This window comes from Heptranchias perlo, chromosome 31, assembly GCF_035084215.1.
Source record: "Heptranchias perlo isolate sHepPer1 chromosome 31, sHepPer1.hap1, whole genome shotgun sequence".
In the NCBI taxonomy this organism is placed as follows: domain Eukaryota; kingdom Metazoa; phylum Chordata; class Chondrichthyes; order Hexanchiformes; family Hexanchidae; genus Heptranchias; species Heptranchias perlo.
The window spans coordinates 4,864,290-4,936,378 of record NC_090355.1 but is presented as its reverse complement, the minus strand read 5'-3'; the positions used below and the strand labels follow the sequence as shown (position 1 = coordinate 4,936,378).

The 72,089-nt window shown below is 45.6% G+C and overlaps 1 long non-coding RNA gene across 1 annotated transcript; it reads left to right on the top strand.

Moving 5' to 3' along the window:
- Positions 1 to 15,683: 15,683 nt before the first annotated feature.
- On the top strand, positions 15,684 to 64,574 carry LOC137300384 (uncharacterized). Its single transcript, XR_010958062.1, has 3 exons — positions 15,684 to 15,764; positions 44,853 to 44,932; positions 64,253 to 64,574. It is a non-coding gene; the product is annotated as an uncharacterized lncRNA (long non-coding RNA).
- Positions 64,575 to 72,089: the final 7,515 nt, after the last annotated feature.

Here is a 72,089-nt window from a genome sequence, read left to right as displayed (position 1 = left end):
TGTTGTTCACCCTGAGTCCAAAGGGTCGTTGTCAGGGCCTGAATGGACTCATTTGTGAGCCATACTTGAAGCTCCATGGAGGCCAGCCTTCTCTCCATCGCAGACATTCCCGCGCTTACCCGCGGCACTATCTCAGAGATGCCCTCACGTTCCTGCGACTGTGTCTCAGAGATTCCCTCCCTTACCTGTGCCACCATTCCACTCATGCAGGAGTTGGACTCCTCCATCCTCTGCGCGATTGTGGAGAGTGCACATGGCACCTGTTCCAGCACCTCGCAAATGTGCTACTGCCCCTCGATCATTCTCCTTTTAAAGGATGGCCCCCAGGGTTCAGCATCTATGTCCAGCTGAGTACAACCTGGAGAACAGTGCTCCCACCGAAGCGGACTCCCCACAGCTGCCCCTGCCACCAGTGTCTGCTCGTGCTCACATGTGTGTGGTAACTCACCATGTGCGACCCCAACTAACTGCGGACTGGGACCCACCGAGATGTGTGTATCTGCGCTGGTGGATGGCTCACTCAGATGTGAGAGTGCACCCTCAGAGGCCGGCAGGTCCTCTGAGGAATCGCCCTCCGCTGTCACAGCAGTCGCTGAAGGCCCTGTAAGAGAACAGAAGGCAATATTAAGCATGATCACAGATGTTGAGGTGCTGAAGATGCCAAGGCATGTTAACATCAATTCATATTGTGTGTGCTGAATGTTAAAGTTCTGTCACTAGACGTTTGTTGGGCGCCCCCGACGCACAGACATTCGAGGGTGCGGTCAGCTCGAGCGCCTCCTGCTCCGCGTCTGTGAGCACGACTATCTGTTGCAGCCCCCCTCCGTTCCTCACCCTCAAACGTGCATTCCGAGCTCTCTTCTTCTATAAGGGGAGAAAGTAGAAACACGTGAGTGAGTGATGGTGACGTGGCCAACCGATGAATGCATTGGTTTGGGTGAGGCTGACCATGAAAGAGATACATCAGAGGGTGAGTATGAGACAGAGTCATGACATTGTATGAGGATTGGGTTGAGTGGTAGTGGTGGGGTGAGTACTGGGGAGGTGAGGAAGTGGTGAGGAAGTGCAGGTAAGATGAGGATGAGCTTTGAGTGGGTGTGAGGAGTGATGTGATAGAGTAGTGTTGGCAGTGCAGAATGAGCTGGGGGGGTGGGGACGGTGATGTAGAAGACGGAAAGTAGGAGAATGAGTAAGTGTACTCACTTTGGCTGACCTAGTTAGGTCATTAAAGCGCTTCCTGCACTGGATCCAAGGATTTCCTTCCATTGATTTTTAAACCATGGATTTTCATCCATTGATTTAAAATAGGGCTCTGGGACTGAGGGCGGGGGCTGGGGCAAGGGGGCTGGGGGCTGGGGACTGAGGGCGGGGGCTGGGGCAAGGGGGCTGGGGGCTGGGGACTGAGGGCGGGGGCTGGGGCAAGGGGGTTGGGGGCTGGGGGCTGGGGGCTGGGGCAATGCTTGGGATGCGACAACAGCATCAGATCCACGAGGGGCAGTGAGTTTTCCTGATCCTGACTGCTACGCATATGTTTGCACCGCCCGGTTGCAATCTGCCTGATGTCAGCCCTACTGTACAGGGTGAACCTGGACAGTCTGTAGGAGCGTTTGTGTGCTGTTATTTGAATGAGGTAATCTGAAGAGTGAATGAGTGAAGGGAATAGGACCAAGTGCTCAATTTTGCACTGGGGTTGATTAGCTGCAGTGATGTGTAAAATCTGTGGCGCCGGGAGAGCCAGTGTGTGCAGGTCGTGTGAGGGGAGCCAATGTTCCAGGTGAGCAACATTAAAAGCCAGTTGGGGGATAAAGAATGTAGACGATTCCCAGTCTGATCCATGTTGTAACACTCTCTCAGCCTCCCCAACATAGAGTTCAAAGTCTTTGAGGCTGTTGGCGTCTAAATTGTTCACTCGCTTAAAAATGATAACTTGCAAAAGATCCAGGAATCTGCACAAGGATTATTTTCCCAATTTTTATGGTTGTTGTCAGGCCATCCTGTGTAGCACTCGCCCCCATCCCATCCTTTATCAGAGGGGCCCCCCCTTCCTCTATCACTACATCCCACTGCTTCACACACAAAGGGTGGAGGGGTGATCCGTTCTTCTGCTTGAGCTGCACAGTCACCAGTCCGGAGAGAGAAGGGATTGAGCAATGTGGTGGAGAAGTAGGTAGGTGGGCAGGCTCAGTTGGGCCTAATGGTTTTTTCCTGTTCCTAAAGAGAAAGAAGCTGAACGTGCATTTATATAGCGCCTTTCATGACATCTGGACATCCCAAAGCGTTTTGCAGCCAATTAAATACTTCTGAAGTGTAGTCACTGTTGGAATGTAGGAAACATGGCAGCCAATCTGTGCACAGCAAGGTCCCACAAACAATAATGTGAAAATGACTAGATAATCTGTTTTACTTATGTTTGTTGAGGGATAAATATTGACCAGGACACCTTTCCCGTTCTTCTTCAAATCGTGCCGTGGGATCTTTTACATCGACCTGAGAGGGCAGACAGGACTTTAGTTTAATATCTTATCTGAAAGACAGCACCTCTAGACACTGCAGCACTCCCTCAGTACTGCATTGGAGTGTCAGCCTAGATTTGATGCTCAAGTTTCTGGAGTGGGACTTGAACCCACAACCATTCTTGGGTTAGAGGCAAGAGTGCTACACACTACATTGATGATCTTGAGGCCAGGAGATCAGTCAGAGTCAGGAGCGCATCTTTGTTGCAGGTGGAAGCCCCTCCATGCTAGTCACGGACCCCAAATCCACAAAAGTAGAAAATCAATGCTCAACCCTTTAAAATCATAAGGGAGCAGGGAGTTGTCATGATCTGAAATGCGCTGCCTGAAAGGGTGGCGGAAGCAAATTCAATAGTAACTTTCAAAAGGAAATTAGATAAATACTTGAAAAGGAAACATTTGCAGGGCCACGGGGAAAGAGCAGGGGAGTGGGACTAATTGGATAATTCTTTCAAAGAGCCGGCACAAGCACGATGAGCTGTACGATTCTATGATTCTATAATTCTATTAAGAAACTTTCAGAAGCTCAGGGCACTGACAATGTTCATCGTTTGAAACTAAAGAGAAACAACTTGCTTTTATATAGCTTCATTTGTGACCTCAGGACATCCCAAAGCGCTTTACAGCCAATGAAGTACTTTTGAAGTGTGGTTACTGTGGGGAAACGCTACAGTGAAGAATAGTATAAAGCACCATCTTGAATTGTGGAAGTTAATGAGAGATAGGTTTCAGGAGTGGAAAATCGTGCTTAAACAGTTTATTGAATGAACCTAGCGGCTGGGGTGAGACATTGGATGTTGCACACCTACATTTCAAGAGGGCGTTTGATATTGTCCCACCTCATTGGCTACTGTATAAGGTTTGGGCCCATGGGTTAGAGGGTAATATATTAGACTGGATTAGAAATTGGCTGCTCAACAGACAGTAGTGAATGAGGAGGCCTCCAATTGGCAGCTAGTTATTAATGGTGTGAAAGAGGGGTCAGTGTTGGATTCCCTGTTGTTTATAATTTTTACGAGTGACTTGGCGAATAGAATCATGCTCCAATTTGACACCAAATTGGGAGCAGTGGCAAATGATGACTATCAATATGCACAAACTCGATAGGATCGAGAGCAGCCAGGTCTCTGGGCAGAGAAGTGGTAGATGCAGTTTAATACAGAGAACTTTATACATTATCAGATTCAGCAGAGGGAAGGAGAGTGTAGATTATGTGCTGAATGGAAATGTGCTTACAGTGTCAAAATAGGAAGAGGATCTTGGGCTTTTGGTGAAGGGATCACTAAAGTGGTTGACATAGACAGTTAAAAAAACTAAAAAAAGACAGGAAACACAATGTTGGGATTAACTGATTAGTTGAGAGGAGTAATTCTAAAATTATATCTGGAGCATTGCATTCAGTTTGGGTCTCCCTATTTTAGGAAGGATATTAAGTTGTTCGATAGAATGCAATGGTGGGCTGCTAGATTAATTCCAGAACTATGGTGACAGAGCTTCAAGAAAATTTGGCAACCCTGGGACTTTTCTCTCTTGAAAACAGAAGATGGAAGGGTGATTTGATAGAAGTGTTTAAGATGATGATGGGTTTGGAGAATTTGGATAGATACATTTTTATGTCATGTGCAAAACTCGAAAAACAACAGGTCATAATTTCAAATTAGGGACTACAACAAAAGGGGAAATTCAGGCAAAATCATTTCAGTGAAAGGGAGATAAACTTATGGAGTGGACTATCAGTCCAGGGTGAGGAACAAGAAACTAAAACAAGGTTCAAAAGGGTATCAGATAGGTTCCTGTCAGCAAATAGAAATCAGGGTTACTCAGGGTTAGAAATACATCAAGGTTACATAAATAGACCAATGATCTGCTCTTGTTTGAAAATTATTACTGTAGAACTGAGAGCTTTATAATGAGAGTGAGATGCAACAAAGGGAGTGTTATAACTGAGAGCTTTATAATTAAGGTGGGGTTTAACAGAATACCTGAGTACTGTATAATGAAGGTAGAATAAGTAGGGCTTGGTGTAAGTGTTTTAATGAATAAATATACTTGGATTTTACAACTGGAGAGAATATCCACATGGCGTAGAGACTAAGTCTGGGATCTGTTCAGGGGTTAGACAGAACAGTAGGAGCGGCTGATTGAATTCCCTTGGCAGGTCTGTAAATCTATTGGGCTGCGATTCCAAGGGCTAACGTGCGTAACAGTGAGACTCACACACTCGTTCTGTTTTTAAGGCAGATTTTTTTTTAAAAACACACACACAGCTCAGACTGAAGTTTCTCAGCTGGACTGTCCTGTAGACTTGTGCTCAGCACACGGTGCAGTGATATCACTGCTGTTTGTAAGCTGACGGGAGGCACCAGCTCTGCCCAGCCCCTGTTCCAGGGGAGTCCCTGTTGGCCTGACAACCACAAACAGCAAACAGGATGTTTGGTACATGCTGCCGTTGAGATTCCTGGCCTGGGCCCAGTCCCTGAGACAATTCAACGTGAATTCTTTGAGGGGATTAGGGTTGCCTAACCCTCTAGGATTGCCCTGGAGTCTCCAGGAATTGCAGATTAATCTCCTGGACACTGCTGCGAGCAATCGAGGAGAAAAACCATAGGCGCATTAACAAAAATTATGTATTTTTTTCAAATCTCTTTGAACACTTTTGTTTATTAGTTATGGAAATATTGGAAATGGGAAAACAGGCTATTTGACAGGACAGGACCATTGGAGGCAGGAGGTCCTGTGATGAAACCTCAGGAATACGGCCAAGGGATGGGAATTAAACGAGCCTCCAACCCAAGCTTAGATTCACATCTCAGGCAATGGATGTGACTTCTATGGTACTATAGGTGTTTCTTATCAGCAAAAGAACAAAAACAAATGAGAGGTTACTGACACAAAAGGAGCTTTAGTGCAAGGAAATACTTAATTATAATTTTTATAAGGGTAGCAAGTGATTTCCTGTAGGTAAACAAGTCAGTTATAACACTGCCTTAGATCAATGGGACTGGTGGTTAGATAGTTAAAATACTTCCTTATACCACTGGGACTGGTGGTTAGACAGTTAAAATACTGCCTTATACCACTGGGACTGGTGGTTAGACAGTTAAAATACTGCCTTATACCACTGGGACTGGTGGTTAGACAGTTAAAATACTTCCTTATACCACTGGGACAGGTGGTTAGACAGTTAAAATACTGCCTTATACCACTGGGACAGGTGGTTAGACAGTTAAAATACTGCCTTATACCACTGGGACAGGTGGTTAGACAGTTAAAATACTTCCTTATACCAATGGGATTGGTGAACAGAGACTTACATCACTGGCTTATATCACTGAGACTGGTTGGTTAATTGGTAGTTAATATTCATCAAGCTTTATTCATAATCTTTTAACAGAGCCCACCACAATACAGATGCAAATCTACTGCAATTCAACAGCAATCCCAGCACAAACCCCACAGGACACCACCAAACCCACCACAATACATCAACAAACCCATCACAATACAATAAACCCACCACAATACACCAGCAAACCCACCACAATACACCAAAAAAACCAGCAAAATACACCAGCAAACTCACCACAATACACCAACAAACCCACCACAATACATCAACAAACCTATCACAATATACCAATAAACTCACAATACACCAGCAAACCCACCACAATACACCAACAAACCCATCAAAATACACCACCGAACCCACCACAATACATCAACAAACCCACCACAATACACCAACAAACCCACCACAATACATCAGCAGACCCACCACAATACATCAACAAACCCATCACAATACAATAAACCCACCACAATACACCAGCAAACCCACCACAATACACCAAAAAAACCATCAAAATACACCAGCAAACTCACCACAATACACCAACAAACCCACCACAATACATCAACAAACCCATCAAAATACACCAGCAAACCCATCACAATACACCAGCAAACTCACCACAATACATCAACAAACCCATCAAAATACACCAGCAAACCCATCACAATACACCAGCAAACCCACCACAATACATCAACAAACCCATCACAATACACCAGCAAACCCACCACAATACATCAACAAACCCATCAAAATACACCACCAAACCCATCATAATACACCAACAAACCCATCAAAATACATCAACAAACCCTCCACAACAACAAACCCACTATTTTTGTTACATTCAAAACTATTTTTAAGTCATCCCAGGGTGCTAAGAGGGGCAATTGATGGGATTTGTAATTGACAAACTATCATTATGAGGCAGTCGATAAATGCAAGGAAGTCCTGCTGGACTGGAATCCAGCTAATGTGGTGCCTATTTTCAAAAAAAGGTGACCAAAAAGACCCAAGCAACTCCAGCCCCTTCAGTCTTACATCAATACCAAGTAAAATATTGGAATCAATTATTAGGAGATAACTTGAGTATTGCAAGTATGATAATAACCTCATAAACCTGTGGTAAGCCTGTTAACTTATGAAAAAAAACTTTGACACACGTACCCTATTGTTGAAATAACTACCAGTGAGGTTTAAGGGGATGCAGGGCTTTTAGTCCACACTGGGTTCAATAGGTCCAATCACCACAGAGTAACAATCAACAAAGCAGATAGAATGCTGAACTATATAGCCAAAATAATATAGCGCAGATGAGAGGCTGACATGCTTAAACTGTGAACAGAGCGCACCTTGATTGCTGTGTCCACTTCTTGCCATAAGGCACAAGGGAGACATTGAAGCCCCGGAGGCCATGCAGAGAGACTGATCCCCAGCAGGAGACTGAGCCACGAGGAATGACTGAATTTGGGCTTACCAGCCTTGAAAGGAAGTAACTGCAAAGTGACTTTATAGAGATACACGATAGAAAACGGTATAAAATCGGAAATCCAGAACACTACCTCAAACTAATCCATTACAGTAAGATCAGGTTCAAACTAGTGAAAGGCAAACTTAGCACTGATGTCACACGAAGAGTGATCAATACCTGGAATGGACATCCAGATAGGACAGTGGAGTAGGTTGGACTAGGTTGATTCCGGGTCTGGAAGGGTTGTCTAATGAGGAAAGATTGAACAGGTTGGGTATATATTCATTGGAGTTTAGAAGAATGAGAGGAGATCTTATTGAAACATACAAGATTCTGAGGGGACTTGATAGGGTAGATGCTGAGTGGATGTTACCCCTCATGGGGGAATCTAAAACTAGGGGGCGTAGTCTCAGAATAAGGGGTCGCCCGTTTAAGACGAAAATGAGGAGGAATTTCTTCTCCCAGAGGGTCGTGAATCTTTGGAATTCTTTACCCCAAAAAGCTGTGGAGGCTGAGTATTGAATACATTCAAGGCTGAGTTAGACAAATTTTTGATCAGCAAGGGAGTCAAAGGATATGGGGAAAAGGTGGGAAAGTGGAGTTGAGGTAAAAATCAGATCAGTCATGATCTCATTAAATGGCGGAGCAGACTCGAGGGGCCGAATGGCCTACGCCTGCTCCTATCTCTTATTATGGTCTTATTATTATGGAGGCAAAAACCCTGGAAATACTGGTGGATGCAGTGATGACAGGACTTCATGGCCTTTGGTGAATCAGATGCCTAATGCATCCACATCTATCTTGTGATCTTACAAACCATGACATTGATCAATCATTGTTACAGATTGGTAGAAGTCATAAATTGGTTACGAATCCTAAACTGTTCAGTGATCTGTGGCCCTAAGCTCTGGAATTCCCTCCCTAAACCTCTCTGCTCTCTAAACCTCTCTCCTTCTCTAAGACACTCTTTAAAACCTACCTCTTTGACCAAGTTTTTGGTCACCTGTCCTGATATCTCCATATGTAGCTCGGTATCAAATTTTGTTTGATAATCGCTCCTGTGAAGCACCTTCGGGTGTTTTACTATGTTAAAGGCCCTATATAAATATAAGTTGTTGTTGTTGTGATTGTATCATAGTGAACATTAATGGTACTGATGTTAATCAAACACCCTGTGCTAATAACTGTAGCTGGAACTGCCCAATTTCACAACACATGTTCCTGTTGTGCACTCTCAGTGCCAACATAGAAAGTGTCCCCTTTAATGGCATCTTCCAGATGGTTCCTTCTTCTCAGAGATTGTCTCCTGCCTTTCAAAACGAGCATAAACACCCCCCCAAAAAAACACCATTGGCCCCTTGCTCCATACTAACTACCACCCCATCTCCCCAACTTTAACCTCTCTTTCCTTTCTGAAGTGATTGTGTTGTCGCCTTCCAACTCCATGCTCATCTGTCCCGCAACTCCATTAGAATCCCTCCACTTCAGCTCCCGCAACTCCATTAGAATCCCTTCACTCCGGCTACCACAACTCCATTAGAATCCCTCCACTTCAGCTCCCGCAACTCCATTAGAATCCCTCCACTCCGGCTACCACAACTCCATTAGAATCCCTCCACTTCAGCTCCCGCAACTCCATTAGAATCCCTCCACTCCGGCTCCCACAACTCCATTAGAATCCCTCCACTTCAGCTCCCGCAACTCCATTAGAATCCCTCCACTCCGGCTCCCGCAACTCCATTAGAATCCCTCCACTTCAGCTCCCGCAACTCCATTAGAATCCCTCCACTTCAGCTCCCGCAACTCCATTAGAATCCCTCCACTTCAGCTCCCGCAACTCCATTAGAATCCCTCCACTTCAGCTCCCGCAACTCCATTAGAATCCCTCCACTCCAGCTCCCGCAACTCCATTAGAATCCCTCCACTTCAGCTCCCGCAACTCCATTAGAATCCCTTCACTCCGGCTCCCGCAACTCCATTAGAATCCCTCCACTCCGGCTCCCACAACTCCATTAGAATCCCTCCACTCCGGCTACCACAACTCCATTAGAATCCCTCCACTTCAGCTCCCACAACTCCATTAGAATCCCTCCACTCCGGCTACCACAACTCCATTAGAATCCCTCCACTCCGGCTCCCACAACTCCATTAGAATCCCTCCACTTCAGCTCCCGCAACTCCATTAGAATCCCTCCACTCCGGCTCCCACAACTCCATTAGAATCCCTCCACTCCAGCTCCCACAACTCCATTAGAATCCCTCCACTTCAGCTCCCACAACTCCATTAGAATCTTTCTACTCCGGCTTCCACCTTTCTATGGCTCTAACCAAAGTCGCCAGTGATGTTGTTTGAAACTGTGACTGTGCATTATCCTTTGTCCTCCTCGACAGCCTTCAACATGGCTGACCACACCATCCTCTTCCAACGCTTTTCCTCTACTATCCAACTCCATTGGACAGCCCTTGGTTGGTTCCACTCTTATCCATCTGATTGTAGCCAAAGCATCTCTAGAAATGGCTTCTCTTTCCACCTCCAGAGTCCCCAATGATCTATCCTTGACCCCTGCTCTTCCTCATGTACATATTTCTGCTTTATGACATTTCCAGACATGGGAGCAGTTTCCACATATATGCTGAAGACAGCCAACTATACCCCTACACCACCTCTCTTGACCCCTCTGTTGCCTCTGTGCTGTCATATTGGTTGTTCAGCATCCAGTCCTGGCTAGGTCTTAACTTCTTCCAGCTAAACATTGGAAAGAACAAAGCCATTGTCTTCAGTCCCCAACACAAACTCAAGTTTCTCACCACTGACTGCATGCCCTCCCCAAACATTGTCTCAGGCTGAACCATATTGTTTGCAACCTTAGTACCCTGTCCGACACCAAACTGAGTTTCCAACCCCATATCCTCTTCATCACAAGGACCGCCTACTTCCACCTCTGTGACATTGCCCACCTCTGCCTATACCTCAACCCTTCTACCACTGAGACCCTCAAACATTGTGTCCTCATCTCCAGACTCAATAATTCCGATGCTCTCCTTGCCAGTTCTCATCCTCCACATTCTCCAGCTCTTCCAAAACTCTGCTGCTTGAATCCTATCCCACCAAGTGCTGCTCATTCACTAACCAACATTGCTACCCTGAAGTTTAAAATTCTTGTCCTTGACTTTAAATCCCTCCATGTCCTCGCCCCTCCCTATCTCCATGGTCACCTAAAACCCTCATTCCTCTGACTCCAGCCTTGTGTATCCGTCTTTCCTTCATCCCACCACTGACGGCTATACCTACATCCTACTCTTTGGAATTCTTTCCCTTAGCCCCTTTGCTTCTCCACTTCCCTCTCTTCCTTTGAGACCCCCCTTAAAACTCACCTCTTCAACCATGCTTTTGCTCACCTCTCCTAATCTCTCCTTCTTTGGCTGGGCATCCTTTGCCCTCACTCTATGCAGCAGCTTGAAAAATGTATAAATGCAAGTTGTTGCAGTTCACACTTCTATCATTTTAAAGCAAAAAGGATGAAGAATGTGTGGCTCAACGTATCTGTAGTATAGAAGAGGGGAAGGTTCATTGATCTTGCAAAGTAAAGAATAGCAAGAAAGGTTACGATGTAGAAAGGTTGCAGGCCAGAAGTGAGAGACAGAGAGGGGTCATCTCTCATCTGGAATCTTGGCCAGAACGCAACAGCATCCCCAGATAGAGAGCCAAGTTCCAGGCTACATCTGGATGTGACAGCAGTATACTGCATGGCAGCTGCAGGTGTCCTTGCAGCAGATGGCATGGCTCTGCCTCTGTCTTTCTTCTGACCCGGAACCTATGAAGGTAGTTTGCCACGATCATTGCCAGGTGAGCATGCCAGAGCCTGCAGATGTGCTTGGTGGCATGTTGGTGGGTGAGGCCAATCAGGGTACAGCTGATCACGCAGTGCCACTGAAAGTATGACATACTGTGAATTGGGACACACCTTAGCGATGCCATCAAATCTGCTGCCCCGGTTTCTTTTGGGAACAGGAGCCTTGCCTGCACTAATCATCAGCCAATGTGTGGTATGTTCTCCTCTGTCTGCCAACAGGAATGGCACAGGGTGCCTCTCGACAGCCTAAACTGGTTAGCGCCCCATTTTTGGCCTTCTTCCTCCAAGGACCACAGAGATGGGAGAAATTCCCACTGGGCCACCCATCGCTGCCAGTAATGGTGCAGGAGGCAACAAAAATAAACAATTTACAACTGGCACAAAGGCTCAAGAGAAACCTATATGCCAGAAGAAAAAAGACAAAAGATAGAAAGAAAGGGTAACAAATGGCTGAAATACACTTCTCTTTACATTATTGTGTCCTTTCCATGACCTCTTTCTGTGCTGTAATTACTAAGATTCTATGAAACTGTCCAAATATGGATTAATTCCAAATTATTTCTCCGATCCAGTCAACTTTCATTTAAAGCCCAACCATGAAGAGAAGGAATGGCCGTGTGAATCGCTTTGTCATTCTCCTGCATTATTCTGGTTTCATTGCGGGCAGTGGATTTCAAATTTCTCCACACATAAAACCAGACTTCCTGTCCAATGCACACAGTGCATCAGGAAGTGAATCCTGTGTTAACATGTGGATATGTGAGGAACGTGCACCATTCGTATGGCTGATGTAACCATCTGAGATACCAGGTGACTACATTCAAGCTTCTCTGTCACCAACATGACTTGCCTGGTTCTTGAGTTTCAGCAGCCCTCCTTATACAGTATAAATTGGCCAGATCGTAGAATCCCCATGCTCTATAGCCTGGAACCTCACACTGAGATATAGACTGACTGTACTGTCCACAGACATTCCTAAAATATGCTGGACAGACTTGAAATCTGGCCAACATGTATTAGAATTCCCTTGAATGATAGATGAAATGCCAGTGGTTTATAACTCTGTATTTTTCTCATCTTTTGCAAGCAATTGTTTTGCAATGTTAACATTTGAGCATAGATTTCTTATGGCTTCCTGGTGATTGGGGTTCTGTGTTCGGTAAATGATGCCTTTCAAAAGACTTGCAGTTCGCCAAGGGCAGTCCAGACATGCTATTTTAGAACTATCGCCTGCAGAGAATTAGTAACACTTGAAGGGATTTCCAGATAGTCATGGAGGTGAAGATCCGGGAATCATTTAAGAAACAATTGTTAAGTGTGAACATGGAGTGGGGCTTGAACCTGTGACCACAAAGTACTGGGAATCATTAATGACAACCATCTGGCCATCCAAACACCAGGTTCCTGCTCCTTCTCCTCCTCCTTAACTGCGCACTATGATTTGCCTGGTGTTACCAACCTAAGACCGTTAACTGCACCCTCCAGGGTGTGTGTAGCTGTGTTACTGCATTCAAATGTTGGTGAGCGAGATGCAGGATGTTGTGTGGTGTTGCCTTTATCTGGACCACTAACAGAAAAGGAACACAAATGCTGACTCCAACAGACACCTTCAAATAAAAGTTGCATTGCAAGATAGCAGGCGGTTTGTGGATGCCTTTTCAGGAGTGATTGAGAAGGGGACAAGACATTAGAGCAGGATGGTACTCGTTCTGAGTATGGGGGAGGCCTAAGGCTTCAACTTCCCCAACTTCCTCCATGCTCTTCAAGGATGTCCAGGGTCGCACCTTCCAAGGGAGTCAAGGACACGCAATTTCTGAGCCCTCTCCAGTTCAGGTCTGTACTCTTGTAATAGGTGCTATTTTGTCATGCAAACAGAGAAGTGACAAGTTGAAGGAGTCATGTGCCCAACCTGCAGTCTGTTTTTTTGTGTCAATTAAGTGACTATGCATCATGCAGCTAGGTGATTTTATGTGTCAAGGTCCTTTACAGATGCTGGTGTTCCATGGCTTTCAATAGTAGGTGGGTCAGTAGTAACACTCTTGCCTCTGAGTTCGAAAGTTGTGGGTTCAAGTCCCACTCCGGAGACTTGAGCACAAAATCTAGGCTGACGCTTCAGTGCAGTACATGAAGGAGTGCTGCACTGTCGGAGATGCCATCTTTTGGATGAAACGTTAAACTGAGTCCCCATCTGCCCTCTCAGCTGGACATAAAAGATCCCATGGTACTATTTTGAAGAAGAGCTGGAGAGTTCTCCCCGGTGTGTGGCCAATATTTATCCCTCAACCAACATCACTAAAACAGATCATCTGGTCATTATCACATTGTTGTTGGTGGGAGCTTGCTGTGCTTAAATTGGCTGCCATGTTTCCTACATTACAACAGTAACTACACTTCAAAAGTACCTCATTGGTTGTAAAGTACTTTAGGACATTCTGAGGTTGTGAAAGGCGCTAGAGAAATGCAAGTCATAGTCACGTTCAACCACTTATCCTTAAGTGGCAACATCCCTTTAAAATTACCTGCAGCCCTTTAAGTGCTGATGACACATTGGATTTCCCTTCTTTCTCCTTGGAAATCTCCCAGCACCAGGCCACAGCCAGACCGGAAGCTCAATCTGAATGAGGGCAAATCCCAGGAGCTCAGTTGGGTCAGCCATTCCTGATCTGTGTGAGCAACAAATGTGCAGCGCTCCATATTAAAATTCTCATCCTTGTTTTCAAATCCCTCCATGATCTCGCCTCTCCCTATCTCTGTAACCTCCTCCAGCCCTACAACCCTCTGAGATCTCTGCGCTCCTCCAATTCTGGCTTCTTGTGCATCCCCGATTTTAATCGCTCCACCATTGGCGGCCGTACCTTCAGCTGCCTAGGTCCTAAGCTCTGGAATTCCCTCCCTAAACCTCTCCTCCTCTCTACCTCTCTCTCCTCCTTTAAGACGCTCCTTAAAACCTACCTCTTTGACCAAGCTTTTGGTCACCTGTCCTAATATCTCCTTTTGTGGCTTGGTGTCAAATTTTGTTTGATAATCGCTCATGTGAAGCGCCTTGGGACATTTTACTACGTTAAAGCCACTATATAAATGCGTTGTTGTTGTTGTTGACCACTCAGCCTCAGCCATTTAGAAGTAAAACAGACGTACATTAAATCTATCACCTGCAGCATCACATGACACGTAAAAAAAATCTGGAAATAAAAAGCTGGTATCAGTAAAAACCCAACCGGTTCACTAATGTCCTTACCCGGTCTGGCCTATATGTGACTCCAGTCCCAAACCAGCATAGTTCACTCTTAACTGCCCTCTGAAGTGGCCAGCAAGCCACTCAATTGTATCCAGGGCAACTAGGGATGGGCAATAAACAGCCACATCCCAAAAATGAATATTAAAACAAACTCACTGAGGAGGGGAGTGTGTGCCGAGTGTGGACAATGCTTGGGGCTGCATCTTTTCATCTTTTTTGAATTTTTTTCTCAACAAGTTCCACCATTAAAATCAACCTTAATTTTAAATTCTGAATTCACTTGTTTTAACCCTTCCAAGTTGATTTTGCACTTCAAGGAGGAGAGTCTAACTGTGGTGATTTTTACAATTGTATGTTTTTAAGCTTCATTTGGTTGTCTGCAGCGCCACTGTCAATAATCACCTCTTGAGCCAACCCCGCTGTTGGTCGTAGTTTCATTTTATCTGAAACAAGTTTCAGTTCAAGGTCATTGGAATATTCCCGAATTCCTTCTATCTCTGCCTATATTATCTGGTGAATTTTAGACAAAACAGTCAGTATTATTCACTTTCCCACAATGGATAATGTGGCGACAGCTTTGAATTCATTGATAAAATACAATAAATCATTAAAACACAGGGCTGGGGTTAAGCCAGGCTGCTTATACATAGCTGAGGTTAATCTAGGTCAAGCCAAGGTTAAACCAGTGGCGTTTGACATGGGGTTGAGTTAAACCAGCTCTATCTACGTAGAATCCAGGACAAAGCAGCACTATTTACATGGAGTCAATATTAAACCAAACATGTTCACCCCACAGCCTGACTTCAGCTCAAACCCAAACTCAAATCTGACTCGAAACCTGAACATGAACTTGAATCTGAATCCGAACCTGAGTCCAAATCTGGATCTGCTTCTGAAACTGAGCCCAAATTTGAACCCAAACCACAAAGTCTGAACCACAAACACGGATTCAGATTCAAGTTCATGTTCAGGTTTCGAGTCAGATTTGAGTTTGGGTTTGAGCTGAAGTCAGGCTGTGGGGTGAACATGTTTGGTTTAATATTGACTCCATGTAAATAGTGCTGCTTTTTCCTGGATTCTACGTAGATAGAGCTGGTTTAATTCAACTCCATGTCAAACACCACTGGTTTAACCTTGGCTTGACCTAGATTAACCTCAGCTATGTATAAGCAGCCTGGCTTAACCCCAGCCCTGTGTTTTAATGATTTATTGTATTTTATCAATGAATTCACAGTGTTTGTCCAAAAAGCAAACCGGACAAGGTCCTCAGCCCGTGATGGCAGCAGACTCAGATCAACCAGAGGCGCTCAGACAAAGACTGTAAAAAAATCAGGTAGATCCTCGTACTCCATTTGAAGGCCGCATGATTGAAACTCTTTTAAGGACAGCGGTCAAAAGGGCTCCAGCAGTCTCGAATCTCGTCACTGTCTCGCGTGTTGGTTTACAATCAGGGTCAATGCTGTGTTGGTTTACAATCGGTGTCAAGAAACTCCAGCAAACTCCAGATGTCAGTCTTGGCTTAATGGTGGCACACTTGTCTCCCAGTTAGAAGGTCATGGGTTCAAGTCCTACTACAGAGACTTGAGCACAAAATCTAAGCTGACACTCCAATGCAGTACTGAGGGGGTGCTGCACTGTCAGAGGTGCTGTCTTTCAGATGAGATGTTAAACTGAAGCCCCATCTGCCCTCAGGTGGATGTAAAAGATCCCATGATACTATCTGAAGAAGAGTTGGGGAGTTCTCCCTGGTGTCCTGGGCAATATTTTCTCCTCAACCAACATCAGTAGAACAGGTCATTATCACATCACTGTTTGTGGGATCTTGCTTTGTGCAAATTGGCTGCTGTGTTTCCTACATTATTACGCTTCAAAAAGTACTTCATTGGGCTGTAATGCACTTTGGGGTGTCCTGAGTTTGTGAAAGGTGCTATAGAAATGCAAGTTGTGTGTAGGAGTCTGTATGTCCATGTTTGAGTGATTGTATGTGCATGTCATGCTTGTTCAAGTGTATGTTTGCATGCATATGTATGTGTGTGTGCCCGTGTTCCTGTAACTGACAGTAGTCTGGGCCTGCACTGAGAGTGGGGGGAGGGGAAGAGTTACCGTTTCGATTGACTTGGCTATTCGAGACGTCTTTGGCTGGATGGCTGGTGCCTGAAGCAGAGAGGGGCAGCCAGCAGGGGGTTCTTTCTTTCAATGGTAATTCTTGGCAGCTGCTGCATTTTATTGGATGCGTACAGACTCAAGACACAGTCAGCTCAACGCAACCCACAGCAACGTGGCAGCCTTTTACTTTATCACATATTTATTTACATATTTCGCAGTGGCTGGCAGAGTGCCCCACCAGTGTAGGTCCTGTGACCCTGCTGTGGCCTGAAGCTGTGGGCAAGACACATACAGAGGATGCACTGTCTGCACATTCGTGCACCAGCGTCCTCCATCCTGACCAAGCCGTGAGTAATATGGCTCGAGGCTGGAATTGGTTTCTGTAAGTCTTTGACGTCAGAGCTGCTGAAAGTTCAATTCCAAGTCAAAGGGGGAGTAACTATCTTTTAAAACGGTGCCTAGCAACTTTAGGACTACTTTCAAATTGAGATTTCCATTATCCGAATCATTTTAATGAGCACTTCTCAACATCAGGGTCTGTTTTGAACAGAAATCTCACCGTAAGAAGGTATCTCACCATCAGGCCCCTAATACTGAGATGAACATGAGCTGCACAGCATCAGATGGCAGCAAATTGTTCCCCGTTATCCAGTCTGTACTGCACATGGGTGAGAGCAGACATTAAAGTCTCGATTTTAACCTAACCCACCGAGCAGGAACGAGGCAGGTTCAGGTTCGGGTCGGACTTTAGCCTCTTGACTTCAATGGAGAGTAAAATCGGGAGGGGTGTAAAACGGGCCTGCGAACCGAACTGAACTGAACCTGCCCTGTTCCCACCGGGCTGGTTAGGTTAAAATCGAGGTGAAAGATGCACAAGACAGGGATGGATTGCCCCCTTTATCGGGTGTGTATTATACAAGGCCTATTCTGTAAGGCTGTGCTGGTGGTGTATGCAAGAAGGGAAACCGGGATTCTGATCTTACGTATTGGACCTTCACACAATTTTCCACCAGGCAATTTTGCAGCGTGTAAGCAAGCCTCCCTGCAGGCCTTCGAGCCCACCCCCTCCACGACCATTAGCATATTTCAATTATTTTAATATGGTTCCATGCAGAAGTTCCTACAGTTGGGTGAGATTCCTCCCTATCATGCTCCTCCCCATTGTGCTCCTTCCCATATAAACGGGGACATCTGAAGAACAAGCCTGACCCTCTTTATAGCTTTCCATTTAACTAAGGTTATTGTAGGATTGTGAATAACTATTTCAGTGCCGTTTTTGGTTACTGAGTATCTCTGTTTGACTGCACTGTATGTATTTCTTGGTGCCTCCATTTTTATTCCTTTTTTTGCTGCAGCCTATACTTCTGAAATAGACCATTGTCTGCAGTCTTGGCCATTACTGCCTCTGTACAAGATGGGAATTGCTTTGGGCTGCCTCCGCCCCACCACTGGCAGCCGTGCCTAGACGGGCTTTCAGCTGTCTAAGCTCTAAGCTCTGGAATTCCCTCCCTAAACCTCTCCGCCTCTCTACCTCTCTCTCTCCTATTTTAAGACGCTCATTAAAGCCTACCTCTTTGACCAAGCTTTTGGTCGCCTGTCCAAATATCACCTTATGTGGCTCGATGTCAAATTTGTCCGATAACACTCCTGTGAAGCGCCTTGGGACGTTTTACTACGTTAAAGGTGCCATATAATTGTGAGTTGTTATTGAGCGTTCCAATTGCTCTGCATATCCTGGATGAGAATGCGCTCCGAAGGTAGATCTTCGGCCTTGCTGTCAGGCGGTTTCAGGTGGTAGTGGGGCCAACTGGGTAAAGGGAATGTGGTGGGAAGCCATTTCATTGGCTCCCTGTGGCCGGCCATTCATACCACAAGTGATGGCAGGCAATGTACTTGCCCAAATATGGATGGGCGTATCCAAATTATATATTAATGACAGAAACACTGGGGCTGGGGCTCTTTTCTCTGGAAAAGAAGGGAAGATCTGATCGAGGTCTTTAAGATTATGAAGGGTTTGATAGGGTAGATGTAGAGAAGATGTTTCCGCTTGTGGGGGAGACCAGAACTGGGGGCCATAAATATAAAATAGTCACTAATAATTCCAATAGGGAATTCAGGAGAAACTTCTTTACCAGAGAGTGGTTAGAATGTGGAACTCGCTACCACATGGGGTGGTTGAGGTGAATAGCATAGATGCATTTAAGGGAAAGCTAGATAAACACATGAGGGAGAAAGGAATAGAAGGATATGTTGATGGGGTTAGATGAAGAAGGGTGGGAGGAGGCTGGTCTGGAGCATAACACTGGCATAGACCTGTTGAGCCAAATGGCCTGTTTCTGCGCCATACATTTTATGTAATTCTATGTAAACACTTCATACGACATATTTCCTGTCATTAACACCATAACAGTGCTGAATGTTAGGAGTGACATTGCTATGGTGAGGGTGTGGGGGGGGGTGCGAAGGGGGTTGGAAATTCGTCATTGGCCAAATTTGTCCCCTCTTTCTTCAGCTGCCCTCCATGGAAGACTCCAGACACTCCCAGGCTGCCCAAGGCCTGCCCACTGGCATTTTCTTCGTTCTGCCAAGGCGGACTCTGCCTGCAGCTAGGAAGAGCACTGGGAAGCCAGCCAAAGTTATGCAAATGGCCCTGACCCTGCTGGCATCGGTGTTTCAGGAAACAGGTGGGTGCAAGGCCCACGCACCACGGATCCAGCTGGGTCTTTGCCAGGTTGGGAAAAATCGAGCTCTTCAGCTCCCCTTTACTAGCTGCCGCTTGACCCAATTTCCCGATTGGCAGGCATCCCATTTGCAGGCCTGACTCCCTGTACACATCTTTCATGTGAAGGGAGCCCATTCAAATTAAGGCAAGGGAGCCTAAATCAGACAATTGGGCCAGGACAGCCTCCCATGCCTCTGGCAACGATAGAACACAGTCCCGATTTTCCTGGAATCAAAAACATATGTCTTTACACATACATCAGTCGACACTGAGGCAGGAGGAGTCACACAGCACTAGGTGGGAGTGAATTGTTCCCTGTTACTCAATCTGTACTCTACATGTACAGAAGCTGTGACTGAGACATGGATGAGCCACATAGAACTAGATAGGAGTAAATTGTTCCGTTACTTACTCTGTACTGTCCATAGGAAAGGGACGATGTTGATATGCAGAAGATCTGCAGAGAATCAGATGGGAGTGAATAGCCCCCTTTTTTACCCGGTGTGTACTGTACATGTACAGGAACTGACAACAGGGCACACATGAACCATGCGGTATCAGACGGGAATGAATCATTCCTTTCACCATGTATGTAGTGTACATGTACAGGAACTGACACCACAACACATATTAACCCTCCAGAACCGGGCTTGGTGTTAGAGCCGAAACACTATAACATTGGAGCCTACATTTTGAACGTCACCTGCCTCTAGCACACATCAGAAAGCCACCGGCAAGGTTTAATCATTGGAAGAAGCTGGAGTTCAGAGTTCAGTGCAATGAGAGGACTGATTCCTCTGCTGCGTCAGGTGACGCCTTGGTTTAATAAACACATCAAGATTAATGAGCCAATTAATAAAGGACAGATGGCAGTGCAGGAAGTGTGCCAATGGGTTTAAATTACTAAACTGCGCAGTGATGGATCCAGGAACGCTACAGTAGGGAACGTCTGGACCTGTTGGGCAAAATCTCCCACAAATAAAAAGTATTTGCCTGTATAAGTTCAATTGCAGAGTGTTAGGATTTTTTTTAAGACTCTTTGTGACCGTTCAGTGCTTGCCTCTAGTGCACCTGATATTCGTGTGATGATTGTGATTGTTTTCTAAGCTTGCTTTCTTCATCATGATATGAGACTGTCGTCCAATAGAATTAACAAGCAATATTGCTAATCAGAATGGGGAGAGCAAGGTGGCTGCTGGAAATGAAGAAACGGTTTCCCCAGAACCAGATTAAGTACAGAATATGAGGGCATAGACGTTGACTCTCAATGGGGATGCAAAACAGACGGTAATGGACTGCGTGTTATTGAGAGTGTTGTTGTACCTGTGGGGACACCAAATCAGAGGTGCAGAAGCTCTTAAAGGGCTGCTGCACTCTTAAAGGAGGCATATATTTCTGTTGGAGATTGTTAATGGATAACATGGCTGGAGAAGGTCTCTGAACTTCATTGAAGAGGGCTAGAGGTTTTGTTGGAGGAGGTGGCCCTGAGGAAACTGGCAATTTTTGGGGCAGAGGGCAATCTCCAATTAGAGCCGGTGTACAGCGAGCATTATAAATTTCACGGGTCTGCAGTAGATATTCTCTTGGCCTGAGCATCACTGGTCACTCCCATTAACAGATCTTGTGTCCCCTATGATCAGGAGCACACATTTTGTGCCCAATATCTAAGTAAACAAAAACATGGCCCAGGGATGTAATATAGACCCCCTGCTGCATGTAATGATTACTATGATCTCACGCCTGTCGCTACATGTGTTATTCTGCCTTTATGGACGGCCAAATGAAAGGCACTTTAGTGAGTTGAAGCATGATTATAAACCAAGAAACTTGTTTATTTTACAAGATACAGATTTCACAACAAGACTCATCGGTTCTCTCGGAACTCCTGGTACCATAAAAATAAATAAAATTTGCAAGCTCTACTATTGCTCAAGGCAAAATTCACTTTCAAGTTAGGTGTCCTTAAACTAATTGCCACTATATTTGGGTTACAATCAATATAGGTTCACTGTGCCATTCTGGAGCCTCTGTGTGTCTCTCTGACTGACTCGCATTGACTCTCCAGAGAGGAGGAACACCCCATTGAGCAGAATCTATCGCAACTTCAAAAGAACGGAGAGTTCTGGGGAGGTGGATTGTAGGGCTAAATGCCAGCAGAAAGACAACAAATAAATGAAGAAAAATTGAGCAGAAATGGCCTAAAAACTATTGAATGAATCTTCTTACTTTAAACTAGCTTGATTCCTGGGATAAGAGGGTTGTCTTATGAGGAAAGATTTGAGTAGAATGGGCCTATACTCTCTGGAGTTTAGAAGAATGAGAGGCGATCTCATTGAAACATGTAAGATTCTAAGAGGGCTTGACAGGGTAGATGCTGAGAGGATGTTTCCCCTGACTGGTGAGTCTAGAACTAGGAGACATAGTCTCAGGATAAGGCGTTGGACATTTAGGACTGAGATGAGGAGGAATTTCTTCACTCAGAGGGTCGTGACTATTTGAAATTCTCTACCCCAGAGGGCTGTGGATGCTCAGTCGTTGAGTATATTCAAGACTGAGATCAATAGATTTTTGGACTCAAAGGGAATCAAGGGATATAGGGATCATGCGGGAAAGTGGAGTTGAGGTAGAAGATTAGCCATGATCTGACTGAATGGTGGAGCAGGCTCGAGGGGCCGTATGGCCTACTCCGGCTCCTATTTCTTATGTTCTTATGCTCTTACTTCCATATACAACTCAGTGATTAGCCACCCTAAACACCCATTTATATGGGTGCTATCTGGAAGTGACGTGTTCCCAATGCAAAGGCCACAAAAAGCATGGAAGGTCCTAGTTTTTTTTTATTCGTTCATGGGATGTGGGCGTCGCTGGCAAGGCCAGCATGTATTGCCCATCCCTAACTTCCCTTGAGAAGGTGGTGGTGAGCCGCCTTCTTGAACCACTGCAGTCCGTGTGGTGAAGGTTCTCCCACAGTGCTGTTAGGTAGGGAGTTCCAGGATTTTGACCCAGCAACGATGAAGGAACGGCGATATATTTCCAAGTTGGGATGGTGTGTGACTTGGAGGGGAACGTGCAGGCGGTGTTGTTCTCATGTGCCTGCTGCTCTTGTCCTTCTAGGTGGTAGAGGTCGTGGGTTTGGGAGGGGGTGTCGAAGAAGCCTTGGTGAGTTGCTGCAGTGCATCCTGTGGATGGTACACACTGCAGCCAAGGTGCTCTGGTGGTGAAGGGAGTGAATGTTTCGGGTGGTGGATGGGGTGCCAATCAAGTGGGCTGCTTTGTCCTGGATGGTGTCGAGCTTCTTGAGTGTTGTTGGAGCTGCACTCATCCAGGCAAATGGAGAGTATTCCATCACACTCCTGACTTGTGCCTTGTAGATGTTGGAAAGGCTTTGGGGAGTCAGGAGGTGAGTCACTCGCCACAGAATACCCAGCCTCTGACCTGCTCTTGTAGCCACAGTATGTATGTGGCTGGTCCAGTTAACTTTCTGGTCAATGGTGACCCCCAGGATGTTGATGGTGGGGGATTCGGTGATGGTACTGCTGTTGAATGTCAAGGGGAGGTGGTCAGACTCTCTCTTGTTGGAGATGGTCATTGTCTGGCACTTGGCGCAAATGTTACTTGTCACTTACCTTCACCACACGGACTGCAGCGGTTCAAGAAGGCGGCTCACCACCACCTTCTCAAGGGCAATTAGGGATGGGCAATAAATGCTGGCCTCGCCAGCGACACCCACATCCCATGAACGAATAAAAAAAAAAGCCCAAGCCTGGAGTTTATCCAGGTCTTGCTGCATGAGGGCACGAACTGCTTCATTATCTGAGGGGTTGTGAATGGGACTGAACATTGTACAATCTTCATCGAACATCCCCATTTCTGATCTTATGATGGAGAGAAAGTCATTGATGAAGCAGCTGAAGATGGTTGGGCCTAGGACATTGCCACAAGGAACTCCTGCAGCAATGTCCTGGGGCTGAGATGATTGGCCTCCAACAACCACTACCATCTTCCTTTGTGCTAGGTATGACTCCAGCCACTGGAGAGCTTTCCCCCTGATTCCCATTGACTTCAATATTACTAGGGCTCCTTGGTGCCACACTTGGTCAAATGCTGCCTTGATGTCAAGGACAGTCACTCTCACCTCACCTCTGGAATTCAGCTCTTTTTTCTATGTTTGGATCAAGGCTGTAATGAGGTCTGGAGTTGAGTGGTCCTGGCGGAACCCAAACTGGGAATCGATGAGCAGGTTATTTTTGAGTAAGTGCTGCTTGATAGCACTGTCGACGACAACTTCCATCACTTTGCTGATGATTGAGAGTAGACTGATGGGGCTGTAATTGGCCGGATTGGACTTGTCCTGCTTTTTGTGGACAAATTCAATCCTGTGTTGTTTTGAATACTATGATGAAGTTGTCGTCTGTTTCTGGCAGCAATTTCCTCCACCAGCTTCCTGGCTACCAGAAGTGGACTTCAGGACCTGGAGTCTCCTCTGAATTACTGCCCATTTTGGGGAGGATTAGGGGCGGTAACAGAGGAAAACGTGCTCTTAAAGGTTAACATGGGAACATAGGAACTATAGGAACAGGAGAAGGTGACTCAGCCCCATGAGCCTTTCTGCCATTCAATTAGATCATGGCTGATCTGTATCTTAATTCCATCTACCTGCCTTGGTTCTGTAACCCTTAATACCCTTACCTAATAAAATTCTATCAATCTCAGTTTTGACATTTCCAATTGACCCCCAGCCTCAACAGCTTTTTGAGGGAGAGAGTTCCAGGTTTCCACTTCCCTTTGTGTGAAGAAGTGCTCCCTGACATCACCCTTGAACGGCCCACCTCTAATTTTAAGTTTATGGACTCCCCCGCCAGAGCAAATATTTTCTCCCCACCTACCATATTAAATCTTTTAATCATCTTAAACACCTTAATTTGATCACCCCTTAATCCTCTATACTCAACGGAATACAAGCCTAGTCTATGCAACTTGTCCTCATAATTTAACCCTTTTAGCCCTGGTTTCATTCTGGTGAATCTGCGCTGCACCCCCTCCAATGCCAATATATCCTTCCTGAGGTGCGGTGCCCAGAACTGAGCGCAGTAATCCAGATGGGGTCTAACCAGAGCTTTATATAACTGTAACATAATTTCTACCCCTTTGTATTCCAGCCCCCTTGAGATAAAGGTCAACATTCCATTAGCTTTTTAAATGATTTTTTGTATCTGACCATTAGCTTTTAGTGATTTCTGTACTTGGACCCCTAAATCTCTCTGCTCATCCACAGTTCTTAGCTTTTCACCATTTAGAAAATACTCTGATCCATCTTTCTTAGGTCCTAAGTGGATGATCTCACACTTTCCCACATTGAACTCCATCTGCCACAGTTTTGCCCACTCACTTAATCTATCAATGTCACTTTGCAACTTTCTGCTCCCATCTACATTATTTACTGTGCCACCTAACTTAATGTCATCAGCAAACTTGGTTATATGGCTCTCTATTCCTTCATCCAAGACATTCATAAATACAGTGAAAATCTGTGGCCCCAGTACAGATCCCTGGGGGACACCACTAATCACATCCTGCCCATTTGAGAACATACCCATTATCCCTACTCTCTGTCTCCTACCTCCTCACCAATTCCCTATCCAAGCCAATAGGTTGCCTCCATTTCCATGTGCTCTCATTTCAGTTGTATACAACTGAAGCATCACTTCCTCCTTTTTCTTTTCTAAACTCCTTGAGGTAAAGACCAACATTCCACTGGCCTTTTTGATTACTTTTTGTCTATTGGCTTTCAATGATTTGTGAACTTGGACTCCCAAATCTCTCTGTTCCTCTACAGTTCCTAGTTTCTCACCATTTAGAAAATATTCCGATTTATCTTCCTCGGCTCCAGAGTGGATGACCTCACACTTCCCCAGATTAATCTCCATCTCCACAGTTTTGCCCAATCACTTAATCTATCAATATCCTTTTGTAACTTCCTGCTACTAATCTACACAACTTACTGTGCCTCCCTACATAGTGTCATCTGCAAACTTGGATATATAACTGCCTAGTCCTTCATCCAAGTTATTGATATACATGGTTGAAAACTGAAGCCTCAGTGCAGATACTTCAAATTCACCACAAAATTGAATTTTGAGGCCAAGAGCTGGTTTAGCTGCATGCACAGTGACATTTGCCCTTAAAGAAATAATGGGTTAGTATATGGGCCTTGCAATACTTTAAGAAAGTACAAGAAGCTGAAACTACACATGATGAGCCTGGGCCAGCTTTTACCAACCTTCTCTTGCCAGCTCGCCCTCTCCTGCAGGTTCTCCTGTCCGTCTGCCTATTATATCTAACACCTCCTCTTCTCATGGTAAGCCTTGCCCTGGTTGCCTTTCTGCGGCGCTGGTTGAATGTTTTTTTTTCCCTTTGGAGGGAGAGAAGACAATGGCCCAGAAATTCCTGGGATGCTGCTTTCGCTCCGTCACCGTGATTTCAACAGGAGTGCGGCTGAAACCGCAGTTACCCATCTGTGACGTTATGGCGGCGCAGAAAGAGGAGCTCTGAGGAATTTCTGGGTCAATGTTACAGGCCCGAGTGTATCATGGAAACCTGAGGCCATGTTGACGAGGTGAAGGTGCCTTGTTCCTTTAAAAGAAGTGCCCTTGAAGATTAGCAGAAGTCCTTGCGGCAGGTACAGCGAGCTGAGAGAGTGGTTTTGAGTAAAGAGTGTTTGGAGAGTTTGCTCTTAGCATAAGGGAGTTTCCCTGACACCCACACGCCGAGAGGGAAAGATTATGACGATGTGTATTAACACCAGAGCTTGACTTCAGAACATAGGAACAGGAGGAGGCCATTCAGATCCTCGAGCCTGTTCCGCCATTCAATTAGATCATGGCTGATCTGGACCTCAACTCCATTTACTAACCTTAACTCCATATCCCTTGATACCCTTACGTAACAAAAATTTATTGATCTCCATCTTGAAAGCTCCAATTATCCTCCAGCCCTACAACCCTCTGAGATCTCTGCACTCCTCCAATTCTGTCCTCTTGTCCATCCCCAATTTCCTTCGCCCCACCATTGCCGGCTGTGCTTTCAGCCGCCTAGGCCCTAAGCTCTGGAATTCACTCCCTAAACCTCTCTGCCTCTCTACCTGTCTCTCCTCCTTTAAGACGCTCGTTAAGCCTACCTCTTTGACCTAGCTTTTGGTCACCTGTCCTAATTTCTCCTTATGTGGCTCGGGGTCAGATTGTGCCTGATAACGCTCCTGTGAAGCGCCTTGGGGCATTTTACTACATTAACGGTGCTATATAAGTGCAAGTTGTTGTTGTTGTCATCACATGACTGATCACTACTACTCTACTGCATTTTTTTAAATGTTAAAGTAAAAATTCAAAAACGGTCTTATTCCAGGCTCCAAGATGGCTGATTTTCAACCGAGTTTTCAAAAAGGCTCCTGCTGAGACTCTTACAAAAAGACTGCATGTGTTTGGGAACAAGAAGAGTTCAGCTCACCCCAGGCAACGGCTCTGTCCCTTTAAATGTAGCTGCGCAGGTTCCAAAGGGAGATATATTGAGCTCACTGCTGTTCCGCCTCACTGCCAGCATCCACTCAGCATGAATACTGCCGAAATATTTCACATCAGTTTTCCTTTAATGAAGGTTCCAAGCGTTTTACACTCGGTCGGGGACAAGGGTTCGTGATTAAGCCATGGCGCCCGGTGCCTTACTTGAGCATCAAGGGCTCATTATGACCATTGGCAGCGAGGCTGTAAAGGGAGCTGAGGTCATCCAGGCATGTAGGCTTTTACCAAGAATTACATCACGGTGAGATTAGTACCAATGTCATTGTAAGTGCCTCAGTAACACTTAGAAAGTGCGATGTTGCAATCCTGAATGTTTTGGATTAAGTTTCCAAACAGGATCTGATATCCGTAATGAATGAGAAAGTGTGTGTGTACCAGTCTTCACACTGAAACAAGTAATGGCACAGTAAAACCTTCCAAAACTCACATGCCCTCATGATCGTTATTTGCATAATTGGTGCCCTCTTCCTTGGCCAACAAAATACCCAATGCTTCAACAAACTCCAGCTTACTGGAGTCGGTTCATAAAACAAGGAAATTAAATTAACTCTTAAAGCAGGTCTCAGGCACATCTCGTCTCACTGCAGCAACTTTAGATGAGGTAACTTTAGCTAACTTTAGGCAACTGAGAGCAGAGGATGCCCATCAGTCAAGAAAAAGAAAGAATTGGCATTTATATAGCGCCTTTCACGACCTCAGGACGTCCAAAAGCACTTTGCAGCCAATGAAGTACTTTTGAAGTGTAGTCACTGATGTAATGTAGGAAACGTGGCAGCCAATTTGCGCACAGCAAGATCCCACAAACAGCAATGTGATAATCACCAGATAATCTGTTTTAGTGATGTTGGTTGAGGGATAAATATTGGCCAGGACACCGGAGAGAACTCCCCTGCCCTTCTTCAAATAGTGCCATGGGATCTTTTACGCCCACCTGAGAGGGCAGATGGGGCCTCGGATTAACGTCTCAGCCGAAAGACGGCACCTCCGACATTGCAGCACTTCCTCAGTGCTGCACAGGAGCGTCAGCCTAGACTTTTGTGCTCAAGCCCTTGGAGTGGGCCTTGAACCCACAACCTTCTGACTCAGAGGCGAGTTACGGTGGGTCTTAGTCACAGGGCACATCCCATCTCACTGTGCCAACTTTAGATGAGGTAGGTAACTGAGAGCAAAGGCTACCCGTCAGTCTATAGCACCATGACACAGAGCGCTGGTGCTCCAGTGTACTGCGTAACCGTGTCGCCCCAGAGTCATTGAAATTTGGGCCACTGGTTGACATTTTCATCTTTCTGATGATTTCTGTTTTTTTATAATACTTTTCTCTCACAACTTTTTGCCGCAGCCTTATTGTGCGCTCACCTCTTTATGTTATATATTATTTAATATTATATTATATTCTTATATTATATTAATATGGACTCAGTTAACCAGACTGCCATCTAACACAGTGAATGAGACTCAGTTACACAGACTGCCACCCAGTACAGTGAATGAGGTCTGGATTTAATTATCTGGCACCTGACACAGTGAACGAGTGCTCAACTGAACAAGCTACCAGTCAGCATAGTGAATTAGGAAGCGTTTATAGCAGGCTGCCATCTAGCTGTGAATGAGAACCCAGCTCTATAGGCTGCCACCTAATGCACTGAATGAATAGGCTGCCATCTAACGCTGTGAAGTCAGCCGAATCATTCAAATAAATAAACGGACAGATTCCTGATTCAACGTAGACCAGAGGGGGCAGAAGCTTGGTGCCAATGCAGGAGGGGGATGAGATGATTTAAGTGAGTCTTGTAAATGGACCTATGCAATAGGATGGGTTGGATGACTTCTTCTCATTGTAATAAAAACAGAAAATGCTGGAAATACTCAGCAAGTCAGGCAGCATCTGTGGAGAAAGAAACAGAGTTAACGTTTCAGGTCGATGACCTTTGGTCAGAAGTTCTAACGAAGGGACATCGACCTGAAACGTTAACTCTGTTTCTTTCCCTACGGATGCTGCCTGACCTGCTGAGCTTCTCCAGCATTTTCTGTTTTTCATTTCAGAATTCCAGCATCCGCAGTGATTTGCTTTTGAGTTCTTCTCATTCTTGGGTTCTAATGAAAACAAAAATGTAGTGCAGTGTTAGCACTGAAATGCTACTGTAACCATCGCAGGGTTGATCCCTTTCTCTCTGCCACTTGGTCAGTCCAGTAACAGAAGCCCAAGTCTGAATGCTGAATTTGCTGGTGGTCCTGGTAATTACTTTGCAGATGTAGCACACTGTACTGGAGATGGTAGTCCCCGGGCATGCGGCCTGTACACTGGCTTCCCTGTGAGACACCAATTCAGCCTCAAACCTATGGAGTGACCCATGTCTTGCAAGAGCTCCTTAAAATGTTCTTTTATACTTGCCAGGGTTTGCGGTCGTTTCACGTTGAAAGGAGGTGACTCAATCCTTTTGGGAGAAGGGATTAGAAAAACTAACAGGAACACAAATCAGAAGGGTTCAGACGCTCTCTGAAAGACGGCCAAGTGCTAAACTTTCATCTGTTGTCATGTGAGTCAATGGAGTCTGGAGCAGAGCCTACTCCATTATGTAATGTTCCAGTGATGTGTAGAACAAATCAGACACACAGGGGACCCATATACAGAAAGCCAAAAGGCTATAAAGAAGTTTTGTTTAACACGGTGTGTCATAGAATGTATTTAAGGTAAAGCAGAAATTGTTTTTTGTGGTTCTGATATCATCGTAGTGGTTTTAATAAATACCCATCATTCCAGTGTTGCCGTAATCACCTAAGTGTGGCAACTAGACTAATCCATTCTTGACTACACCAATCATTATTTCACGTAACATTAATGCAACAACAAACGTGTCTTTCAATTTATAATTATTTTACATTTAAAAAATAGATCTCAGATGCTCCTGAATGACTGAGTAGATAAATGCATCAACAGCGTGGTATGAGATACACAAAGCGGGAAGGTCCTGTGTTGGACAGAACTTGCATTTATACAGCACCTGATGATATACTCGGGGATCTCACTTACTTACACAAAACAAATTACTTACTTTTGAAGTGCAGACACTGTAATTATGTAGGGATATATGACAGCCGATTTGCGCACAGCAAGGTTCCACAAACAGATAATGAAATGAATGACCAGGTTTTTTTTGAAAGAGGGGTGTTAATTGGGATTTCTGCTCTTTTTTTAAATCGTGGCAATGGGATCATTTACATCCATCTGAACACACAGACGGACCTCCATTTAACATCTCGTCCGCAAGACAGGACCTCCAATGATGCAGCACTCCCTCAGTGTCTGGAGTGTCAGCCTAGATTATGTGCTCCAGTCTCTGGAGTGGGACTTGAATCCACAACCATCTGACTCAGAGGCGAGAATGCTACCACTAAGCCAAAGTTGACACTTTTTTAAAAAATTCATTCTCAGGATGTGGGCGTCGCTGGCAAGGCCGGCATTTATTGCCCATCCCTAGTTGCCCTTGGGAAGGTAGTGGTGGGCCTTCTTCTTGAACCGCTGAAGTCCGTGTAATGAAGGTGCTCTTACGTACTTCAAATGATCTCAGCTGAGGCAGTGGTAGGGGTTGTACGATTGGCCTCAATATCCATGGGTTATGGAAGGAAACAAAATCAGCCAGGGTTTTTCCTTCTGATCACTCTCCAATAACAGTGATAAGTTATATAGCACCTTTAATGTAATAAACATCTCAGGCCCTTCACAGAAACAGATGAATAGAACAGGTAAAGGGTGATAAGTTTTAAGTAAGCTTTAGAAGCTGGGGTAAGAGGTGGCAAGGCTGAGGAATTTGATGGGGACAGCACCAGCTAGAGAGGCAGAGATGGGATGCACAGGAGGCCAGAGATGGAAACCCAAAGGGCACGCGGTGGGACACGGGTCTGGAGGAAATTCCTGAAATAGGCATGGGCAGGGTTGTGAAGAGATTTGCAAATGAGGGTGAGGATTTCGAATTCAATGCGTTGGGATACAGAAAGACAGTGGAGGTCGGCAAGGACAGGAGCAAGACTTAAAGTGGGACAGTAATCAGGTACTAAAGGTCCCAAAGCACTTCGAAGAGCAGAAACAGATGCCAAGCGGTAATACGAGAGTTGGGCGGGGGGAGGGGGGGAAGACTGAAACAAGGAACGAAGAGATGTTGGCAGTGGAATGAGCTCAGCTGGGAAACCTGTGTGCACACAGACATTGGATAGGGGCTGGATTGGATTGGAATGTGACGGTCCCAGATTTTGCTGCCACTCACCATTTAGATTTTGGAGCAGGGCCTAAGTCTGACAATGCCCAAAGACGCAGAAAACGTCTTAAGTTGTAAGGACGACGTCATTAGCGTAGTCAGGGCCGGCCACAAGGGGGCATCAGCGCACTTGTTCGAACTGAGGCCCAGAATGTCGGAGCTGAGACATCTACGGTTGCACATCAAAAAAATGGCCACTTGCATAAGGTTCATAGGGCAGCTGGCAGCTGTGCAGCCTTCAGGAGAAGAAGAGGAAGAAAAGGGAAGAGAGCTGGGGAAAATCAGGTCAATAGAGTCTCCCCCAATTGCTTAGCAGGTAGAGCTGGTGAGTAGATGGCTCACACGGGCCAGGAAGGTCCCAGTGGTTCGTGGTGAGTTAGCTGATCTCAGCCAGGGAAGTGGAGGGGTATTACAACTGGCTTCAGCATTTGTGGTCTACAGAGTGGAAAAATCAGCCAAGCTTCTACTACTGATCCTTGAAGGAACATCCATGGTTCAAGTTGCCCTGGCGTTGAGGATGTCAAGTTCCCAAACTAATGTCTACAAATGGCTTCTCTACTCCACATTAAACAGAAGTATGCAAAAATTTCCATGACTCTCCCAAATGAAAGACAAATAAGCTGGTGCGATAAAGAACAAGCAACAAGCTCAGCTAAGTTGGATACAAAGGTCGATCTTAACCCTACCGGCCCAGTGGAGGCCTCGTAATTTATGCAATTCGGGGTCTTATTACGTCAATGGGAACCTGATTTCATTTTAACCAGGGCCTGAGAGGGGAAACCGTTGCAGGCTATCCTGCCAGGTGAAAGCAGTTCGGCAGCTGTCGGGAAGGACGAAGAGGCCCAAAAGGTAAGTCAGGAACTTTCCGTTGTGGGGCCAGGAGGAGGAGGAGGAGGGCTTATCCGAGCCCCACAAGGAACGCCGCGGCCTCCCTCTTCACCGGACTATCCCACCCCCAACATCCCTTCCATAAGACCCTCAAGAAATCCCCTCCCCGCAAGTAACCTGGAAGTTGGCAGGTGGCCCATGGTTCCAGGGGCTGCTGCACCGATTGGCCTGACCTCTGCTCCAGCTTATTTTGGCACACCAGACTGGCACACCAGAATGGTACACTGGAACAGCACACCAGACTGGCACACCAGAATGGTACACCGGAATAGAACACCAGACTGGCACACTAGAATGGCACACCAGACTGGCACACCAGAAAGGCACAACAGACTGGCACGCCAGAATGGCACTGCACCAACAGCGCAAAGTAGCGCAGTTTCTGGAGAAGCTGAGAATGCCCCAAGATGTAATCTAATGAGGCTCAAACCATTAAACAGGGCAAGCTTCTTGCCCCACTAGTGTAGGTCCAGCACAAAACCCAGTGCTGGCACAGAAGTGGTGCAGGGATTAAATTCCACATTTTCCACTCCATTCTGTGCCACACCTGTTCCAGAACATGACAGAACGCAATTTCGGGCCCTCTGTTGTTCCTTATTTGCATAAGTAACCTGGAATCTGAAACCAACTGCAAGATTGCCAAATTTGCGGATGATATTAAAATAGCCAGCTTGTTAAAACCTGAGAAAGCAGCTAAAGGTTCATGGAACAATCTGGATCATGTAAGTAAATAAGCCAGGTGAAATTTTCAATACTGATAAATGCAAAATGTTGCAAAATGGACAAAATAATTTGTGATATAATTGCAAAATGAATGAAATAGAATTAGAACAAGGTGACTCAGAAAGGGACCAGTGGGAAAAATGTCATGTAATGTCTAGACAATGTGATGAAGCAATTAAAAGGGCTAACAAAATGCCGGGATACATAAACATAGAATACCAGTCTAATGAAAGTTATGCTGAGGTTGTACCAACACACTGGTCAGATCACACTATATATAAATGAATGAAAAATACATTTTGATCAGATACCAGAAGGAAATTCTTCATCTAACGGATGATAAGTAGATGAAGAAGTTAGAATTTTTTTTATTCATTCATGGGATGTGGGCGTCGCTGGCAAGGCCAGCATTTATTGCCCATCCCTAATTGCCCTTGAGAAGGTGGTGGTGAGCTGCCATCTTGAAACGCTGCAGTCCGTGTGGTGACGGTTCTCCCACAGTGCTGTTAGGTAGGGAGTTCCAGGATTTTGACCCAGCAACAAAGAAGGAATGACAATATATTTCCAAGTCAGGATGGTGTGCGACTTGGAGGGTAACGTGCAGGTGGTGTTGTTCCCATGTGCCTGCTGCCCTTGTCCTTCTAGGTGGTAGAGGTCGCGGTCTGGGAGGTGCTGTCGAAGAAGCCTTGGCGAGTTGCTGCAGTGCATCCTGTGGATGGTACACACTGCAGCCACGGTGCGCCGGTGGTGAAGGGAGTGAATGTTTAGGGTGGTGGATGGGGTGCCAATCAAGCGGGCTGCTTTGTCCTGGATGGTGTTGAGATTCTTGCGTGTTGTTGGAGCTGCACTCATCCAGGCAAGTGGAGAGTATTCCATCACACTCGTGACTTGTGCCTTGTAGATGGTGGAAAGGCTAGAGGGATGATCTTCATTGGGAAGAGAGAGAATTAGAGGGATGAGTTTAGACACTCTCTTATTCTTAGTATATTTATAAAAGCTTTTACTATTAGCCATTATATTACTTGCAAGTTTTTTTCATATTCCCTTTTTCCAGTTCTTAATATTTTCTTTGTGTCCCTTTGTTGCTTTCTCTATTTCTCCCAGTCCGATGGATTACCACTGTTCCTGGCATTTGTGTGAGCCACTTCCTTTAGCTTTATACTTTGTCTTACCTCATATGTTGACCATGGTTGCTTGACTGTACAAGTGGAACCTTTGCTCTTTAGGGGTATATATTAGTCTTGTATTGCACTAAACATTTCTTTGAATACCTCCTACTGTTTCTCTGTAGGTTTGCCTGTTAACAGCTCAGCCCAGTTTAACGTGTTCAGCTTACGTCTTATCCCTTCAAAGTCAGCCTTACTTAAATTTAAAACCTTGGTTTGTGGATCTTTCTCCTTCTCGAACTTAATGTCAAACTCCTTCATGTTATGGTCACTGTTTGCAAGATGCTCCCTTACTGTCAGATTATTCATTAATTCTGGCTCTTTACTCATTACTAAGTCTTGTATGGCCTGTTCCCTTGTCGGATCTAAAACATATTGTTTCAAAAAACTGTACAGGATACACTCTAGAAATTCATTGTCTTTGCGACTTGAGCTGTTTCGCATCTCCCAAGCTATATGAATATTAAAATTAAAATCTCCCAGTATAGATACAGATGCAGACATGGGTGTAGATAGAGTTAAAGGCAGATACAGTGACATATTTACATATAATATACACATGAATGCTCAGGTTAGATATAGAGACAAGTAAGATGCAACCAGAAGCACTGATGCAGATGTAGTCAAAGGTAAGATGTAAGTATAGATCCAGGTACGTGTACATGTACAGATACAAATATGAAAAAAAGACTTGCATTTATATAGCACCTTTCACGACCTCAGTATGTCCCAAAGCGCTTTACAGTCAAAGAAGTACTTTTGAAGTGTAGTCACTGTTGTAATGTAGGCAATGCAGCAGCCAATTTGAGCACAGCAAGGTCGCACAAACAGCAATGTGATAATGACCAGATAATCTGTTTTTTTAGTGATGTTGGTTGTGGGATAAATATTGGTCAGGGCAATAGGGAGAACTCCCCTGCTCTTCTTCAAATAGTACCACGGGATCTTTTACATCCACCTGAGAGGCCAGACAGGGCCTTGGTTTAACCTTTCATCCAAAAGACAGTACCTCCAACAGTGCAGCACTCCCTCAGTACTTTACTGAAGTGTCAAACTAGACTTTGTGCTGAATCTCTGGAGTGGGACTTGAACCCACAACCTTCTAACTCAGAGGCAAGTGTGCTACCACGAAGCCACGGCTGACAAATATGGCTGAAGGTGTACATAGTGCAGCAATCACAAATAACCAGCGGCCCCTTCACAACACCCAATATAATTCAAATCTCTGCGAACGTCCAGTAGCTGCCATCGGGGGGAGTGACTGATCCTGCCGAATGAGTCACGTAGAGTCTGTCTCCATGGACGTTTCATCAGTCAGAGTCGAGCCCCTACTTCTGTCACCACACTTATCATCACGCTTGGCTGACGAGCTCCAACAGAGAATAGTAGGAATGCACTCTGAGCAAAATAATCACAGGGTAACCAGATTAGGAAATGGAGGCTACTGGAGCCCGACACTACGCACAGGACTCAAAGCCAAACGGACATAGTTCTCAGCCCCAAAGCTGTCAGTCACTAAGGATAAGATACTGGTATCTGCCGCTCCTTCTGCTGGGATTACCTCTGCTTCCACTGGTGTTTGTCTCTCTGCTCATATTTAGTTCTCAGTTTGCAAAAATCACCTCTCATTCTGCTGGTATTCGTCTTTCTGTTTGCAATGGTTGTCTCTTTCTTGCTGGTTTTTCACTCTTTTTCCATTAGTATTTGGCTCTGATTCTGTTGGGATTTGCCTCTGATTGTACTGAATTTGTGTCTCTTCCCATTGGTATTTTCTCTCTTTTTGAGAGTACTCACCTTTCCTGCTGGTATTTATCTCTCTGTCAGTAATTATCTCTCTTACTGCTGGTGTTTGTTTCTCTTACTGCTGGTGTCTGACTTTCATTCTGCTGGTATCTCTCGCTGCTAGTATTTGTCTCTCATTCTGCTGATAGTCACCTCTCCTTGTGCTACAGAATGAGTCACGTAGAGTCAGTCTACTGATATTTTTATCTGTCTTTCACCTGGTGTTCCTCTGGTAGTTCACTTTCTGATTCTGCTAGTACTTCACCCTCTCATTCGTTGGTTTTTGGCTGTCTTTTATCTGTCTCTTATTCTACTGGTATTCACCTCTCCGCTGCATCTGGTGTTAGCTTTTCATTCTGCTCTCCTTTTGCTGGCCTTTACTTCTCTCATTCTACTGGTGCTTGGATATCCTGCCAGTACTGGGCTGTCTTTCTAGAGTGTTTGTCTCTCTTACTTGCTCATATTTGGCTCTATTTTGAAAAAATTCACCTCTCTTTTTGGTGATACTTGATTCGTTCTCCTGGTATTTGTTTCTTTCACCTTGTATTCGCCTTGTATTGCTGCCAGTGTCTTCCCTTGCACTCTATCCTTGTTTCAGTGGTGTTTGGCTAACAATGTGACAAAATTGCTTCTATGAAACACATCACAATTTAGTATATTCAGTGCCAGAATAAATAGTGTGTATGCAATAATAAAATGTCTGCGAAAAGTCGCTTCCAATTCTCTTAACGAATCGATCTCCTGTTGTATTGTTCAGAGTCAAAAATATATTAAAATGAGTGGTTCGCTCTTCTTGCATCTGTCTCCTTGCTTCTCTCACTCTGAAATTCTTTCTATCCCCATCTGTCTTCCGCTCTTTCTCTCTCAGCCTCAATCTTTCTCTGCATCTCAAGCATTATCACCTCTCCACCTCTCATGTTTTCACCCTTCTCGCTCCCTCTTTCAGTAAGTTTTGCCGTCTTTCTCTCTCCTCTCTCTTTTTGCATGTTCCCCAATTTCTCAGTATGCCCAGCACACACATTATTTAAAAGCCCAGGACTGTGCAGCAATCGTGTACCAGATAGGAGGTGGGTACCAGGTTCAGTTGGAGAGAGGTGGGCCTGGGGTCATGATTGAAGATGAGCAGGGAGAAGCTAATGCAGGAGCTGACTTCAACACACTTGAGTGAAAGAATCTGGACAAGTGCCTGGACCTGAGACCGAGTAGGAAGTGAGTGGGAGGCTTGGCCTGGGGTTGGAGATTGGGGATAGGAAGAAGCGGACGGTTGATCTAACAGGAAAGAAGCTATAGGGCCCATTGTTCCTCATGTCAATACCCCAGGAGGGCTACTAACTCCCTCCGCCCGCCAGACACTGAGGGGGGGGGGGGGGTACAGGAGCTAACATCGAGGTGGGCTTTTTCTTACCGCCCCTTTTTCCACCCTGTGGTTATTTTAAAGAGCTGGGCATCTGAGGGGCCCGTCCCTGACTCAAGCGCGAGCCTCATGAATTTTTGCTGACCGGGGTCCTATCACGTAGACTGGACCCCAAAGCCCATATAGTGGAAGCTCCGCCCACTAGTTGTTGTCGGACCAGAAGCGAAGACCCTCCAGGATAAGACTCCGTTTCTTTAGCGCAGGGTGGGGGGCTAGCAGGAGGCTGAATGTAATGTGAGAATGAGCTGGGTGGACATTCTGCTGCAGAGAATCTCTGCCATAATAGAGAAATCTGTACATGTTTTAAGGTAAAGGTTGAGGCTAATACTGTGCTTCAAAATACACGTTTCTCTACATTATGTCAGTGGCCAGACTTCAAAAAGTCATTCATTGGCCGTTAAGCACTCTGGGACATCCTGAGGTCATGAAAGGCGCTATATAAATGTAAGTTCTATCCTTTCTTTCTAAATGATGACATTAGTGATATTCAGTAGACCTGTGGCTATTGTATGACCAAATACCTGTTAGTAAGGATAGTTGAGGTATTGTTTTTGTGGACTCCATTAACGGCCTATTCAAGAGAAGAACAACAAGAACAAGAGCGACTTGCATTTATATAGCACCTTTATAGAAAATCATCCCAAGGTGATTCACAGAGGCGTAATCAGACAAAAATGGATGCTGAGCCAAGGAAGGAGATGTTAGGAGGGGTGACCAAAAGCTTGGTTAGAGAGATGGATTTTAAGATGGGCCTTAAAGGAGGAGAGAGAGGTGGAGAGGCTGAGAGGATTAGGAAGGGAATTCCAGAGCATGGGCCTAGGTGGCTGAAGGCACAGCTGGCAATGGTGGGGCGAAGGGAAGGAGGATACGCAAGAGGCCAGGGTCGGAGGAATGCAGAGTTCTGGTGGGGGGAAGGTTGTTGGGCTGGAGAAGGTTACAGAGATAGGGAGGGGTGAGGCCATAGAGGGATTTAAAGATGAGGATGAGAATTTTAAACTGGAGGCGTTGGGGAACCAGGAGGTCAATGTAGGTCAATGAGTTCAGGAAATGATGAGTGATCGGGACTTGGTGTGGGATAGGATAGTTTTGGATGATCTGGAGTTTATGGTGGAGAATGGGAGGCTGGCCAGTCGAGTTTGGAGGTAACAAAGGCACAAATAAAGGGTTCAGCAGTAAATGCAGGGATGGAGGCGGATGATGTTATGGAGGTGTAAGTAGGAGGTCTTTGTGATGGGGAGAACATGGGGTCGGAAGCTCAGCTCAGAGTCGAACAGGACAGCTGAGGTTGTGAACTGTCTGGTTCAACCTGAGACAGTGGCCAGGCAGGGGGATGGAATCGGTGGCTGGGGAACGGAATTGGTGGCGGGGACCGAGGGCGATGGCCTTGGCTCCCGCCACAAGGCAACAAGGTCAGGAGTGGAGAGATAAAGGCCCCAAAAAAACAGAGAGCTGCAACCTTGGCGATCATGGCCACCAGTGACTTACAGCACTGTTTCTTCTGGAGATTGTGGGGTCTGCGGCACAAACAGGTGTCTGCCCTTTTCTGGTTGGTTCCCGCTGGTCTCCTGCTGAAGTTATGGTGGGACTCCAGCTGACCCCAACCCCGCCCCCCCCGCCCCCGCCAAGGAAATTCAGGGCCCAAGTTTGGGAGCTGGAAGGGTGAAGTTGTGGGCAGAGAGATTGGGGTCAGATAAGCTGAGGCTAAGACCAGAGACATCAAGGTCATGGCTGGAGAGGTCAGGAGCGGCAAGACCAACTCAGGGCAGAAAAACTGAGGCCAGGGCCACAAAGACTGAGGTGGCGGGAGTGGGGTGGGGGGGGGGGCATCTGCCAAAAGGGCATGGTTGGGGCAATAGGACCAAACTGGGGACAATGTAAATGACTACAGAGCAAGAACCGATTGGTTCCTGGTAACCAATGATATATTAATGAACCTGTGGTCACCACCGAATGACTGGATGTCTGGGAATGGATAGGCATAGATGGACATTTATATATTTACTGACTGGGATCTGTGCATTGTGTTTGTTTTGTGCTTGCATGTGAATGTGCCTTTGTGCCTTGGAACATTTTATCTATGCTAAAGGAGGTGTCAGCCGTGAGGCAGTGGTAACAATCTCGTCTCTCAGCCAGAAGGTCGTGGGTTCAAGTCCTACTCCAGAGACTGGAGCACAAAATCTAGGCTGTCACTTTAATGCAGTACTGAGGGAGTGCTGCACTGTCGGAGGAGCCGTCTTTCGGATGAGATGTTAAACCGAGGATCCATCTGCTTTCTCAGGTGGACGTAAAACATCCCACGGCACTATTCGAAAAAGAGCAGGGGAGTTCTCCCCTGTTTCCTGGGGCCAATATTTATCCCTCAAACCAACATCACTAAGAGGAAATTATCTGGTCATTTATCACATTGCTATTTGTGGGACCTTGCTACCATGTTTTCTACATTACAACAGTGACTACACTTCGAAAGTACTTCATTGGATATAAAGTGATTTGGGACGTCCTGAGGTTGTGAAAGGCTTAATATAAATGCAAGTTGTTGTGTGTACGAATCTGTATGTCCATGTTTGAGTGATTGCGTGTGCGTGTTATGCTTGTTCATGTGTATGTTTGCATGCGTGCGCATGTGTGTGTGTGTGCCCATGTTCCTGTAACTGACAGTAGTCTGGGCCTGCACTGAGAGTGGGGGAGGGGGAAGAGTTACCGTTTCGATTGACTTTGTATTCGTGAGGTCTTTGGCTGGATGGCTGGTATCTGAAACAGAGAGGGGCAGACAGCAGGGGGTTTGACAGAATAATTAGCAAGAAGTTCCAGCCAAAAGACGTCATGTCCAAAAGAACATGTTGAGAAATTGACATAATCGTGAAGGAGCCAACTGGGGGCTAGAGAGTGATGTCACCAGATGATGTCACCCTGGAAGGGTACCTCTCCGGAGGCTGAGAGGGCAGCAATGGCAGCCAAATGCCATAAAGAACTGCTTCTGCCTCATAAAACTCTAGGAACTGAATGGTCTCTTGTTTTTGTAGAGAGTGTTTATTGAGACAGGACAACGAATAAATTGTTATCCTTACTTAATGTTGCTTAAAATTGGGCTTTGCCTTCAGGACAAATGAGGCTGTTCCTCTGTCTCATTCCATTAAAAAAAACTGGGTGTGAAGTATTACATCAGTTAATTGACTTTCAGTGAGGAAATTCTGGAACGAGACCTGTTAATTCGTCTGTGCCTGAGGCTGCTGTTCAACATAACCCTTTAACCGCCAGAAGTCTCACACAACAAGGCTTGTCTTAAAGGCCACTGGCATCAGTCACCCATGGGATCAGTGATGATTAGAAGCAAAAGGCTAAATCTGAATTTGTGCCAGGCTTGATAAATAAACTGTATAATTCAAGATAGTGCTGGGATAGCAAGCTCCACTACTTGTTCCTGATATGGAACATTCTGGCATTCCCTCCTAAGAAGGCCTTCTCCCCCCCCCCCCCCCCAGTTGAGATGGTAAAGCCCAATATTCTTCTAGGTGGAACACCCCACTACCTCCCTCGAGATGGACCACTCCAGTTCTCCCCTCGTTAAGATGGAGTATTCCCCCTAATACCCCCCTCAAAATGAAACATTCCATTACCCCCCCCTTTGATTAGTGGAGCACTCCATTGCTGCCCTGTGCTCCCAGTAACAGATGGGCAGAAGTGTGTAAGGCTGCCTGGTTACAACAGGTGACGACGGGCATTAGCCCGAGCCAGATTGCGCGTTGCTCGGGTCGGGGGCGTAGGTCCAGCACTGCAAGCACCTCTGCTAGCAGCTTCCCAGTAAATACACCGCCCACAGCTGGAGGTGTTGCATTGTTGTTTTTAATGTCTTACGTCAGCAATCCCAGAATCTTGGAAAAAACAATCAGCAACATACTTCCTTCCAGCCAATTGGAATGATGCACGTAACATGGCAGACTGTCTCACTGTGTGACTAGGAGCCCCTCTCTGGGTAGAGTGCGGCCAAAGGAACCAGGTGTCTGGCACACTCACGCCCAGCAGCTGCAAGTACAGCAGTAAGACCTGCTTCCTATGCAGAACATTAAATTGTGCCTTCTTAGAAATGTGCCTACAGTTTTTTTCCCCTAAAAATATAAAAATTAGTTTTGAGAAATCATAAACATCCCATGAATTAATTAGGTGCGAGGCAGTAGAGTGGCCTTTTGCCATTGAACAATCTGTGTACAACGTTCACTGATGTGTGAGGCTAAGAGTTATTCAAAATAGACTTTGTTTCCCCTCAGGGAGAAAAGGGGAAGGAGAGGGTGAGTGAGACCCCTTCCCCCTATCATTCCCCCTCGGGGAGAGGGTGAAATGCCTTCTCCCCATCATTCCCCCTCGGGGAGAAGGTGAGGCCCCTTCTCTCCATAATTCCCCTCGGAAAGAGGGTGAGGCCCCTTCTCCCCATCATTCCCCTCGGGGAGAGGGTGAGACCCCCTTCTCCCCATTATTCCCCCTCGGGGGGAGGGTGAGGCCCCTTCTCCCCATCATTCCCCTCGGGGAGAGGGTGAGACCCCTTCTCCCCATCATTCCCCTCGGGGAAAGGGTGAGGCCCCTTCTCACCATCATTCCCCTCAGGGAGAGGGTGAGACCCCTTTCTCCCCATTATTCCCCCTCGGGGAGAGGGTGAGGCCCCTTCTCCCCATTATTCTCATACAGCTCCCTGTGGTCAGTTTAAGAGCAGTGTTTACAGGGGGCCTTGGAGTATTACGTTTCGATCTCTCTGCTGGGAATTGCGGCAGTTTGAGGAGACCGAAAGCAGGGAGTGATGCTGTAATATAGTGCCCCTATAGCAGCACAGCCATGGAACAGTCATGTTCAGACAGGGACAAAGGTCTCCGGCACAGGCAGCTTATGCTTCATCAATGACCTTCCCTCCATCATGAGGTCAGAAATTGGACTGTTCACTGATGATTGCACAGTGATCAATTCCATTCGCAATTCCTCAGATAATGAAGCAGTCCGTGCCCGCTACAGCAAGATCTGACCAACATCCAGGCCCGGGCTGATAAGTGACAAGTAACATTAGCACCACACAAGTGTCAAGGCAATGACCATCTCCAACAAGAGAAAATCTAATCGTCTCCCCTTGACATTCAGTGGCACTACCATCGCCGAATCCCCCACCATCAACATCCTGAGGGTCACCATTGACCAGAATCTTAACTGGACCAGCCGCATAAATACTGTGGTTACTAGAGCAGGTCTGAGGCTGTGTATTCTGCGACGAGTGACTCACCTCCTGACTCCCCAAAGCCTCTCTACCACCTACAAGGCACAAGTCAGGAGTGTGATGGAATACTCTCCACTTGCCTGGATTGGTGCAGCTCCAACAACACTCAAGAAGCTCGACACCATCCAGGACAAAGCAGCCCGCTTGATTGGCACCCCATCCACCACTTTAAACATTCACTCCCTCCACCACTGGCACACCGTGGCTGCAGTGTGTCCTATTTACAGGATGCACTGCAAAAACTTGCCAAGGCTTCTTCAGCAGCACCTCCCAAACCCACGATCTCCACCACCTAGAAGGACAAGGGCAGCAGGTACGTGGGAACACCATCAACTCCAAGTTCCCCTCCAATTCACACACCATCCTGACTTGGACATATATCACCGTTCCTTCACCATCGCTGGGTCAAAATCCTGGAACCCCCTACCTAACAGCACTGTGAGAGTACCTTCACCACACGGACTGCAGCGGTTCAAGGCAGAGGCTCACAACCACCTTCTCAAGGGCAACTAGGGATGGGCAATAAATGCGTCCCTGGCGACATCCCAAGAAGAAAGAAGAAGTCACACCCATTTTCATACCCAACCTTAACACTTTTCTTCAAATCTTCAGATATCCTTTCAGACTCTCCTGGTGCATGACCTCATGGTGACCCCCTATGTGATGGCATTGCACTCTTGATTCACCCTCTGGCCATTGATAACTTGACAGTCTGTTCCGTAGAAAACAATTGCAACTTCCTCAAGTTGTCTACTGTGATCTTCAGATTTTAATGGATAAATCTTGGTTTACGGAGTGTGCAACTTCTGCACCTCCCTCCATCTCCTCCAGAAGATGTACACTCCACAGCTGTATTGGTTCATAACGCACTGATTAAGTGGCTATCATCTAGTTCAGGTGCTTTCCAAGTGGCCACTCAGTTGTGCCTTATTTTTGGCGCACCCTAACACACCCAAACTTAGAATCACACAGCACAGAAGGAGGCCATTCGGCCCATCATGTCTGTGCCAGCTCTTTGAAGGAGCTATCCAATTAGTCCCATTCCCCTGCTCTATCCCCATAGCACTGCAAATGTTTCCTTTGCAACTATATATCCAATTCCCTTTTGAAAGTTACTATTGAATTTGCTTCCACCACCTTTTCAGGATGTGCATTCCAGATCATAACAACTTGCTGCGTAAAAAAAATTCTCCTCATTTCCCCCATGGATTTTTTGCCAACTTCGAGAAAGATCACAGAGTAAAGCTGGGTGTTTCTGCGACTATATTGAAAACAGCAAAAAATGCTAACTCTCAATGAATGGTAACATTTGTGTGCCCGTGTACTGAGAGGAATTTCAACCTCTTGACCTTTACCTGTTGATCACCCCTCCCTTATTTGTTTGGCAGTCCTATAGAGGGGCTCCCCTTCCTTCCTATACATGTTCTGACAAAGGGAAAGCTAACAGAAACGTTAAGCTGTCCTTTCCCTTTACAAAAGCTGACGTAAGTGCTGTGTATTTTTAGCATTTTCTGTCTTTATTTCAGATTTTCAGCATTCACAATTTGTTTTCTTTTTATCTCTTGGGTTTTATTACTGTTGGCTTTTGCCTTTTACACTTCCCAGCTGCTGGACTTGACCCTTCTAAATTACCTTGAGGTCAGACCGAGAGTTCCCTGCCGTGGGGAATGGTATAAACATTGAAAACACAAGGAGCTATAGAAGAATATGGAAATTCTTCCATATTGAGAATATGGAAAGAGGAAACATTGGAAATGTATTTTTGTCTTTATTTTTTTTTCTATTTCCTCCATGCACCAGTTCCCAAAAGAGAGAACAATTGTGCGGGACACCTGCTCCCCACCACTGGGAGTTCCATCTTTGGCAACCCACCACCTGATTGTTACTGCTTTATCATCCCTGTACTCACTGACCTACATTGGCGCCCAGTCCAGCAACACCTCGAATTTAAAATTTTCATCCTTGTGTTCAAATCCCTCCACGGCCTCGCCCCCACCCACCCCCATCTCGTAACTTTCTCCAGCCCTACAACCTTCCGAGATCTCTGCGATTCTCCAATTCTGGCCACTTGTGCATTCCCGATTTCCTTCGCCCCACCATTGGTGGCCTTGCCTTCAGCTGCCTGGGCCCTAGGCTCTGGAATTCCCTCCCTAAACCTCTCTGCATCTCTACCTCTCCCCTCCTTTAAGACACTCCTTAAAACCTACCTCTTTGACCAAGCTTTTGGTCACCTGTCCTAATATCTCTATGCGGCTCGGTGTCAAATTTTGTCTGATAACGCTCCTGTGAAGCACCTTGGGACATTTTACAACGCTATGTAAATGCAGGTTGTTTTTGTTGTTGCTTTCTCCTGACCTGTCTTGGGTCTTCCCAGGTACATGTTGGCGCAACCAGAATGACAAGCGGGAATCGCTGGCATTGGGGAAACGCTCATCACAGTGCAATGCGTTAACAGAATGTTCCAAATGTGAAGGTCAACGTAATCTTTCAAAAGAAAGTTTGAATGATCATATTTGTTTTTAATATGCTTACTTTACAGATTGGACGCAGCCTTCACCACTCAGAAAAATGCATGACTTAAATTACTCCGGCGCTGAAACAAAAAATCAAATAAGCCAGGTAAGCAACTCTGAAGGCTGCGCGTGAGATAAAACTAAACTGTTTAGACTGTGCCTTCAGTATTGGAGCAAAGGCCTTCCTTTTTTTTGAACTCCCTTCAATCCCTGGACTTGTTTTGAAAGCCTTTTCTGTTGTAACACTGGGGAAAAGAAGATTGAATGGGGTCATGATATAGGTCTTTAATATGATGAGAGGCAGTGATAATGTTGATGGATGGAGGTTGTTTAACATAGACTATGATCATGAGGAAGTTCTCCCCAGTCTCCTGACCAATATTTATCCCTCAACCAACATCAGTAAAATAGATTATATGATCATTACCTCATTGCTGTTTGTGGGAGCTTGCTGTGCGTAAATTGGCTGCCACGTTTCCTGCATTACAACAGTGACTACACTTCAAAAGTGCTTTATTGGCGGTAAAGCACTTAGGGACATCTTGAGGCCGTGAAAGGCGTTATATAAATTTCTATTGTACGGAAAAAGAAGCAATCCCCATTTATTCTCCTGCACAACAAAAGTGCACTCACAAGTAATTGATTGAATGCAGACTGCTTTGGGATGTTTCTAAGATGTTATAAGGGGCTATATAAATACAAATCCTTTCTTCTTTTTTCACATTGAATTCCAATGAACTGAATCCCTTTCTATTAACTCCCATTGTATAGAATTCAAATTGGGCAAACAGCCACGCCATTCACTCCCGTTATATAGTTAAGGCAAAAAAGGAAAGCTTATGTCAGACACCGAGAGCTTAATACTGCAGAAAGCCTACAGGAGTATAGGAAGTGCAGGGGTGAAATTAAAAAAGAAATTAGAAAAGCAAAGAAAAAATATTGGCAAGTAAAATCAGGGAAAACCCAAAGATGTTTTATAAATACATAAAGAGCAAGAGGATAACTAAGGAAAGAGTAGGGCTTATTAGAGACCAAAAAGGTAACCCTTGTGTGGTTCTTAATGAATACTTTGCGTCTGTCTTCACAAAAGAGAGGGATGATGCAGAGATTGTAGTTAAGAAGGAGGAGCGTGAAATATTGGATGGGATAAACATAGTGAGAGAGGGGATTAGCATCTTTGAAAGTAGATAAATCATGAGGCCCGGATGAAATGTATCCCAGGCTGTTAAAAGAAGCAAGGGAGAAAATAGCAGAGGCTCTGACCATCATTTTCCAATCCCCCCTGGATACAGGCAAGGTGCTGGAGGATTGTTGTTTAAAAAGGGAGAGAGGGATAGACCCAGTAATTACAGGCTAGTCAGTCTAACCTCGGTGGTGGGCAAATTATTGGAATCAATTCTGAGGGACAGGATAAAGCGTCACTTAGAAAGGCACGGATTAATCAAGGACAGTCAGCATGGATTTGTTAAGGGAAGGTCGTGTCTGACTAACTTGATTGAATTTTTTGAGGAGGTAAAAAGGAGGGTCGATGAGGGTAGTGCATTTGATGTAGTCTACATGGATTTTAGCAAGGCTTTTGACAAGGTCCCACATGGCAGACTGGTCAAAAAAGTACAAGCCCATGGGAACCAAGGGAAGTAGGATCCAAAATTGGCTCAGTGGCAGGAAGCAAAAGGTAATGGTTGACGGGTGTTTTTGTGACTGGAAGGCTGTTTCCAGTGGGGTTCCGCAGGGCTCAGTACTGGGTCCCTTGCTTTTTGTGGTATATATTAATGATTTAGACTTAAATGTCGGGGACATGATTAAGAAGTTTGCAGATGATACAAAAATTGGCTGTGTAGTTGATAATGAGGAGGAAAGCTGTAGACTGCAGGAAGATATCCATGGACCGGTCAGGTGAGCAGAAAAGTGGCAAATGGAATTCAATCTGGAGAAGTGTGAGGTAATGTATTTGTGGAGGGCAAACACGGCAAGGGAAAACACAATAAATGGGAGGATACTGAGAGGTGTAGAGGGATGTCCACAGATCCCTGAAGGTAGCAGAGAGGTCAATAACCGGGGGTGCATAGATTTAAAGTAATTGGTAGAAGGATTAGAGGGGAGCTGAGGAAAAATGTTTTCACCCAAAGGGCGGTGGGGGTCTGGAACTCACTGCCTGAAAGGGTGGTAGAGGCAGAAACCCTCATCACATTTAAAAAGTACTTGGATATGCACTTGAAGTGCAGTAACCTACAAGGCTATGGACCAAGTGCTGGAAAGTGGGATTAGGCTGGGTGGCTCGTTCTTGGCCGGCGCAGACACGATGGGCCGAATGGCCTCCTTTTGTGCCGTAAATTTTCTATGATTCTATGCTTCCCAATGGACCAAACCATTTCCTACTCACTCCCATGTTATAGAATTCTGAGATCCAAACAGAACATGTTCCTCAGTAATCTGGTTTGTGACACACTGTGCACTGTCCAATGTCAAACTTCAGTTTGAAACAGCAGCACATTCGAGAATACTGATATCTCTATCTGTGTTTTTACTCCAAGTTTTCTATTTGCAAGTGAGCCCTGCCGCTGGCTAAGTGATTAAAACAGAATGTGGTACAAAAACTTGTAAATTGGTTTTGTTTAATCCACGGTATCTAGACGACCCTCATGTGAGCAGAAAATATCTTACAGAACTGGTTATTCACCTATTGGATTTAACTGTATTTAGTGCCAGGATTTGCTAGAGGAATGAGGCAGGTAAACTCTGTCTTTAAAGCCCTCAATCAACACGCCAAAAAAAAACAGATTAACTAGCCGTTTGTCTCATTTCTGTTTGTGAGATCTTGCTATGCAGAAAATAGCTGACTTCTGCATAACTATAGTCACTGCAATCCAAAATAATTCATTGTAAGCACTTATCAAAGGCTCCCATGTCTCCAGATTGCAAGAGTAGACTCGTGAGATTTGGATTGAAGCCTTAAAGCTCCCACTAACACGGAAATCAGTGGACATCCTGAGAACTGTGAGCCGTGATGGAGGAGGCAGCAGCAATTACTAACATCCCATAGGAACATGCATAGGAACATTGGAACAATTGTAGGCCATTCAGCGCCCCCCCCCCCCCTCGAGCCTGTTCCACCATTCAATTAGATCATGGCTGATCCAAATTTTAACTCCATTTACTCTATCCCTGGATACCCTCTCACCCAACAAAAACCTGTCGATCTCAGTCTTGAAAATTTCAATTGACCCAGCGTCCACAGCTTGGGATTTACTCTGCAATGAACCTGTGCTTTACCTGCCCTGAGAGTGCTTGATAGTGACAGTATAGAGGGAGCTTTACCTTGTATCTAACCTGTGCTGTACCTGACCTGGGAGTGTTTGAGACAGTATAGAGGGAGTTTTACTCTGTATCTAACCCATGGTGCACCTGACCTGGGAGTGTTTGAGACAGTATAGAGGGAGTTTTACTCTGTATCTAACCCATGGTGCACCTGACCTGGGAGTGTTTGAGACAGTATAGAGGGAGTTTTACTCTGTATCTAACCCATGGTGCACCTGACCTGGGAGTGCTTGATGAGACAGTGTAGAGGGAGCTTTACTCTGTATCTAACCCGTGCTGCACCTGACCTGGGAGTGTTTGATGGTACAGTGTAGAGGGAGCTTTACTCTGTATCTAGCCTGTGCTGTACCTGCCCTGGGAGTGTTTGATGGGACAGTGTAGAGGGAGCTTTAATCTGTATCTAACCCGTGCTGCACCTGACCTGGGAGCGTTTGATGGGACAGTGTAGAGGGAGCTTTAATCTGTATCTAACCCGTGCTGCACCTGACCTGGGAGTGTTTGATGGGACAGAGTAGAGGGAGCTTTACTCTGTATCTAACGCGTGCTGTACCTGACCTGGCAATGTTGGTGCTGGCACTATAGCAAAGAATGGAAATTGATTCCTCATGAAGGAGCGTGTTGGAAGGTTGACCAGTCCCACTGGGATCAGTATTGAGCTCTGGTCTTGTTTGTTTGATTTTAAACATCCTTAAACAGGATCTGCCCACAGGAGCTTGTTTACAAAGTAGGCAAGATGTGAAACAAGCCAAATACCAAAACAATGCCACATTCCCTGTGAGCGCGAGTACACTCTGTACGTTCCGCAGATAACAGAGGAAGCTTCTCTTGTACAGTCTGCTGAAGGGATGTTATGCTTTTGTTCTTAATTCCGTCCTCTCCACACTTGCATTGGGGAAAGAGTTGTGTGGAGCTTCAACGTGCTGTGCCGCAGAATGAGCAATCACACTGAGTCCCATGCTGACTCCGTGATGTGAACCTGGTGTCAGCTGTGGCTCAGTGGTAGCACTCTCACCTCTGAGTCAGAAGGTTGTGGGTTCAAGTCTGGAGACTTGAGCACATAATCTAGGCTGACACTCCAGTGCAGTAATAAAGGGGTGTTGCACTGTCGGAGGTGCCGTCTTTCAGATGAGACACTAAACCGAGGCCCCATCTGCTCTCTCAGGTGGGCATAACAGATCCCATGGCACTATTTTGAAGAAGAGCAGGGGAATTCTCCCCGGTGTCCTGGCCAATTTTTATTCCTCAAAACCACCAAAAAAAATAGATTATCTGGTCATTATAATCTGATAATCTGCATCCCAGAGTACTAAAAGAGATAGCTATGGAAATAGTAGATGCATTGGTTGTCATCTTTCAAAATTCCATAAATTATGGAACAGTTCCGGCAGATTGGAGGGTGGCAAATGTAAATTTTAAAAAGGAGGGAGAGAGAAAACAAGGAACTACGGACTGGTTAGTCTAACATCAGTAGTAGGGAAAATGCTAGAGTCTATTATAAAGGATGTGATAACAGGACACTTAGAAAATATCAACGGGATTAGACAAAGTCAACATGGATTTATGAAAGGGAAATCATGTTTGACAAGCCTACTGGAGTTTTTTGAGGATGTAACTGGTAGAATAGATAAGGGAGAACCAGTGGATGTGGTGTATTTGGGTTTTCAGAAGGCCTTTGATAAAGTCCCACATAAGAGGCTAGTGTGCAAAAATATACTGGCATGGATTAAAAATTGGTTGACAGACAGGAAACAGAGAGTAGGAATAAATGGGTCTTTTTCAGGGTGGCAGGCAGTGACTAGGGGGGTGCCGCAGGGATCAGTGCTTGGGCCCCAGCTATTCACAATATATATCAATGATTTGGATGAGGGAACCAAATGTAATATTTCCAAGTTTGCTGACGACACAAAACTAGGTGGGATTCTTAGTGGTGAGGAAGATGCAAAGAGGCTTCAAGGTGATTTAGACAAGTTGAGTGAGTGGGCAAATACATGGCAGATGCAGTATAACATGGATAAATGTGAAGTTATCCACTTCGGAAGGAAAAACAGAAAGGCAGAATATTATTTAAATGGTGATAGATTGGGAAATGTTGATGTACAAAAGGACCTGAGTGTCCTTGTACACCAGTCACTGAAAGCAAACATGCAGGTGCAGCAAACAGTTAGGAAGGCAAATGGTATGTTGGCCTTCATTGCAAGAGGATTTGAGTACAGGAACAAGGATGTCTTGCTGCAGTTATGCAAGGCCTCGGTGAGACCACACCTAGAGTATTGTGTGCAGTTTTGGTCTCCTTACTTAAGAAAGGATATACTTGCCATGGAGGGAGTGCAGCGAAGGTTCACCAGACTGATTCCTGGGATGGCAGGACTGTCGTATGAGGAGAGATTGGGTCGATTAGGCCTGTATTCACTAGAAGAATGACAGGGGAACTCATTGAAACGTATAAAATTCTGACAGGGCTAGACAGACTGGATGCAGGGAGGATGTTTCCCCTGGCTGGAGGGTCTAGAACGAGGGGTCACAGTCTCAGGATACGGGGTAGGACATTTAGGACTGAGATGAGGAGAAATTTCTTCACTCAGAGGGTGGTGAACCTGTGGAATTCTCTACCACAGAAGGCTGTGGAGGCCAAGTCACTGAATATATTTCAGAAGGAGATAGATAGATTTCTAAACACAGAAGGCATCAAGGGGTATGGGGAGAGAGCAGGAATATGGTATTGAGATAGAGGATCAGCCATGATCATATTGAATGGCGGAACAAGCTCGAAAGGCCAAATGGCCTACTCCTGCTCCTATTTTCTATGTTTCTAAGTCTATAACATTGCTGTTTGTGGGATCTTGCTGTGCTCAAATTGGCTGTCCCGTTTCCTTCACTACAACAGTGACTACACTTCAAAGATACTTCATTGGTTGTAAAGCTCTTTGGGACATCCTGAGGTTGTGAAAGGGGCTATATAAATGCAAGTGTTTCTTTCTTTATTTTGGGGAGTGAACATCAGGTTTCTTCACAGGGAGAGAAATAAAACCAGAGGGAGAGTTGCTCCCTAGGTCCTGGGTTGCTCTCATGCACCCTCTAGATGCCAGTTAGAGAGACAGAAGCCCAAGTTCTCGAATTCTTTGCCACTCACAGTCTAGCAATGGAACAGGCCTGGACGCAGGTGTTGTTTGCTACCCACACACTCACTTCGTTGCTTGGCTCAAGGAGATCAATGAACTAGAAAGAAAATAAATATTTATGAGGTCCTTTACTAGTATTGCCTGGACCAAAGCCTTGGTGGCCTATGAGCTCCAAATACTTTTGTTAGGTAAGGGTATCAAGGGATATGGAACATAGGCAGGATAATGGAGTTGAGGTGCAGATCGGCCATGATTGAATGGCGGAGCGGGCTCGAGGGGCTGAATGACCTATTCCTGTTCCAATGTTCCTAATCAAATTATTGATTCTTTGAAGGGCATTGGGTATTTTAGTATTGGCGTTAAAACGCAAACACTCCTACTTCACAATTGGTTAATACAGGGGCTTCACACAGATTACAACATGACTGGGCTGGGATGATATCCATGCAGTTTCAAGTTGTAAGAATTTCTATATTGTACATCTAGTCAAGGCAGTGGGATTTTTAAAATGGAAACCATGGCTACTACTGTGTCTGTTGAGAATTTATGAGCCATAGGCCCCTTCTGAGTACACTGGACATCCTTGACTATGAAAACATTGAAGGATAGAGGAATGTGAAGCCAGATTACCATTCTACTCTTGTCATGTCTTGTTTGCCCACTCACTCACTGGCACAAAGTCATACCCATATGCATAAAAACCTTACACACTACGCTCTGGAATTCCCTCCCCAAACCCTTCCGCCTCTCCAACTCCCTCTCCCCCTATAAGGCCCTGCTTAAAACCCACCACTTTGGCCAAGCTTTTAGTCACACTTCCAAATATCTCCTTTCTTATCTCAGCATCCATTTTTCTTGGGACAATTTTCTACTTTAAAGGCGCTATACAAATGCTGATTGTTGTTGTTATATTGTAAGGCAAGCTCTGTTTGAAGGTTTCTCTTGGAGCCAATATTGTGATAGATGTTCTTCTTCTGTTACAGCCTGGAACGGCAGAGTGAACCAGAGCAAACCAGCACCTCACAACACCTTGCATCAATCTCCTCCACATTTGCAAGCACCAGCTACGCATAGTGGGGTAGATTTTGAGTGCCCTTGCCTGGTGTTAACGGGACGGCAACAGCCTCAGAATAGGCTTCAGTGGCGTTAGGGCGGTGTGGCCGGCTCCATTTTGATAGGGACCTCGTGCCGGTGTCCAGAGCGCCCGCCTGATTCAGGCAGTAGGCCCCTTTTTATATGAAAATCGGGTTCCTATGACGTAAATAAGACCCCGATTGCCATTTTAGGCTGGACCTGGCCGTTGCCTGCGCAGCGCACACTCCAATCAAAAAAGAGGCCCAGCCAAAGGTAAGTCTTGAATTAGTTTTTTGGACCTGGGAGGAGCAGGAGCGCACCTCCGGGGCCCACAAAAATAATCTCTACTACTGCTTCCCCAGGGCCCCCACCCTCTGCAATCGCGACTCCCAACCCCCCCCCCCCCGCCCCCCCCCCCACCCCGCCAACCATTAACTTACCTTGCTAGTGACAGCTCCAGTCCGATTTTCAGGCTTCGACCCGGAGAGCTGCACCGGGACGCCTGTTTGGTGCTCTGCAGCTCGCCTGCCGAATTTAAACTGAGACTGGGGCCTCAAAACCACGGCGGCCGCCCAAAAGTCAAAATCTACCCCAGTGAGATTGAAGCAGTGGCACCAGGCGAGTCTCAGTCAGTGCGCAGGCGAAGCAAGTTGGCGGTGTCAGAAGAGGAGCAGGAATCCGACGCCGTCAATCCCCTTGTACTCTGGTAAAATCAGTAGTGCAGGAAATTGGGCAGCCCAGTCATGCTGCTGTTGATTTCCAATGAGAAAGGAGATGAAAGTGTGCTCAGAAATGCACGAGTCACCTGTTTGATGCATCTATGGGCAGAAAATTGGTTGGTACGTCAGACAATCCCTAGGCTGACCTGGAAGGAGGTAGAGACATTAAAAATTGAGGACAGAAGTGACCTTCACTGCCACTGGTAGCACTGTCTCCGTGATGAAGTTTGGCCGCAAATCTCCTTGCTGCAGATAAAGCAGGAAGATTTTTTTTTAATAATAATTTTAAAGCAACGGTAATGCTTTCCACTTGACAGTAAGTCCACATAAAAATTACTAACACAATTAAAGGATTTTTACATGATAAACATGGTTACAAACATTTGGAGCTTTGTGGATAGACATGTTCATTAACCTATGGAGGATGGTGCTCAGCAAATATTAAGATGCTTTAGCAGTGATTCTGAAGTAGAACCCAGGGTATGTAGACAAAGCAAAAGACATTAGAAGCAGCTGACTGTGTTTATATTATACGGTGCAAAATTGGACCAAACTACTAAAGTGCTTGTGCAAGCTAAAGTTTTTACACACAATCTGGCTCCAAACTTGCGGTTTGTTGAGTTCCCATTTGAACATGCAGGAGCAATGGAGATCCTTCAGCAGCAGGCCAGATGAAAACAGCCTTTCTGCAGTGTCTACACAGCAGACTCATACGGAATGCCAAAGCATAACACGGCACATTCCAAGCATTCAGCATCAAGACTCAGAGTCCAGGCAAGCAAACTAATTGTCCCAGTGCAACAAAAGAAATCCAAAATATCAGCTAACCATATCGCCAGCAATTACACCACTCGAATTGTGTCTACAGCTTTTGTGATGGGTGGCAGATTAATTTGACAGACCTGCCTGATTAAACATAGAAACTGGAGTAGGCCATTCAGCCCCTCGAGCCTGTTCCACCATTCAATTAAATCATGGCCAATCTGTACCTCAACTCCATTTATCCGCCTTTGCTCCATATCTCTTAATACCCTTACCCAATAAAAATCTTTCGGTCTCAGTCTTGAAAGCTCCAATTGTACCAGCATCCACAGCCTCTTGGGAGAGAAAATTCCATATTTCTACTAACCTTTGTGTGAAAAAGTACGACCTGACTTCACTCCTGAACAGCCTAACTCTAATTTTAAAATTATGTCCCCTTGTTCTTGATTCCCCACCAGAGGAAATAGTTTCTCAGTATCTACCCTATCAAATACTTTTAACATTTTAAACACCTCGATCAGATCACCCCTCAATCTTCTAAACTCAAGGGAATACAAACCAAGTTTATGCAATTTGTCATCATAATTTAACCCTCTGAGCCCTGGTATCATTCAAAACAGAACTCTGGTAACTATATGAAATTAATTTCAGCGAGGTACTTCTGTATTTAAATTAATTATGTCGTAACTTGGGTCAATCCTGTGGGATAAGAAAACTGGAAGGCTATTTACTCAAAGTGCACCTAGTCTGCAATCATTGACACCACGTTGTGTAAATGAATGACAAATATCTGGGCTGTAATCCTATGTATGCCTACATTCTGTACCAGTCTTCTGTTCCATCCCTGTTTGCAGGTTGTTAGTGAGTGAAAGGCTGGCTTCTTGGGGATCAGGGCTACCCACTACTGCCGTGGTTAATGACTCCCTCATGCCTTCCTAGCACAACAGCAGAGAGGAATAGAATGAGGCCCATGCATTCACCATCCCCTTCACACCAATAGGGATTCCATTTGCTATCCACTTTGTTTTGGCTCAAGTAAAGGAAGAGGAGAAGGATGAGCAGGTGGCCATCTTAGATACCAGGGAAATCAAGAATTATTGAAAACATCATATTTGATGACAGGGAACGGTAGCGTAGTGGTTATGTTACTGGACGAGTAATCCAGAGAACGTGAGTTCAAATCACACCACGGCAGTTTAAGAATTTGAATTCAGTAAAAAATCTGGAAATAAAAAGCTGGCGTCAGTAACAGTGACCATGAATCTGTCAGGTTGTGGTAAAAACCCAACTGGTTCACTAATGTCCTTTAGGGAAGGAAACCTGTCGTCCTTACCCGGTGTGGCCGAGATGTGACTCCAGTCCCACACTGATGTGGTTGACTCTTAACTGCCCTCTGAAGTAGCCTAGCAAGACACTCAGTTGTATCAAAATGAATCAAAAAGAATTGAGCAGATCAAGAAGGCGGCTCACCATCCCCTTCTCAGGGTAACTAGGGATGGGCAATAAATGTCGGCCTTGCCAGTGACGCTCACATCCCGAAAATGAAGTTTTAAAAACGCATTCTCAAGCAGTAAAGGGCCTCTTGCAGCATCAGCCTGCCAGTGGTTCCAGAATTGTGGTGGTTTGCTGCATCCTATGTAACACTGCCTTGGAAAGAGGAATCCATCTGAAGGCGTTATAGCAAGGAGGCGAAGGAAGACAGACAGGAGAATGCCAATCAGGAGCCTTAGGAAGGAGAAGAGGGTAATCCACAGCCCACTAGGGTGGACGCCAGACAAAATAAAGGAACCCTAATCACAGAAACCTTCGGCTAAGCTCCAACACAATCCCTGCCTTCCCCCTTCCCCTGCCAAAACGATCAAACGCCAGCCAGTGCTCAGAACTCCCTACTCTCCACCAACCACCTTTCTTAGTACTCCGCTCACCACTGCCTCATCAAATATTGCAATCTTCACTCCACAATCGCTGTGCAGAAAGTCAATTATGCTCCATATTTACAAGGTGTCGTCGTTCCTAGTCCCTGTCAGCACAATCCTTCCCCTTCCTAACAGTTGGTGAAACTGTGATTTCATGCTTCTGCTGAGTGAAAGCCCTGTGACAGGAGCCTAATTGGTAGCTGCAAGCTGCATATCCAGGAGAGCCACCCTGGGATCAAGGAAGCTCATAATCTATGTCAGAGGCCTGCTACAGGCTGATACTTCCACTGGTCAGCCTGCACCTGCCTGGTTTCCCTAATAGATAAACACTGGATACCCCGAAATGTTAGGTGCAGCAGGACCTGAAATCACTGGCCCCAATATTTAGAATCATAGAATCATAGAAGTTACAACATGGAAACAGGCCCTTCGGCCCAACATGTCCATGTCGCCCAGTTTATACCACTAAGCTAGTCCCAATTGCCTGCACTTGGCCCATATCCCTCGATACCCATCTTCCCCATGTAACTGTCCAAATGCTTTATAGAATCATTCCAAATACGGGAAGGCAGAGAGGGAACAGGGGAGCACGGTAACGAGAGGGGAGGAGAAACCCAGAAATCCCCGGGATGCGGAGGTCCGGCCGAATTTAACGGCAGGATACAGATTGACAGGCTACAGATTGACAGGTTGGCGGCGGGAAAGCCTGCAGTAGAAGGCCGTAATAGGGGATTGTTGGGGACAGTCCCCAGCAATCAGGAATGATCAGGGGTTAGTGGGTGGCTGGAGGTTGGGAGGGGGGGTTGCGGCCGATCACGGCAGCAAGGAGAGGCCGCGATTGACAGGTTTGCTTGAGGGGCCGGTGGGGAAGCACTCCTGCTCCTCCTGGCTCACATGGAGTGCTCTAAAGAGCACTTACCTTCTGCAGTCAGCTGCTCCTGTCTCCATTTCCCAACTTCACTGTGGGAGCCTGAATTAAATATTATAATGAAGTGTCCCGCACAGACACGCCTCACAAACCCACCGCCACAAAAATGGCGGCAGACGTGTACGCAGCGGGTCAGGATCACGTTTCCAGATTTTTCATTTTTAACCACTCCCGACCCTGTCCCGCCCATCGTTGGGGTTTAATATCGACTGCGCTGTTTCTGGTGTTTTTCACGGTCTTTTTCATCTCTCCTTACCGAGACTGTATTTTTTGTTTCTTTGAATGCTTTTTTATGGCATCAGAATCTGTTAGATCAATAAGAGAAAAGCTTTCACAATTGCACTTTCTTAAACATGCAGCCATGCTTAATGTGCATAAATGATGGCTTCAAACTTTAATTTTCATAACACCAATAGAGAGACTTATAGAAGGAAGATAGCAGATGTACCATGCGTTCCTTGCGCCCTGATTGTTTACGCTAATTTCCGTTTCTTTTACGTTGGTTTTTACGTTCCGACGTACGCTAATGATATTCTCAGAAGATCCCAGCGTAAGTTGCCATCAGCATAACCATCGGCGTAAATTTCAGCATAAGTGCAATCCAGGAAATTCCAGGCCAGGAAATTCCAAGGTGGCGCCCACTCTTCACCACCAAAGTCACACAAACATCAGTGAAATGAACGACCAGTTAATCTGTTTTTTCATCATATTGCTTGAGGTAGAAATGTTCGCCAGGACACCTGGATAACTCCCTTCGAATAGTGTCAAAGGATCATTAACGTCCCAGAATAGGCAGACTGGAGCTCGGTTAAACATCTCCAACTATCTGTCAGAGGAGCACTAGAGTGTCAGTAGATTATGAGTTTAAAGCCACAACAGTCTGACTCAGAGAGAAGGGAGTCTACCAACTGAGCCTCATCTGATACAGTCGATCAAAAAGGGACAGGATTATTGGGCCCAATGGATTTTTCCTATTCTTAAAAACATCTTGTGCTTTCAAATAGCTCCCATGCGAAGGATTTACTGACAGCTGAAGACATGAGCTAGCTTTAATGGGGTTGTGTCTGAGACAGGCTATGCAAACAGAGCATTTGTTGAGTTATGAATCCTGGATGAAAAATAGAAAGATTCTGACAGAAATTCATTTTAAAGGGCTTTGAGGGGGATATAGAATACGGATATATTACTGCAGGAAATGTCTGCTGACGGACAATACTGTGACGTAGGAGAACAGAAACCACGGCAGCTCTGGTGCACTGGAAGACAGAGTGTACTCTGTGAAATGACAGACGTCAACAGTCTGGCAGTCACGCGCCATTTCCAAGAGTCGAACCGTCAACCTTTGGCAATGTGACTCACTGGGTTTCGGAGGAGTGCAAAGCAGCTGAAGTCAAAGGGGCCATTGATGAGAAAGGCTTTTTAATACATAATTAATAAAAGCCAATTCCCTGCATCATGAAATGAGGAAGATATAATATTCAGAGGGCTGCAGGATTTGCTGCCCATCTCAGGACACAAGACATTCAATGCAGCAAACCTGTCTCTGCAAACACTGGCTGAGTGAGTACTGCTTCATTTTGTGCATGTGTGTCGCAGCGTGTGTCGCAGGCGTGCTATGTTATGCTGCATGCAAGCATGTGTGTGTGTGTAATTGCGAGTGTGTATGTGCATATGCACGTGTATGTGTGCATGTGCATACGTGGATAATCACTCCCTATTTATTTTCCCTCCCTATATATTTTCAGTCAATTTGAAAGAAAGACTTGCATTCATATAACACCTTTCACGACCTCAGGACATCCCAAAGCGCTTTACAGCCAATAAAGTACTTTTGAAGCGTAGTCACTGTTGTAATGTAGGAAACGTGGCAGCCAATTTGTGCTCAGCAAAGTTATTGGCAACCTGTCATTAAAGTAGTTGTAATCATTGATCCTCTCCGGCGAGTGTCACCCGTATCAAACATGTGCAGTGTAGCGACAAATGGTGTGAATGTCATCAGCAATATAAATGCAATATTAAAATGAAACATCACAAAAAGTGATTCTCTTCAAGCAGTACAATAAAAACAATACACAGTGAGTTGTTATGATCTGGAATGCACTGCCTGAAATGGTGGTGGAAGCAGATTCAATCGTAACTTTCAAAAGTGAATTTTGGATAAATACTTAAAAAGGAGAAATTTGCAGGGCTATGGGGAAAAAGCAGGGAAGTGGAGCTAATTGGATAGCTGTTTCAAAGAGACACGATGGGATGAGTGGCCTCCTTCTGTGCTGTATCATTCTATGAATCTATGAAAAGCCATTTGAGCCCCACAATTAAACTCCAGTCTACAACTCACTCCCAATCCTTTTCACCTCACATAAAAAGCAACAACAGCCTTGCTAATAGCCGCCACTTATTGAAGTGGAATCTGTTAAGAAGGAGTGTTCCCCACCTTCCTCCCCCTCCCAGCTGATGTAACTTCGATCCCACCCTTCCGACATGTGATCTCACACATAACTTTTGATCCCACCCCCTCAACATTCCTGAATCCTTAGTCATACTCACAAAATAAGTTCATTGAGCAATTTATACATTGTTCAGAAAATATGACTGGTCAGAAAAAATGCTTGTCCATATCTAAAAATCTTCCAATTAACATATGACAGAAAGATACCAAGCCCACAATAGATCAACTTCCCCACAATCCCTCCGCAGAAAACCTGTCTGGTATATAGACTCCTCCAACAGTCCCCGCTCTGGAATTCAGATATCCCTTTAAATGAAATTTGCACTTGAAGTAAATTCACTCTACTCCTAACCCTAACCCCAAAGCTAAATATAAATCAAAACAAATCCATAAACCTTAAGACTAACCTTAGACCTAACTCTTAACTCTCTAACCCTAAAGATTTTATTAACTTGAAAGATCCAACTGCCAATGAACCAGTGCTGTAAGTGCCCACAACACAAGACCCAGTGCTGTCAGTGTCCAGTGAGACAGGAACCAGTGCTGTAAGTGCCCAGTGAGACAGGAATCAGTGCTGTAAGTGCCCAGTGAGACAGGAACCAGTGCTGTCAATGTCCAGTGAGACAGAAACCAGTGCTGTAAGTGCCCAGTGAGACAGGAACCAGTGCTGTCAATGTCCAGTGAGACAGGAACCAGTGCTGTAAGTGCCCAGTGAGACAGGAACCAGTGCTGTAAGTGCCCAGTGAGACAGGAACCAGTGCTGTAAATGCCCACGACACAAGACCCAGTGCTGTAAGTACCCAGTGAGACAGGAAACAGTGCTGTAAGTACCCAGCGAGTCCAGAGGGGAGATTTTCCTCTGGGTGGTCCCTGAGTGTAATGTGGGTCGAGAGCACCATAATCGCGCTCCACCAAACATAACTCCTTTGTGCTCAAACTTCCTCTTGGATCTCATTAGCATACGGTGAGTGTGCGTCAGGCACATGTGGCAGCGCACGATTTGGCACGTGCCCACGAGGTGGGGGGGGCAATCCAGACCCTTCTCTGGCCTTAAAGGCAGCAGTTGAATTAAAGGGTCAGGTGCAGTAAGATCCCATGACAGAAGCTGTTGTTGCGATTGTGGTTTCTATGGAATTGTTGGTGTCTGGGAGTGGGTGTGATATAACTTGAACTGCTCCTGCACGTTTCAATTAGGTAAATTCCATAGTTGCCTGCCTGAAGCTTTGCTTCACCTTTCTCGGATTTGTGTGCCTTGCCCTGTGAGTGAGGTGCCTGCTGGTCTCACAAGGCTGTGATGGCTTTAGCACCCCAAGCAAGAGGCCGTGGGCTCCATTTCGAAGCTGAAGGCACTGGCCTGCAGCTGCAGGCTATGGAACCAGAAGGGGCCTTGCTGCTCCCCGACAGAGGAGAAAACATCAGCAAGACCAGAGGCCAAAAAACATGGCAGGATGTGGCAAAATATTCATCCATCACCACATGGACTGCAGCGGTTTTAGAAGAAGATATACCACACGCCTGATACACCACACGCCTGATACACCACACGCCTGATATTCAGCTCTATTGAAGTCAGTGGATCTAAACATCTGACGAGGCTTCTAACAGGTGATCGATGTGATTCGGCCTGTTTTGCGTCCCCCCACCCACGTCCAACTTGACCCCAATGTCTATAAAGTGAGGAAATAAGGTTCCAGTGCAGAGATGGGTAGCAGATGTGTCAGTGCTCTTCAGATTACTGAAAGAGTTGGGCCTTCTCACTGCACTTACTCTATTTAAAAAAAAAGAATTGAAAGAGTAAACAGTTTTCTAACATCAAGGAAAAGGATCCTGGATGCAGAAATAATGAAAAAGTTGCTTTATTTAATAAGTCTTCATTTTTTTTGAAGTACTATAGTTTACATGGTAAAGCAAAAACAATTTGTGTCAGCTCTGGCTCAGTGGTAGCACTTTTGCCTCTGAGTCAGAAGGTTGTGGGAGGTCCCACTCCAGAGACTTGAGGACAAAATCTAAGTTGATACTCCAGTGCTGTACTGAGGGTGTGCTGCACTGACAGAGATGCCATCTTTTGAATGAGATATTAAACCGAGGCCCTCTCAGCTGGACGCAAAAGATCTCACCGCACTATTTTCAAAGAAGAGCAGAGCAGTTCTCCCCAATGTCCTGGCCAATATTTATCCCTCAACAAACAACACTAAATTAGATTATCTGGTCATTATTATATTACTGCTTGTGGGACCTAGCTGTGAGCAAATTGGCTGCTGCGATTCCTACACTACAACAGTGACTGCTCTTCAATAAAGTACTTCATTGGCTGTAAAACGGTTTGGGATGTCCTGAGGCCGTGAAAGGCGCCAAATAAATGCATGTTCTTTCTTTCTATCACCAATTAATTGTGTGAAATCGGAAAGTTTATTGAACATACAACTTTGGGAAGAAGCTGTCAGGATCCTTCAGAGAGACGGTCTTTGACTGAACGGGCTCTTTAGTTATCACAGCATTCAAGGCTATCCAAATAATACTGATACATGAATGTCAGAAAATTCCAAAGAGATTGGACTGGTGCCATCCCTGAGCCGCACAGGGAAGAAATGTTGGTTATGGATAAGCGTAGTCAACAATTTCACCACAGTGCCAAGCTGCCCAGCCAACTCTGCCTGACTAATGTACATTTTGAAGTCAGGCGCACAGATTTTCTTTTGAATGCCTCCTGATTTTCATCCGTTGGATTTTCTAGCATCACTTTTTCTATTGCCTGCTATGACCCTTTAAATTCGGTTCCGCCTTTAACTTAGCACCAAGCAATGTTGGACACCATTCTATAAGGGTGTGGTTAATGTCCAGTGGTGATGATGTACTGGAGTCATATGTTTCATTTTCCACCATTACCATTTCATTTATTCTGGGCATTAATTGCACCTGGAGTCCAGCATTGTCAAGCACTAAGTTAAAGGCAGAAGTGAATTTAAAGAGCCAAAGCAAGTACTATAACAAGTCTAGGAAAATATTTATTTCTGAAGTGTGTTTTTGTAGTCGCTGCTGACAACTCCTCGCATTGTGCCTTCTGCGGTGGGACTCCCATTTTTGCCCTTCCCCATTCTAAAGATGCTACAATTGGTTTCCCATTGGGAATAATCCCATCTCTTTTTTTGGAGGAAGTGGCGGGGGGGGGGGGTGGGGGGGAAACAGATGAAGGACTTACTAGTCAGGCACCAACATGAGGCCTATGGCACCCACTGGCTGGCACCCCCACTCCAGAATATACAGACCAAGACGATCTTACCTCTAGCTGACCCAAGAGCAGTGCTATTGGGGGCTGCCATCAATGAATTATTCCACATGCTGCAATCCGACCCACTTCAGCGTAGTCACTGCACCATCAACCACTGTGAAGGACACCACTGTCCTGAATTTTTATCAGATGGGTTTATTCCAGGCCGCCTCTGTGGACTTGACTAGCATTAGTCAATCAGTTGTGCACAGCTGCATTAAGCAAGAGCCAGATGTAATGATTGCTAGAACATGCCAATTCACTGTCTTGTCCATGGACAACTGGTACCATCATGGCAAGATGCTGTAATCCTACAAGTGGTAGGATTCATGAAAGTACAAGGGGTTGCAGATCACAGCCACAAAGTTATGCATGCTCCCTTCATCAATCCCACCATCAATGTCAACAGGAAATCATTCCAGTCGTTCAATGTCCAACTTGTTTGTGACTGCAGCACTGCTTTGTGCAAGGAAAGACTCACTTTTTGGCCGACTGCCACTTTGCCTTCTTTTTAAGGCAGTCCACTGTCCCTGCACCCTGTCAGCCACAAAGGCAAATGTCTGGGTGGTTTCTGGCAGATAAAGACTACTCCCTATAGCCTGGCCGATGACAGCTCTGCATTTTCCCACGACACCATCTGAGCGCTGCTATAATGAGATCTGTTCTGCTACCAAAGGCAAAACTGTTGACATGTTGAAGGCACGATTCAGGTGTCTGGATCAGTCTGGGGTGTTCCTCCAACTAAGGTCTCAAGGGCAGTGGTGGCGTGCTGCATGCTGCACATCTTTGCCTTACAAAGAGATCTCACCACGAAGGCTCCCAATGGTGGCAGGGACATCAGACAGACAAGGAGCAGTAGCATGAACTGCATGCAGAGCACAGCTCACTGTCGACTGTAAAAGATATTTGTTAGAATCTGATCTGGGAGACCTTCTCTTGACCACCGTATCTGCTCACTGGATGAACAGTCCTGTCTGCAACTTCCCACTTGCCTCCACAAAGATGCCGTCATCTGCAGACATTTTTCTGTATGCATCAACTCACTCTGTTCCCATTCATGTTACCTCATCAAAGCCACTTCTAACCCTTGCCAAAAACAATGCCTGCATGTACTTTAAATTTAGTGCAACAATGACATTCATCAAAATCCATGATCGGTCCGTGCCTAGTCATTCCTTCCACTGTGCTTCCCCTCAGTGCAAGCATTATTATGTCACCTCTTGAACCTAGTCTTATGCTTCTGTTAGATGGTACCTGAGTGGCAGAACACGTGAGGTGGCCGGCACCTGCCTTCCTCTACGAGCCCTTTGGAACTGAGATAGGCCTCGACTTAAGACCTGAGGTAGACCTGAAACCGGATATATCTCTGGCGCTGTCACCTGCCCTCTGACCTACCTATCTATAACTCCATCTCCTGTCTGCCTCGCTGGGAACTCTTAACGTTTTCTCCTCGCATGGGGTGAGAGACAGAGGTTGGAGGGTCCACTACGTGTAGCCAATCTCTTTCTTGTAATAGTCTGTCTTCTCTTTTAAGAAGAATGCAAAAAATTAAAAATGCCCTCTGGTTGCCATGAGACACAGTCAAATTCAGGTGGTGCAGCTTGGGTGCGATGGTGACTGACTGGAACAAGTTATTACACTCCATGTGAGGCACTTCTGGGGTGAAGGCTAGGGGTGCAAAGGTCACCACTATGCCTCATGGACATTGATAATGAGCTATTTAAAATATTTAGTATAACGAGAGGGAGCTGATTTTAAGTTACAAACATGCTTAGCATTGTGCCTTCTTGGAAGGTATGGCTGACTTACCTTAACTGACCTGATAAAGTCATTAAACTTTTGAAGCACTGAGACGTCTTTTATTCATTCTTAGGATGTGGGAGTCGTTGGCAAGAGAACCATTTATTGCCCATTCCCTAGTTGCCCGGAGAAAGTGGTGGTGAGTCTTCTTCTAAAACCGCTGCAGTCCATGTGGTGAGGGTGTTCCCACAATGCTGTTAGGTAGCAAGTTAGCGGTTTGATACAACTGAGTGGCTTGATAGGCCACTTCAAAGTGCAGTCAAGAGTCAACAATGTTTGTGTGAGACTGCTATGCATGGGATGGTGGAGGTGACACCATCTTCTATTGTGCTTGGGTGCTGTGTATGGATGGCCATCTCCTGTATATCCCAAACAAGGCCTCCTTCAGCCTTAACCGACCTAATAAAGTCATTAAACTCTTGAGGCACTGAGTTTTCTTTTATTCATTCTCAAAGCTAGATGGGAAAGTAAGCTGTGAGGAGGACACAAAGAGACTGCAAAGGGATATAGACAGGTTATGTGAGTGGGCGAGAAGGTGGCAGATGGAGTATAATGTGGGGAAATGTGAAATTATCTACTTTGGTAGGAAGAATAGAAAAGCAGCATGTTTTTTTAAAAGGTGAGAGACTAAGAAAGGTTGGTATTTAAAGGGATTTGGGTGTCCATGTACACAAATCACAGAAAGTTAACACGCAGGTACAGCAAGCAATTAGGAAGGCAAATGGTATGTTAGCCTTTATTGCAAGGGGGTTGGAGTATAAGAGTAAGGAGGATTTGATGCATTTATATAAGGCTCTGGTGAGACCACACCTGGAGTATTGTGTACAGTTTTGGTCTCCTTACCTAAGGAAGGATATACTTGCCTTAGAGGGGGTGCAACGAAGGTTCACTAGATTGATTCTTGGATAAGAGGGTTGTCCTGTAAGAAGAGATTGAGTAGAATGGGCCTATATTCTCTGGAGTTTAGAAGAATGAGAGGTGATCTAATTGAAACGTATAAAGTCCTGAGAGGGCTTGACAGGGTAGACGCTGAGAGGCTGTTTCCCCTGGGTGGAGAGTCTAGAACTAGGGATCATAGTCTCAAAATAAGAGGTCGGCCATTTAGGACTAAGGTGAGGAAAAATGTATTCACTCAGATGGTTGTGAATCTTTGGAATTCTCTACCCAGAGGGCTGTGGATGCTCAGTCATTGAGTATATTCAAGACTGAGATCGATAGATATTTGGACACTAAGGGAATCAAGGGATATGGGGATAGGACAGGAAAGTCGAGTTGAGGTAGAAGATCAGCCATGATCTTATTGAATGGCGGAGCAGGCTCAAGGGGCCGTATGGCCTACTCCTGCTCCTATTTCTTATGTTTTTATTTGGGCCAGCACCACTTTCATTTATGCCTCCAAAAACTTGATGTGGAGATGCCGGTGATGGACTGGGGTGGACAAATGTAAGGAATCTTACAACACCAGGTTATAGTCCAACAATTTTATTTGAAAATCACAAGCTTTCGGAGGCTTTCTCCTTCGTCAGTTGAGTGTGTGATTCCATGGAAGGTACCGCATATATAGTCAGAGAACAATGCCTGGTGATTACAGATAATCTTTCCAACTGCCCGTTGTCAAGGCAATCAAAGGAGTCGAATAGTGTTCAGACACCACACACAGGACCACCGAATACACAAACGATCAGAACCCAAAGACAGACAGAGAGAGAGAGAGAAACATCCGAAAGGAAGAGAAAGAGAGAGAATGATCAGTTGTATTAAAAACAGATAACTCTTTTTTCGCTGGTGGGGTTACGTGTAGCGTGACATGAACCCAAGATCCCGGTTGAGGCCGTCCTCATGGGTGCGGAACTTGGCTATCAATTTCTGCTCGACGATTTTGCGTAGTCGTGAGTCTCGAAGGCCGCCTTGGAGAACGCTTACCCGAAGATCGTTGGCTGAATGTCCTTGACTGCTGAAGTGTTCCCCGACTGGGAGGGAACCCTCCTGTCTGGCGATTGTTGCGCGGTGTCCGTTCATCTGTTGTCGCAGTGTCTGCATGATCTCGCCAATGTACCATGCTCCGGGGCATCCTTTCCTGCAACGTATGAGGTAGACAACGTTGGCCGAGTCACAGGAGTATGAACCATGTACCTGGTGGGTGGTGTCCTCTCGTGTGATGGTGGTATCTGTGTCGATGATCTAGCATGTCTTGCAGAGGTTGCCGTGGCAGGGTTGTGTGGTGTCGTGGACGCTGTTCTCCTGAAAGCTGGGTAATTTGCTGCAAACGATGGTCTGTTTGAGGTTGGGTGGCTGTTTGAAGGCGAGTAGTGGAAGCGTGGGGATGGCCTTAGCGAGGTGTTCGTCGTCATCGATGACATGTTGAAGGCTGCGGAGAACATGGCATAGTTTCTCCGCTCCGGGGAAGTACTGGACGACGAAGGGTACTCTGTTGGTTGCGTCCCGTGTTAGTCTTCTGAGGAGGTCTATGCGATTTTTCGCTGTAGCCCGTCGGAACTGTCGATCGACGAGTCGAGCGTCATATCCCGTTCTCACGAGGGCGTCTTTCAGCGTCTGTAGGTGTCCATCGCGTTCCTCCGCGTCTGAGCAGATCCTGTGTATTCGCAGGGCCTGTCCATAGGGGATGGCCTCTTTGACGTGGTTAGGGTGGAAGCTGGAAAAGTGGAGCATCGTGAGGTTGTCCGTGGGCTTGCGGTAGAGTGAGGTGCTGAGGTGCCCGTCTTTGATGGAGATTCGTGTGTCCAAGAAAGAAACCGATTCTGAGGAGTAGTCCATGGTGAGTTTGATGGTGGGATGGAACTTGTTGATGTTATCGTGTAGTCTCTTCAGTGATTCTTCGCTATGGGTCCATAGGAAGAAAATGTTGTCGATGTATCTGGTGTATAGCGTTGGTTGGAGGTCCTGTGCAGTGAAGAAGTCCTGCTCACCAGATACATCGACGACATTTTCTTCCTAAAACACCTCGCTATGGCCATCCCCATGCCTCCGCTACTCGCCTTTAAACAGCCACCCAACCTCAAACAGACCATCGTTCGCAGCAAATTACCCAGCTTTCAGGAGAACAGCGTCCATGACACCACACAACCCTGCCACGGCAACCTCTGCAAGACATGCCAGATCATCGACACAGATACCACCATCACACGAGAGGTCACCACCCACCAGGTATATGGTTCATACTCCTGTGACTCGGCCAACGTTGTCTACCTCATACGTTGCAGGAAAGGATGCCCCGGTGCATGGTACATTGGCGAGACCATGCAGACACTGCGACAACGGATGAACGGACACCGTGCAACGATCGCCAGACAGGAGGGTTCCCTCCCAGTCGGGGAACACTTCAGCAGTCAAGGACATTCAGCCACCAATCTTCGGGTAAGTGTTCTCCAAGGCGGCCTTCGAGACACACAACGTAAAATCGTCGAGCAGAAATTGATAGCTAAGTTCCGCATCCATGAGGACAGCCTCAACCGGGATCTTGGGTTCATGTCACGCTACACGTAACCCCACCAGCGAAAAAAGAGTTATCTGTTTTTAATACAACTGATTATTCTCTCTCTTTCTCTTTCTTTCGGATGTTTCTCTCTCTCTGCCTTTGGGTTCTGACCGTTTGTGTATTCGGTGGTCGTGTGTGTGGTGTCTGAACACTATTCGACTCCTTTGATTGCCTTGACAACGGGCAGTTGGAAAGATTATCTGTAATCACCAGGCATTGTTCTCTGACTATATATGCGGTATCACACACTCACCTGATGAAGGAGAAAGCCTCCGAAAGCTTGTGATTTTCAAATTAAACTGTTGGACTATAACCTGGTGTTGTAAGATTCCTTACATTTGTCCAAAAACTTGGCGGGGGGGGGGGGTCTGTGCGCTGCAGCAAACATTGTGCCATGATAATCCTGCGTGCCCACAAGCAACCATGCCTGATGATGCCTGGCCCTTTAAGCTGCAGCAGGCCTTTTCCTTTTAATTAATAATTTCATGTAAAGGTGCTGTTAATGAGGTCTGCAGGCCATTTATCTATATTTACAGCAACACATTCTACACTACTCAATAAACATGAGGTGCCATCATTTCTGGCTGTTAAGATGTACTTTGCATTCCACTTGGCAGTCTGGCAACTATCAGCGGCAAGTTATCACCTGTGAATCGGGAACATAATATTCTTACAGTTTAGAAGTAACCAAGTGCGATTAGCACAAAAATAGCACCAAACCAGAAAAACCTTTACACTACATATTAGCCGCCGTTCATTAGAGACACGTGTTGATGATGATTTTTGTCTCCGTTACATTCTCATGGGTGTCCATTTTTGGGACATAATGGAGCGGGAAATTTGCCAGAGTTGCAGTCCTCGGGATCCGTGCTGAATTACGGACAAATCAGTGGCAGGAAGGTCCCTCTTGGAATGGGCAGGAGCTTCACTGGAATATTAAAATGAAGGTTTGATGAAGTCATTTCAATATGCACCCATTCCAACGTACATCACAAAGAGTGTTCTTCACCCCCACAGATATTATATGCCTAGGGTTCCTAAGCACTGAACTTTGTATGGAGCTAAGTTTAAAGGGCCCAGTAAGTTTAAAGAGTAGAATAAGTTTAAAGGGCCCAGTAAGTTTAAAAAGTTCAGTAAATTTAATGAGATAAGTAAGTTTAATGGGTCCAGTAAATTTAAAGCGCCCAGTAAGTCTAAAGAGATAAGTAAGTTTAAGGAGTTCAGTAAGTTTGAAGGGCCTGTAAGTTTACAGATTCAGTGGACAATTTTCAGGCCGTTTCTGCTCTATTTTTCTTTTTGTGCTGCTTTTTTTTTCATACAGGTCCAAAAGTAATTACTCGTGTGACACACTTTGAGACATTTTGACGATGTGATAAACTGCTATATGCAAGTCTTAGTAGTCATTATTATTTTTATGCAGATTCTTACCTTTTTGTGAGTAAAAATACAAAATGGGCATGAGATAATGTAGTATTTCTGGGTACAACATGTTTCCTAATACCACTGCAGCCAAGCACTCTCTACAAAATTAGCCAACTTCTGCAAGCTGGATAAGTGCACAGTTAGAGGCCTTACAAGCAGCTCAGCGGGACTATTGCTGGTGCATTCTGATTGGGTGATAAATGAGGTGCCACTCAACCTCACAGAAAGCACATTGAGTAAAGTTGGATGGATTTGCCAGTGTTCTAAAAGGGCAGCCAGCCTTAGCTCTCATTTGAAGCTGATGGTCCAAACTCATTTCACTTAACCCTCTCCTCCCTGAAGTCAAACGAGTTCGGACCATCTTATTCTGGTGAGCACAAATACATAACAATGGGCATTAACTGTCACTAACTGGCCTTTCAGGTAGTGGCAAAAGTCTGACAGAGTAGGAATGGATATCATTCTAATGTGGGGGAAGTGGGTGAGTTACAGTATTGTCCCAAGGCTGGGGTTAAACTGTTTCATTGAGTTTATCTGAGGGCAAAGGTTAAACCTCTGACCTATGCCCTACCCTTGGACAATTGGAGCGTTCAAGACTGAGATCGATAGATTTTTTTTAGGTAATGGTATCAAGGGACATGAAGTAAAGGTGGGAAAATGGAGTTGAGGTGCAGATCAGTCAGCCATGATGTAATCGAATGGCGAAGCAGGCCCGAGGGGCTGAATGGCCTACTTCTGTTCCTAATGTTGCTATGTTACTATGACCAAGTGACGTTGAATGCTTCCAATGAGTGCAAAATGAAAATCTGTTCTTTTTATCTCACCTGAATCTCTCCCTACACAGACGCAAACAGAATTAGCCTACAACAGAACATTTAATTAGATTAAGAGCAGAACACGGGACCAATTGTTCCTTCTGCTTGAAAAAAAATGTGAAATGCTCCTCTTTAATCAAAAATTTATGACCAACTAATGAAATTGTTGGAGCCCTCGGTTTAGAGATGTGAGACTCCCGACAATGAAACGATGAAGGAACGGCGATATATGTCCAGGTCAGGAATGCGTGTGACTTGAAGGGGAACTTGGAGGTGTTGGTGATCCCATGACACTCTGCCATTATCGTTCCTGGGTCATGGGGATGGGAGATGCTGTCTAAGTAACCTTGGTGAGTTTCTGCAGTGCATCCTATAAAAAGAAAAAAAGAAAGGAAGACCTGCATTTATATAGTGCCTTTCACGATCTCAGGACATTCCAAAGTTCTTTGCAGCCAATTAAGTACTTTTATGAAGTGCAGTCACTGTTGTAATGTAGGAAACGTGGCAGCCAATTTGCACACAGCAAGGTCCCACAAACAGCAATGTGATAATGAACAGATAATCTGTGTTAGTGGTGTTGGTAGATAGTACATTCTGTAGCCACAGTGCAGCAATGGAGGCTATTTGGGTTATACCACCTCTTACATTGAATATCTGGGTTTTACCCCCTCATTCACTAAATGTCTGGGTTATACCCAATCATACACTAAATATCTGGGTTATACCCCCTCATACACTAAATACCTGAGTTATATCCCCTCATACACTAAATACCTGAGTTATATCCCCTCATACACTAAATATCTGGGTTATGCCCCTTCACTAAGGATTTATACACTCTCACGCTGAGTATCAGGATTTACACCCCAATGAACAGAGTATTAGAGTTTATACCCCCTTGAACACTGGGTATCAAGGTTTATGCATCCTCACACACTAGGTATCAGGGGTTCTATCCTCTATCACATAGGGTTTTAGGGTTTATGTCCCTCACACATTGGGTATTTGGATTATCCTCTCATATAATGGGTATTTGAGTAATGCCCCTTACACTCTGGGTATCAACAAAAACAATTTCCATTTATTGAACTCCTTTAATGCAAAAAATGTCCCAAGACGCTTCACAGAAAGAGTATAGGAACGGATGCTGAGCCAGGAAAGGAGATATTATGACGGGTGTCCAGAACTTTGGTCGAAGATAGAGGAGGTTTAAAGGAGGACAGAGAAGTTGAGAGGCAGAGGCTTCAGGAGAGGAATTCCAAAGAGTAGAACCCAGACGGCTGAAGCCTGCGCCGCCAATTGCGACATAAAGGAAGAGAGGCCAGAGTCAGGGAAAGGGAGGATTTAGCGAGATACAGGGCTGGGGAAGGATGTGGAAATGGGGTACAGGCAGGCCATGGAGGGATTTAAAAACAAGAAGTAGAATTTTAAATTTGAGGTGCTGGGGTATGGGAACCAACGAGGACGGGGTGATCAGTGAGTAGGGCTTGGTGGGGGCAGTATACGCACAGCCGAGTTGTGGACAAGTTGGAATTTATGGAGGATACGGAATGCAGAACAAGCAAGGAGAAATTTGGAGTAGTAGAGTCTGGCTGAAGATGAAGATATGTATAAGGGTTTCAGCAGCAGAGGGGCTGAGGCGACCATTGTTGCAGCGGTGGAAGTAAGTGGTCTTTATGATGGAGAGGATATGGGATCTAAAACACACCTCAGGCCTGAGCAGGGCATCAAGCTTGCAAACAGTCTGGTTCAGCCTGAGAAAGTGGTCAGGGGGAGGATGGAAATCAGTGGCAAGCAAGGGGATTTTGTGTTGAGGGCCAACGACAATAGCTTCGGTCTTACCAATGTTGAGCTGGTGGAAATTAAGATTCCTCCAAGACCGGATATCAGAGAAGCAGTTTGACAGGATGGAGCCAGTTGACGGTTCAAGGGGTGTGATGGAGATGTAGAGCTGGGTGTCAAATACTTACATGTTGAATATAATGTCTATGAGGGGCAGCATGTCGATATGGAAGAGGAGAGGGCCAAGGATACATCCTTGAGGGATTCGGGAGGCACTCTGCAGGGCGGGTGAAGGAGCTATTGCTGGAAATGCGCTGCTATATTCGGACAGGTGGGAGTGGAACTATGTGAGGGCCACAGAACTGGACAAGAGAGGAGAGCTATTAGAGGAGGAT